At 30.1% G+C, this 72089-nt stretch overlaps 5 protein-coding genes and 1 pseudogene across 11 annotated transcripts; 1 reads left to right on the forward strand and 5 right to left on the reverse strand.

Moving 5' to 3' along the window:
• Positions 1-3555: 3555 nt before the first annotated feature.
• On the reverse strand, positions 3556-8509 carry LOC109816889 (glutathione gamma-glutamylcysteinyltransferase 1-like; annotated as a pseudogene).
• Positions 8510-10959: 2450 nt separating this feature from the next.
• LOC109816875 (agamous-like MADS-box protein AGL75) lies at positions 10960-13377 on the reverse strand. The gene has a single exon (XM_020382028.2). The coding sequence runs from the start codon at positions 12392-12394 to the stop codon at positions 11396-11398; it is 999 nt and encodes a 332-aa protein (XP_020237617.2). The 5' UTR covers positions 12395-13377; the 3' UTR covers positions 10960-11395.
• Positions 13378-30653: 17276 nt separating this feature from the next.
• On the reverse strand, positions 30654-31421 carry LOC109816873 (agamous-like MADS-box protein AGL80). The gene has a single exon (XM_020382025.3). It carries the CDS (start codon positions 31394-31396, stop codon positions 30683-30685), a length of 714 nt encoding a protein of 237 aa, XP_020237614.2. The 5' UTR covers positions 31397-31421; the 3' UTR covers positions 30654-30682.
• A 2558-nt stretch (positions 31422-33979) lies between these two features.
• Positions 33980-39875, forward strand: LOC109816880 (uncharacterized). 7 transcript variants are annotated; one of them, XR_002241303.3, is made up of 8 exons: positions 33980-34757; positions 35692-36161; positions 36555-36658; positions 36807-36873; positions 36963-37027; positions 37401-37490; positions 38896-39065; positions 39619-39875. XR_002241303.3 is itself a non-coding variant. In XM_020382032.3 (6 exons), the coding sequence occupies exons 1-5, from the start codon at positions 34037-34039 to the stop codon at positions 36999-37001; spliced, it is 1401 nt and encodes a 466-aa protein (XP_020237621.1). In that variant the 5' UTR covers positions 33980-34036; the 3' UTR covers positions 37002-37027; positions 39619-39875. The 7 variants fall into 7 exon arrangements, 1 of the variants encoding a protein (XP_020237621.1); XR_014432638.1 differs by lacking the exon at positions 38896-39065; XR_014432640.1 differs by lacking the exon at positions 37401-37490 and having other exon boundaries at positions 35713-36161.
• A 1376-nt stretch (positions 39876-41251) lies between these two features.
• Positions 41252-42358, reverse strand: LOC109816886 (non-specific lipid-transfer protein 1). Its single transcript, XM_020382038.3, has 2 exons — positions 41962-42358; positions 41252-41441 (listed from the first exon to the last, which is right to left on the reverse strand). The coding sequence occupies exons 1-2, from the start codon at positions 42303-42305 to the stop codon at positions 41432-41434; spliced, it is 354 nt and encodes a 117-aa protein (XP_020237627.1). The 5' UTR covers positions 42306-42358; the 3' UTR covers positions 41252-41431.
• Positions 42359-57168: 14810 nt separating this feature from the next.
• Positions 57169-60695, reverse strand: LOC109816879 (transcription factor RF2b). The gene is made up of 4 exons (XM_020382031.3): positions 60034-60695; positions 58867-58999; positions 58145-58229; positions 57169-58015 (listed from the first exon to the last, which is right to left on the reverse strand). Exons 1-4 carry the CDS (start codon positions 60591-60593, stop codon positions 57648-57650), a joined length of 1146 nt encoding a protein of 381 aa, XP_020237620.2. The 5' UTR covers positions 60594-60695; the 3' UTR covers positions 57169-57647.
• Positions 60696-72089: the final 11394 nt, after the last annotated feature.

The following is a 72089-nucleotide window of genomic DNA, read 5'->3' on the forward strand; positions in this document are numbered from 1 at the left end:
CATGCAAGAAAAAGTGTCATCGTTAAGTTTTTTTTATAGTTTCACTTGAGCAAATTTATAGTTGTTGATCTAAGTCTTTCATTCTAAATAGTAGGATTAGAATTAATAGGCATCAAAAATCATTAAAAAATAGAATAAAATATAAATAAGAAAGTTTACCCCCTAGTTAGTCCAGTAATGTCATCAACATAATTCATGTCTCCCAAAGAACTTCAAGTGGGACCGAATGAGGAAGATACTTAAAACGTGCAACATCCAAAATAAGTATTATGTCCTTTTCACAGTGATATCCTCCAATAGGAGAAAAGTGACCACCTCTGTCAAGAAAACAAGGTCAAAATTTACTCTTCATTCATGTATGCTCCAATTGTAATTACCAAAACAAATAAGAAAGAATTATATGAATTAGTGTAAGAGGTGATAAGAAATCATTTTTTTATTATGTCAAAGTTCCTCCAACCATAATACATACTTGTTTGATAACAACTTTGTTGTATGATGAAATGACTTGGCAATCATCAGAAGAAGAATGTGAACGCTCAATTACATACTTATAAAATTCTTCAATGTTACCACTGAAATGGTAAAACAAGTGAGGATCGCAATTTTACTGAAATGGTTGTGTTGGCGAACCAAATTTTCTACACTCTTCCATTCTGCTTTTTCTCTCCAACCGTGTGTAATTCATTCTCTCTCTTGTGATCTAAGAGACCCTCTCTACTTGATTTTTAAGTAAGACAAAATTTGAATTGGACAAAATTTAGGTCATACAAAATTTTGGGCTTTTTTTAAACACATAATTGAGAACTAAACCCAACAACATGCAACATACAAATAAGTGTCACATCTGCTCCTTGGCAACAAACACTTGCAGCAATGATAGGTAACATGTTTCCATTAACTAAAATTGACGTGTCGTAAGAAATTGACAATAACAAGTCCTCGTATTTGAAAAGCCCAGTCCTTGTACATGTTTCAATACATCTTCTTAGACAACAAATAGTTACCACATGAGACTACAAAGTAAAATGAATATAGAAAAAAACAATGCACCAATGATGTATAACACAAATCACCATGTATGATAAGTTTACTAACTTTTACAATAATTATCTTAAAAATCATACTAATGTAACATGTTATTAGTTGGTAATGTAAAAGATTTTATCCAATCCAAATGAATAAGTCACAATAGAGTATACAATTCTAGAGAGAATTATGACATAGTGAGATTAAACATATTATATCTGGACAACATGTCTTGCTTTCTCATCTACAGTTACACTTGGACCACCGTCCTTTTGTCTCCTGATCTCTGCGACCCATTTGATGAACTTTTCAAAATTAAATGAAAATGATGTGGCTATTCTTGAAAGAATCTAATAAATGTCTTTTATATCCTCTGATTTTAATAGAATTGGAACATCATCCCTCTGGAACTTTGTAATTTTAAACCAAATCTTGTATTTGCAGCTTTGCAAGATACATCTAACACACCAATGTAAATAATACAAAATATAAATAACACAATGTACATACACAGTCATCTCGTATTTACATAATTATAGAGTATAAAAGATACAAGTTACAACCATACACATAGCTTGCATAAAGCAAATTGACTTTCCAACCTTTTGTATGAACTTTTATCACATAAAGCATATCGAATTAAAGTATTAAACATCACTCAACTACTGTTTAATCCTTATTAGCATACAAAAAAACAATTTCACAACATAAAAGTATCTAAAACAAATACAAAATAAAGAAATCACCGGACAATATAAACATACAACAATATTTCATTATTTAATAGAAAGAACAATACTAGAGTATAAAATATGTCAAGTTCCCCGCCGTGAGGCCTTGATATAAGCATGAACCTCAAAAGGGTAAAAAGTTGAGCAAATCAAATATCATTTAAATCATGTAAGAAAAAGTGTCATCGTTAACAATTTTTTTATAGTTTCAGTTGAGCAAATTTATAGTTGTTGATCTAAGTCTTTCATTCTAAATAGTAGGATTAGAATTAATAGGCATCAAAAATCATTAAAAATAGTATAAAATATAAATAAGAAAGTTTACCCCCTAGTTAGTCCAGTAATGTCATCAACATAATTCATGTCTCCCAAAGAACTTCAAGTGGGTCCCAATGAAGAAGATACTTAAAACGTGCAACATCCAAAATAAGTATTAGTCCTTTTCACAGTGATATCCTCTAATAAGAGAAAAGTGACCACCTCTGTCAAGAAAACAAGGTCAAAATTTACTCTTCATTCACGTATGCTCCAATTGTAATTACCAAAATAAATAAGGAAGAATTATATGAATTAGTGTAAGAGGTGATAAGAAATCATTTTTTCCTATTATGTCAAAGTTTCTCCAACCATAATACATACTTGTTTGATAACAATTTTGTTGTATGATAAAATAACTTGGCAATCGTCAGAAGAAGAATGTGAATACTCAATTACATACTTACAAAATTCTTCAATGTTACTACTGAAATGGTGAACAAAGTGAGGATCACTATTTTACTGAAATTGCTATGTGTTTGCGAACCAAATTTTCTACACTCTTCCTTTCTACTTTTTCTCTCCGACTGTGTGTAATTAACTCTCTCTTTTGTGACCTAAGAGATCCTCTTTACTTTTTTTAAGTAAGACAAAATTTGAGCTGGACAAAATTTAGGTCATTCAAAATTTTGGGCTTTTTTTAAACACATAACTGAAAACCAAACCCAACAACATGCAACATACAAATAAGTGTCACATCTACTCCTTGGCAACAAACACTTGCAGCAATGATAGGTAACGTGTTTCCATTAACTAAAGTTGACGTGTCGCAAGAAATTGACAAAAACAAGTCCACGTATTTGAAAAGCATAGTCCATCTACATGTTTCGATACATCTTCTTACACAACAAATCACCATGTATGATAAGTTTACTAACTTTTAAAATAATTATCTTAAAAATCATACCAATGTAACATGTTATTAGTTGGTAATGTAAAAGATTTTATCCAATCCAAATGAATAAGTCATAATATAAAGTATACAATTCAAGAGAGAATTATGACACAGTGAGATTAAACATATTATACCTGGACAACATGTCTTGCTTTCTCATCTGTAGTTACACTTGGACCACCGTCCTCTTGTCTCCTGATCTTTGCGACCAATTTGATGAATTTTTCAAAATTAAATGAAAATGATGTGACTATTCTTAAAAGAATCTAATGAATGTCTTTAATATCCTCTGATTTTAATAGAATTGAAACATCATCCCTTAAGAACTTTGTAATTTTAAACCAAATCTTGTATTTGTAGCTTTGCAAGATACACTCGACACACCAATGTAAATAATGCAAAATACAAATAACACAATGTACATACACAACCATCTCATATTTACATAATTATAGAGTATAAAAGATACAAGTTACAAACATACACATAGCTTGCATAAAGAAAATTGACTTTCCAACCTTTTGTATGAACTTTTACCACATAAAGCATATCAAATTAAAGTATTAAACATCACTCAATTATTGTTCAATCCTTATTAGCATACAGTAAAACAATTTCACAACATAAAAGTATCTAAAACAAATACAAAATAAAGAAATCACCGGACAATATAAACACACAACAATATTTCATTATTTAATAGAAAGAAAAATACTAGAGTATAAAACATGTCAAGTTCCTCGCCGTGAGGCCTTGATATAAGCATGAACCTGAAGAGGGCAAAAAGTTGAGCAAAGCAAATATCATTTAAATCATGTAAGAAAAAGTGTCATCATTAAGTTTTTTTTTTCTAGCTTCACTTGAGCAAATTTATAGGTTGTTGATCTAAGTCTTTCATTCTAAATAGTAGGATTAGAATTAATAGGTATCAAAAATCATTAAAAATAGTATAAAATATAAATAAGAAATTTTACCCCCTAGTTAGTCCAGTAATGTCATCAACATAATTCATGCCTCCCAAAAAACTTCAAGTGGGACCCAATGAGGAAGATACTTAAAACGTGCAACATCCAAAATAAGTATCATGTCCTTTTCACAGTGATATCCTCCAATAGGAGAAAACTGACCACCTCTATCAAGAAAACAAGGTCAAAATTTACTCTTCATTTATGTATGATTCAATTGTAATTATGATGAGGATTTTCGCAAACCTATCACTTGGCAAGTGAACCAAGTTTCGAAGTAGTATTTAAAGATCGTCCTCAGGGATTTGAGTGATTAGTAATTCTTACTCTAATGATTTATAAGAAAATGATGTTCAAATTTCAGATGAGTGAAAATAGATTAAAACAACACAATAAAACAAATGTAATAAGGACAATGATTAAGAAACAAGGATTGGTTCGGAAGCACTTGCTAACTCATATATCTTCTTAAAATAAATGCTATTCTAATTCCATTATTTCCACGTTCATTAAGTAATCCAACAAGATTCTTCAAGGTTGAATCCTAAAGTCATTAAGCTCAAAACATGATTCCTCTATGTTTTGAGTTCAACACTTCGCATTAAGAACAAGAACTTGAACAATGTGACTAACCAAATCAAGTCTATCCCTAGAACAAGAATTGATTAGGTGCAAGATTCAGTTCGGGTTTTCAAAAACGTTTTCCAACTGGATTCAAAAACCAAAAATTCATACAACGGGTGATCAAGCCGATATAAGCATTAAGTAAAGAATCATACACAAATAATGAGATTAAAATGCATATATTTAAGAAGGAGAAGAGTTAGTAGTTACATCCAACCAATCCTCAATGAAATTAGCCACTCATGGCCATTACAAATTCTGCAGCCAATTCCATAAGAGAGTACAAAGTTGCAGATGAAAAACAGAGGTTCCGGACTCCTCCTACGTGACTCCCTAGCTGCAGCCCCCCCAATCAGTTTGTTACTATAAAAAAAACACTTGCCCCCTCCAATTGGTCTCTAGCTGTAGCCTAGTGGATGTCCAGCTGTAGCCTGCATTAGTGGTTCAATTAGTGGTTTTCCACTAATGATTTCCCTTCTTTCCTTGTTTGTTTCTCCTTAACTTGTCTTTCTTTATTTTAGTGCTCATGTGTTTCTTGTTTCTTTCCTTAATTTTTGTCCCCCACTATTTTTCTCCTTAATTTTGGGCCCCACATATGTTCTGTCCAAGGAAAAGTTGGGATTTTTAACCCAAGGCTGCAGCTCTGGAATGGGGGCTGCAGCTCTGGAAGTGTTTCCATACGCACAAGGCTTCAAGGCTGCAGCTCTGGAATGGGGGCTGCAGCTCCAACTCTCTGGAATTGGTCTATATACGCACAAAGCTCCAAGGCTGCAGCTCTGGAATGGGGGCTGGAGCTCCAACTCTCTGGAACACTTCTTTTTGGTTCATACTTCATGGCTGCAGCTCTGGTTTTGGGGCTATAGCCTTGGATTTCCAATTTCATCAAAACCTACACAAAAAGGAAATATTTTTAGCCAAAGAAACTACACTCTTGTAACTCCTTAGATTAATCTTAGTTCATCTATTTGGAGGGTCAAACATAACCAAAATTACTTATATCTCATCCAAAATAAGTGCCAAATTAAGCATAAAAATATGCAATTTGAGCACTTATCAAATTACCAAAACAAATAAGGAAGAATTATATGAATTAGTGTAAGAGGTGATAAGAAATCATTTTTTTTCTATTATGTCAAAGTTCCTCCAACCATAATACATACTTGTTTGATAACAACTTTGTTGTATGATGAAATGACATGCATATGGCAATCATCAGAAGAAGAATGTGAACACTCAATTACATACTTACAAAATTCTTCAATGTTACTACTGAAATGGTAAACAAAGTGAGAATCGCAATTTTATTGAAATTGCTGTGTGTTTGTGAACCAAATTTTCTACAATCTTCCTTTCTGCTTTTTCTCTCCAACCGTGTGTAATTAATTCTCTCTTGTGACCTAAGAGACCCTGTCTACTTGATTTTTAAGTAAGACAAAATTTGAGCTAGACAAAATTTAGGTCATACAAAATTTTGGGTTTTTTTTTAAACACATAATTGAGAACTAAACCCAACAACATGCAACGTACAAATAAGTGTCACATCTGCTCCTTGGCAACAAACACTTGCAGCAATGATAGGTAACATGTTTCCATTAACTAAAATTGACGTGTCGCAAGAAATTGACAAAAACAAGTCCACCTATTTGAAAAGTCCAGTCCCTGTACATGTTTCAATACATCTTCTTACACAACAAATAGTTACCACATGAGACTACAAAGTAAAATGAATATAGAAAAAAACAATGCACCAATGATGTATAACACAAATCACCATGTATGATAAGTTTACTAACTTTTACAATAATTATCTTAAAAATCGTACCAATGTAACATGTTATTAGTTGGTAATGTAAAAGATTTTATCCAATCCAAATGAATAAGTCACAATAGAGTATACAATTCAAGAGAGAATTATGACATAGTGAGATTAAACATATTATACCTGGACAACATGTCTTGCTTTCTCATCTGCAGTTACACTTAGACCACCGTCCTCTTGTCTCCTGATCTCTGCGGCCCATTTGATGAATTTTTCAAAATTAAATGAAAATGATGTGACTATTCTTGAAAGAATATAATGAATGTCTTTCATATCCTCTGATTTTAATAGAATTGGAACATCATCCCTTAGGAACTTTGTAATTTTAAACCAAATCTTGTATTTGCAGCTTTGCAAGATACATCCGACACACCAATGTAAATAATGAAAAATACAAATAACACAATGTACAGCCATCTTGTATTTACTTAATTATAGAGTATAAAAGATACAAGTTACAAACATACACATAACTTGCATAAAGCAAATTGACTTTCCAACCTTTTGTATGAACTTTTACCACATAAAGCATATTGAATTAAAGTATTAAACCTCACTCAACTATTGTTTAATCCTTATTAGCATACAGTAAAACAATTTCAGAACATAAAAGTATCTAAAACATATACAAAATAAAGAAATCACCGATAAACACACAACAATATTTCATTATTTAATAGATAGAAAAATACTAGAGTATAAAACATGTCAAGTTCCCCACCGTGAGGCCTTGATATAAGCATGAACTTGAACAGGGTAAAAAGTTGAGCAAAACAAATATCATTTAAACGATGTAACAAAAAGTGTTATCATTTAAGGTTTTTTTTATATATAGTTTTACTTGAGCAAATTTATAGTTGTTGATCTAAGTCTTTCATTCTAAATAGTAGGATTAGAATTAATAGATATAAAAATCATTAAAAAATAGTATAAAATATAAACAAGAAAGTATACCCCTAGTTAGTCCAGTAGTGTCATCGACATAATTCATGCCCTCCCAAAGAACTTCAAGTGGGACCTAATGAGGAAGATACTTAAAACGTGCAATATCCAAAATAAGTGTCATGTTCTTTTCATGGTGATATCCTCCAATAGAAGAAAAGTGACCACCTCTATCAAGAAAACAAGGTCAAAGTTTACTCTTTATTCATATATGCTCCAATTGTGTTTACCAAAATAAATAAGAAAGAATTATATGAATTAGTGTAAGAGGTGATAATCATTTTTTTCTTATTATGTCAAGTTCCACCAATCATAGTACATACTTGTTTGATAGCAGCTTTGTGGTATGATGAGATGACTTGACATTCCTCAAAAGTAGAATGTGAACACTCAATGACATATTTACGAAATTCTTCAATGTTGCAACTGAAACTGTAAACAAAGTGAGGATCGCAATTTAATTGAAAATATTCTGTGTATACGAATCAAATTTTCTACTCTCTTCCTTTCTTCTTTCTCTCTCCGATGATTGTGTAATTCATTCTCTTTTTTGTGATCTAAGAAACCTTCTCTACTTGAATTTTAAGTGAAACAAAATTTGAGCTGGACAAAATTTAGGTCATACATAATTTGAGCCTTTTTTAGACACATAATTCAGAGCCAAACCCAAAAATGTACAACATCCAAAATAAGTGTGATGTCTGCTCCTTGGCAACAAACACTTGCAACAATGATAGGTAACATATTTCCATTAATTGAAGCTGATGTTTGTTTGTTACAAGAGTTTTGACAAAAACAAGTCCACATATTTGAAAAGTCCAATCCCTTATACCTATTTCAATACCTCTTCCTACACAAAAAATAGCTACCACATGAGTCTATAAAGTAAAATGAATACAGAAAAAAGTCAATGCACCAATGATGTATAACACAAATCACCAAGTATGATAAGCTTATTAATTTTTACAATAATTATCTTAAAAATCATACCAATGTAACATGTTATTAGTTGGCTATGTAAAAGATTTTATCCAATCCAAATGAATAAGCCAGAATAGAGTATGCAATTCAAGAGAGAATTATGACATAGTGAGATTAAACATATTATACCTTGACAGCAAGCCTTTCTTTCTCGTATGCAGTTACACTTGGACAATCGTCCTCTTGTCACCTGATCTTTACAACCCATTTGATGAATTCTTCAAATTTTCAAACGCATGAAAGGTGCTCTACTGCTAGTGGCTCATGTCTTGAGACATGTGCTTGTTGTTGTACGGTCGCTTGGGATGAGTCCTACCATAAAATGTTACAAAACCACTACTCCACATTAGTTCTTGATTATATTTAACAATTAATATATATATATATATATATATATATATAATTATTTTAATTTATTTATACCAATTTATGTGATTTAATTAATAATTCATTTATTTGATCAATACCTCACTCGCTTATTGTTTCCATTGAGTCAAACATCGGTCTAGGTTTGATAAAATAGGATGTGAGAGTAAGATATAGAATAAGAGTAAGATATGATAAAATAAATAAATAAATAAAGTTTAATCTTATTTAATGTTTGGTGTGTATCATGATAACAAGCTCAACAAAATTATTATATGAGTTAATCACCTATACACTATAATGTAAAGTTTTTTTACACTGACAACCAATCAGATCTATTAATAGTGTCATGTCATTTTCTCATTTAATTAAATTAAAATAAAAAAAAGGCACTATTAACAGATCTGATTGGTTGCCAGTGTAAAAAATTTTACACTGCAGTATATAGGTGATTAACTCTTATTATATTATATGTTTTATATTAATTTAATATAGACCAATAAAAAAGTAAATTATGTTTAAATGGCAAAATTTCTGTTTCATCATAATTACACATAAATTTTATAAAAAAATTAATTGTTTAAAATTTTCAAATGAAAAGTAATCATTTTAACTATATTATATATAAAAAAAACAAAATTATTATTTACTTTTTCTTAAAATTATAAAAAAGAAATAAATATTTTAAAATTATTATTATTCAAATATTTCATTAAAAATAAATTTCATTTTAATATTTTAGTTAACAACCCTTTAAATTTACATATGAAAATCATTATAATTATATATAAGATAAAATGTTAAAAGAAAATTTTATAGTATAAATATATTATAATATATAATATATAAATTAATATTATATAATGTGTATTGCTATATATTTTATAAAATAATATTTAATATTATATATATGTTATATTTATTATATACTTTTTTGTTATTTAGAAAGGAGAGGTACTTATCCTATTTTATAACATGTATTTTATGTAAAGTTACAGTATCTCTAAAAGTTTAGTAGGAACCCATACTGATTATTATTTTTAACATTTAAAAAAAAAAAAAAAAAAAAAAAAAAAAAAAAAAAAGACATGGGAATCTAAAACTACTTCTACTAACATGGGAACCTTATATCCATCTCATCCGCCTTCAAAACTGAACATTTGGATATAGGAGGATTGAGCAAAATAAGTAATGCCTCACCTGAAACTCTGAAACCTCCAAATTCACATCCACTGACTTTTTAACGTCATATGTCACTTGTGATTGTGAATCAAGCAGAGTAGGTAACTCTCCATCGTCTAAATTTTTATAACCCCATTATATAACACCTATTTAAGTTATTTAATTTATAAGAAAAATTAATTATACTTAATTATATTTTATATATATATATAATAGTTAAGAACTATGTGCTCTAGAACCACCTCAAGAATTGATACTTTTCACAGTATAAATACCTCTAAGTATCAGGAACATTGTCTACCATACAGGGGCACAAGTTAGGAATGGTCTTTTTATTATTAACAGGCAAATCAGTATATAATTGATCAGGGTCCCAATTAGCATTTCTCTAGAGATATCTTCAATTCGTATTCTCACATGTTGGATATGTACAAAAGGTACAAGCTCTCCTAAGGGTTGTTTGTTGATACCAAACTTCCTTCATCTGGAACCCATACTGATTACAAACAACATAGTCCTTTATTCAAATTCATCCTCAAATGAAAAAATCCGTAGGTAATGCAATTTCGTTAATATTATCGATAATTTTTTTACTGGATACATTTTACCGACGAAATTATATATATGTAGAAAGTTACCGACAGATTTTTTATGGAAATATATTGACTGATTTTTCTATGAAAAATTACCGAGAAATTTTCTGCAGGAGATTCTTCTGCGACAAATTGTTAACATATTTTCCGTCAGTAAATATTTGTTAATTTTTAATTAAATAGTTGATATTTACATAAATCTTTTTTTTAAATGAAATGTTTTGTTTTAATAATTAAATTGTTTATTTTATATAAATCATGTCAAAATAAATAAAATAAGTTAAATTCATGAATGTATTATTATATGAAAACATGTACCTTTAGCATTATATATAGTATTAAATTTCAATAATTTCTTTGAAAAATAAAAATTAAAAATATTGCTAATAGATAATTGCACTGCAACAAGATCATAACTGTGACTTTGATTTCATATTATGTGTGAAAAATCATTTGACTTCCAATAATCATAATACTACGAGCGAAATTAGTCTTTTATCAAATAGACTTATATAATAAAAAAGAACTTTGACTTTAATTTAATTAAATCCTTGTTATTATTTGATAAGTTGAAAACTTATGAGGTGAATAAAAAAACACTTATGAACCGTTTAGAATAAAATAATACACAATGAAACATATAGAATTGTGGATATGGGTATTGAACATGGGATAACCACACAACAAAAAAGACTATATTTATTCCACAAACCACTACATTCCGAAAGGAAACACAAACCATAATAATTAACCAAGTTTTGGAAGCTGGAAATAAACATGCAAGCCAAAGCCATCTGATGAATCAAAATAAAAAATTTGAAGACTAAACAGTAATGCCTTACCGTTATGTCATCACACTGAAACATGGACGATTGAAAAAATCCAAACCAAATCAAAGACAATTGAACTAAAAAACATATTCCCCATAAGACAGATAACAATGACATGTTTTCTTAAGGTAACATGTTAGGCCAGAAGCCAGTTTGGAGTCGGAGATCAGCATCAACAAGTGAAGGAGGATGCATTATCATCTCATCCCGACCATTACCATTGAGCAAGTCCATGAAAAACTGCCTTTGCATGGGATTAGCATTCGTATCCAACTCATGGCCGAAATTCATCATTGTCATTTCTTCTGACTTTGGCATTGACAACGTTGGTGTCTGCATGGATTGGTATGCTTGTGTCGGCATCTGGAGTTGATACGATGGTGCTTGCAATTGGGATTGGTTTGGGATCGTCTCATTAACATTCATTGTTTCTAACCTTTTACTAATCTCCTTAAGAGTCACTTCAATCACTGAAGAAAGATCATTCAAATCAGTCACATGTGTGTTATTATTAGGCTCAACACTCTCCACACTAAGGCATTGAAACATGAACGTGGTTGTTTCCATCTCTCTATTATCCTTCACTAGTTTCATCAGTTGCTCCTTGCTCTTCAGGATCCTTTGTCCAATGAACCCTTCCTGGTTCACCATCTTCTTGCTTTGCTCTAACTCAGGCATAGACCTGAACTTTCCCAACACATTTTGGACACCCTCATCGGATGGCCAAACCTCAGCCTCACGTTCAAAGGGACTATAAACAATAGCACATGCTTCAATGCCACAAAGGGTGCTGAGTTCCTCAACCTTCTTCAGCATTCCTTTCTTCCTCTTTTTATATGTCGTCTTCCTCGCAGAATCATTGACTATGAATGCAAGTTTCACCTTTTTTCTGGTCATGATGATGACCAGAAAAAGGGAGAAACAAAAACAAAATGGAAAAGAGTTATTTATTGTGGTTTGGTTTCTATTGCTACCAACATTCTCTTTATATAGACTAATTGATAGACATGGTTTGATTTTCGAGTACGCCTTTGTTGATGGTATTCTACTTTGTGTGAAAGTGTTGCGCTCTAAACTGTCACTGTAAATGTCATTCCATACATAATGATATAGAGAATCCATCACTTTAATGATATTTAAATTCTAAAATTTAGAATATGTTTGAGTGAGTAAATTACTTAATGAGTTGCTATACCAGACAGGTGTATATGTCAAAAGTCTTTTCCTCATCCTTGAATTTCATGCCTAAATATAGACAAATCATAATTTCTAGTAGCATTTTTAGGATTTGTATTAGAATGTAAGATTATTCATATTATATATTTATACTAAATTACTTAAGGATAAATTATTTGTGTGATCATGTCGCATTACACGAATTTAGAAACATTTCTCTTTCTTAATATATATAATAAATCCATAAATGTGCATATTTATGGCATTTTATAAACTATTTTGAACGCTCAATATCCAATCCTAATTCCTAACGACTTAACAAAGTTTTTTTTATTTAAATAATAACATCAAAGTAAAGTGACCTAAATAAAAGCATAAAAAGTAAATTTTTATTAGACAAATAATTCGAATATTGAAAAATGTATAAGTTGGATCATATTACATATAACGAACACACAGCATGCAGATTATGTGATTTTAGTTAGCTTTTAGTTTTTTTATTGGTTAAAAAACTTGTTTTATCTCATGAATAGTGTTTAGTAAAAAAAATGTAGTTTGTAACATTTTTTAAAAATGCTTCTTCAAGCAATATTTTTTTTTTATATATATATACATTAAAAAAAATAACGCTAGTTTCTAGCTTATTATATTTTATACCCATTTTTGTCTTTAAAAGTTACTTTTGATTTAGTTAAAAATTAGAACTTGAAAAAATAAGCAAAATTTGTCTGTTAATTTTCGTTTTGTTTACATAAAAGCTACTTTAAAAATAAAAATTTGATAAATATATATTTATAAAAAATTATAACTTAAAAAAATAAGTAAAATTTGTCTGTTAATTTTCGTTTTGTTTACATAGAAGCTCCTTTAAAAATAAAAGTTTGAAAATATATATTTATAAAAAAAATTGTACAATAAAGTATAACTATAAAATTAAATTTTGAAAAATAATTAATTATTTACAATTATTTTAATGATAAAAATATTAAAATTAATTAATAATTTAAAATTTCTTAAAAGCTTGAAAAATTACTTTTATTAAAAAAATGTTATTTTGATGGTGATTTAAACATAGTTTATTAAATGCAATATTAATTTAAGAAATTTAATTATTAACTGAAAAATATAAAATGTTTGAAACTTATATTTAGTCTTCAATAATAGAAAATAACGATCTTTAAAGCTGTTCAATCAAGTATTCTAGTTAAAATACAACAATATTATTGCTAATAGAAAAATACAACAATATTCGTTCAGTCTAAAACTTCAAGTTTTTCTAAATAAATTAATAAAAGATTTAATTAATTAATTGGAATGTTTTATAAATATGGGTGATTTTAATTAAATAAAAAAAAAGGTTGTAAAAATTATTATACATATATGTGTTGAAAGAAATATGTTTTATTTTATATTGCTTCAATTAAATGCTTTATTTAATGAGGAAAAGAAAACGTAATTGTGGTTTATTTTATTAATTGATAAGTTAAAGGCAAGTTAGAGAGTTTTTATGAGAGATTAGCATTAGTTTTCTTTTTAAGCTTTTTTACATGTATTTTTTCCTCTCATTTAAAGAACTTGGGGAACCAAGCTACCAAAGATCATCCTAAAATTCCACACCATCATCATTCATTGAGGTGACAAGAGAATGAGCATTACAAGGAAAATGATAAATTGCGACGGACAAATTGCGACAGTTATCTAGAAACCATCGTCGCTTTGATATTGCGACCCTTCATACAACAGTTTTTCAAAACCGTCGTAAAATTGTTCAACATTGCGACGGTTTATCGTAAACCGTCACAAAATTTGTTTAACATTGCGACAGTTAATCATAAATCATCGCAAATTTTTTTTAACATTGCAACAGTTAGTCATAAACCGTCGCAAACTTTTCAGCATTGCGACGATATTGCGACCCTTCATACGACAGTTTTTCAAAACTGTCGCAAAATTGTTCAACATTGCGACGGATTATCGTAAACCATCGCAAAATTTGTTTAACATTGCGACAGTTAATCATAAACCGTCGCAAATTTTTTTTAACATTGCGACAGTTAGTCATAAACCGTCGCAAACTTTTCAGCATTGCGATGATTTACTATAAACCGTTGCAATCTACAAGACAATTTTTTTATTAGAATTTAAAAGTTTTTTTTTGAAGTATTATGTATATTATCTTAATGAACTTATATTTTATTAACAATTTTCTATATACTTCCTTTAACATGAGGTACACGATTTTTTTTTCTTTATATAATTTCAAAATCGTGACTAGAATATAAATTTATCTTTCAACAAACTTATGAATTTATCTTGTATGTAAGATGTGTTAGATGTGTTAGAGTATATAAATAAATATAATTATCATTTTATAACTTAATTTTTGAATTATCAAATCACATATTATTGAATAATTTACAATGTTAAATTTTATAAATTTTATTTTAAATGTCCATCTTTTTAACACTATTAAAAATATAAAAATAAATATGTTAAATTTTATAAAAATCCAGTTTAATTTATTTATGATATAAATATGTTTTTAATATATATCTAATATATATTTTTAGATGATAATTTATTTTAAAATATATCTTATAATAACAATTCTAAATAGAACATAAATCTTCTGATTTTTCTTATTTTGAGTTTTTTAATCAATATATACAATTTTACTATTTTGATTTTTTCAATCAACATATACAATAAATAAAAAATACAAAAGATAAACTTGCATGGTACAAATTTTATTTTATCAAAAAATTATTTATTTTAATATATTACATTATATATGTGAATATTAAGCCCTATATATATATACATATATATATTATAATTAAACTTTTTTAAAAAATTAATTCATTATTAAGAAATTTTTTTTATCACATGAGAATTAATTTCTTTCAAAAATTTGACAGATATCAAATAAATAAACATTTTTTATGAATCTATATTTTTATTTTATTAGAATATAATTTTTTTTAAAATATATTATTTTTTTAGATAAAAAATTATGTATATGTCAAATAGTAGTGGGGGCAAGTGCCCCACTATTCTAAACGTGTATCCGTCCCTGTATATATATATATATATATATATATATATATATATATATATATGTGTGTGTGTGTGTGTGTGTGTGTGTGTGTGTGTGTGTGTGTGTATATATATATATATGTGTGTGTGTATATATATATATAATATAGAGGGTTATAATTATACCGGTGTAACTTTTACTAAGTATTATGTCGCTCAATAACTATATTAAATGTGAATTTTGTAAATCTAACCATTAAATTGAAAGTTCATATCACTTTATAAGTGTATATCAAATTTTGTTAAAATTGAACAACAACTGGAAGGTAATCAAAGTGTTTATATTTTAGTGTATTTTGAAATGAATATATTACATCAATTTTGTTTTATAAAAATGAAGTATCAAATCATCTTGGATTAATATAAAGTTTTGTATATATAATCTATGAGAGATATGAACTTTCAATCTAACAGTTGGATTTACCAAATTCACATTTAATATAAAGTTATTGAACGGTATAATACTTAGTAAAAGTCACATTTAATATATATATATGATAAGTGTTATGATTTCATTAAGTTTATGACCTAGTTTGAAGCACTTATATCAATTTTCCTTGCTTTAGACTTTGTTTTTAACTCAAAACATATCTAAATTGTTAGGTGATCACATTTTATTTTTGAATCATGTTTTTAGGTAACTTACAAGTATGTGGTTGTTGTTTTGTAGTTTAGGAGAAAGCTAGGAAAGAAGGAAGGAAGTCAAGTCCCCAGGCTAAGCCCCAGATCCACGCTTAGCCTCAGCATGGTAGAGAATCTGATGGAAGAACTTTGGAGGAGGCCGGATTGATGTAGCTTCCTTCAAGTCTTTCCCTAGATCTTTGGCTCCTAGAATCCTTCCAATGCTTGTGTAAGGCTCCAATGGAGGGAGGAACCTCACGGCCACCTTAAGATGGTGGAGAAGCCTCTCAAGAATGCGCCACTCTTGGTGAAGGGATAAGCATTCTTCAACCCGCCACACTTGTCTTTGGAAAAGTGATAAGAGATTGGTTTTGCACAAAGAGGTTTAGGACCTTTGGGAGGAGAGAAATCTGATCTCTAATTTGAATACTCAATTCTCATTAATGCCAAAAGTGTTATACAAGTGAAAATTTGAGGCTATATAGGCGTGGCCACCTAGGGGTTAAGCTAGACTAGACCATGGTTCACTAGGAACCATGGTTGGGTCCGTCCAACTTAGGGAGCAAGAAAAGGCTAGACCATGGTTCACTAAGAACCATGGTTGAGCCTTCCTAAACCGCCCTTGTGTAGGAGAGAAAAGAGGTCCAAGCATTTGGCCAAGTGTGCACCAATGTGAACACAAGGTGTGAACACAAAGGTGTGGACGGTTTTGATTGGTTTCATTTAACTCCACCCGGTTTGAAAATGGTTCATTTGGTTTAGTTAGGTTCATTCAATGTGAATGGAACCTAGCTAAATCAAATCTATGAAAAATTAGGAGTTAAATGAGTCCAATATGTAAAACCTTTATCCTAAGACCACATTTGGCTAAAATGCTAGGAGCACACTTTAGTCTACTAATGCCACTCCTATGCCTACTTCTAACAAGAAAAAAAGGTGCCTCCAAAATACAAAGGCAAAACAATCCTATACAAAGTCTACTATATACAATATATACAATGGGACTACTCAAGATACTACTAAGGAGAAAAGTACACAATGCTCATGGTGAGCAAGGGTCTAAGAAGCACCTCCTCCTTAGATGTCTCTTCTAGCTTCCTTACCATGGACCTTGTCAAAGGTCCAATGGCCTTCATGTATTCCTCTTCCTTGGATGGTCCTCCATCATACCCTCCTTCTTGGGAAGGATCTGTCCTCAGATCTACCTCTTCATCATCCATGTTAGCATTCCCTGAAAAAGGCATAAGATCACAAACATTAAATGTATTACTAACACCATAATCAGAAGGTAAATCTATTTTGTAGGCATTCTCATTTATTCTTTGGAGTACTTTGAATGGACCATCTCCTCTCGGACTTAGTTTAGACTTCCTTTGAGTAGGAAATCTTTCCTTTCGCAAATGGAGCCAAACTAAGTCTCCTTCCTCAAAAATAATTTGTTTTCTCCCTTTGTTGTTGTATTCCATATATTTTTGAGTTTGTTTTTCTATGTGGTCTTTAACCTTCTCATGGAGTTTTCTTATAAAATCAGCCTTAGAAACTCCTTCTTTATGAACATAAGAAGAAGTACTAGGCAAAGGAAGTATATCCAAAGGTGTGAGAGGGTTAAAGCCATAAACAACCTCAAAAGGAGAAAGATTGGTAGTCTTGTGGACTACCCTATTATATGCAAACTCTATATGAGGAAGATGTTCATCCCAAGACTTCTTGTTGTTCTTTAAAATGACCCTCAATAGAGTAGATAAGGATCTATTTACTACTTCAGTTTGCCCATCGGTTTGTGGGTGACAAGTAGTAGAAAATAGAAGTTGAGTTCCTAGTTTTTCCCAAAGTGTTTTCCAAAAGTGACTAAGGAACTTAACATCCCTATCCGAGACTATTGTTTTAGGGATTCCATGTAATCTCACAACTTCTTTAAAGAATAGTCTTGAGATATGGCTAGCATCATCTACCTTGTGGCATGGAATAAAGTGAGCCATCTTTGAAAATCGGTCCACTACCACAAAGATAGAATCATGACCCCTTTGGGTTCTTGGGAGACCAAGTACAAAATCCATGCTAATGTCTTCCCAAGGGGTGCTAGCTATAGGTAGAGGTGTATAGAGTCCATGAGGCATAACTCTTGATTTAGCTTGTAAACAAGCTATGCATTTTGAGCAATGCTTTTGGACATCTATTCTCATGTGTGGCCAATAAAATTTTTCTTTTACAAAACTTAGAGTTTTATCAACTCCAAAATGGCCCATGAGACCTCCTTCATGACTTTCCTTTACTAAGAGCTTTCGAATGGATCCTTTGGGTATGCAAATCTTTCCCATTTTATACAAGTACCCATCATTGATGTAGAATCCATCAAAGGCCCTTTTAAGACATTGCTTGTAAGTGGACTGAAAATCTAGATCATTTTCATACAATTCCCTAATGTTGTCAAATCCAAGAATTTGGGAACTCAAGGTAGTAAGTAATGTGTATCTTCTAGAAAGGGCATCGGCCACCACATTACTTTTTCCCTTCTTGTACTTGATCACATATGGAAATTGCTCTAAATATTCTACCCACTTAGCATGTCTCTTATTTAACTTACCTTGCCCTCGCAAATACTTTAGTGACTCATGATCGGTATGAATGATGAAGTCTTTAGTCACTAAATAATGCTCCCAAGTTTTGAGGGCTCTTATAAGAGCATAGAGCTCTTTATCATAGGTGGGGTAATTCAAGGTGGGACCTCTAAGTTTTTCACTAAAATAAGCAATGGGGTGGCCACCTTGAAGTAGGACCGCACCTATCCCTAAACCACTTGCATCACATTCTAGCTCAAAAGTTTGAGAAAAGTTTGGAAGAGCTAGAATAGGTGCATGTGTAAGTTGGTCTTTTAAGTTATGAAAAGCCTTCTCTTGCTTCTCCCCCCATACAAAAGGCACATCCTTCTTGACCAACTCATTAAGAGGAGATGCTATGGTGGAGAAGTCTTTAACAAACCTCCTATAGAAGCTCGCTAAACCATGGAAACTCCTAATGTCTCCCACATTCTTAGGGGTAGGCCACTCTTGGATGGCTCTAACCTTCTCGGGGTCCACCTTAACCCCCTCCTTGCTAACTATAAACCCTAAGAAATTCACACTTTCTTGGCAAAATATGCATTTTTCTAAGTTAGCATAGAGATGGTTTTCCCTAAGAAGAAGCAAGACATTTCTAAGGTGTTCTAGGTGTTCTTTAAGGCTTTTACTATAGATTAGGATATCATCAAAATAAACAACTACAAATCTACCTATACAATCCCTTAAGATATGGTTCATTAACCTCATAAAGGTGCTAGGAGCATTGGTCAAACCAAAAGGCATGACTAACCATTCATATAATCCAAACTTGGTTTTAAAAGCGGTTTTCCATTCATCTCCTTCCTTGATCCTTATTTGATGATAACCACTCTTAAGATCAATTTTAGAAAATATGAGTGCTCCATGCAACTCATCTAGCATGTCATCTAACCTAGGGATTGGATGCCTATACTTAATGGTTATATTATTTATAGCTCGACAATCCGTGCACATTCTCCAAGTCCCATCTTTCTTTGGAACTAAAAGAACCGGCACAGCACAAGGGCTTAAGCTCTTTTGAACCCATCCCTTCTTCATCAAATCTTCAACTTGGGTCTCTATTTCTTTTGTTTCTTGGGGGTTGGTCCTATAGGCGGGCCTATTGGGTAGGCTTGCCCCGGGAACCAAATCAATTTGATGTTCTATTCCCCTTAAAGGAGGAAGCCCACTTGGAACTTCTTTGGGAAATAGGTCATCAAATTCCTTTAAAAGGTTTTGAACCCCCTTTGGTAGAGACTCAAATCCAAGATTTGTGGCAGCAAGTGTCTCTTTAGCATAGAGAAGGAAAAGAGGTTGATCAACTAGGAGACATTGTTTAATGGAATGATTTATAGAAAATTGACTCCTAGGAACAACTACCTTGGAAGGGACACTTCCTTCCAACTCTATAACCTTCTCTTCCTCTTTTTCACAACTTAAGAGGTTTTTTTTCTCTCTCTTTTTTTTTCTTCCACAATTTTCTTTTTCATGGCCACTTGATCTTCTAACACTTGGGAAGGTGTAAGAGGGATCAAGGTATGCTTTTTACCTAGATGGACTAGGCGGATCTTATTGGTGACACCATCATGGATGGCTTGTCTATCATGTTGCCACGGTCTACCAAGTAAAATATGACTTGCATCCATGGGAATGATATCACATAAAATTTCATCTTTGTACTTCCCAATGGAAAAGGGCACATTTACTTGATCTTTGACTTCTATAGGTCCATCCTCATTAAGCCACTGAAGTTTGTAAGATTTAGGATGGGCTATAGTAGTCAAGTTAAGCTTATCAACTAACCTTTGGCTTACAAAATTGTTACAAGAGCCACTATCAACAATGAGAGAACATGTTTTCTTGAAAATCTTGCATCTAGAATGAAAGAGATTCTCTCGTTGTGATTGGTCTTGTTCCTTAAGTTGGTTAGTCAACAATCTATGGGCAATTAATAGATCACCCTCACATGGTGCTTCCTCACTAGAACTATGGCTTTCGTCTTCTTCACTTGAGGAGGATGAAGAAGATGAAGTGCTCTCCTCACTTAGGATCTCATTGCCCCTAATGATCATGGTTTTTTTTGTAGGGCATTGGGAAGCTATGTGTCCCCTTCCTAAGCACTTAAAACATTTTATGGAGCTAGTCCTAGTATCATGGGAAGGTCTTTCCTTAGGTTTCTCTTTTAGTGACTTATCCTTTGAATAGGAGGGGGTACCCTCCTTCTTGAAGTCTTTCTTAGGGTAGGGGGTAGTTTCCTTCCTAAAACTAGGTTTTCTTTTTAATTGTTGTTCTACCCTCACACAAAGTTGAACTAGTTCATTTAGGTCTCTATAGGGCAATAGCTCAACTTTATCCCTAATCTCTAGGTTTAAGCCACTTTGAAACCTAGCTATGGTGGTTCTTTCTTCCTCCCTAATTCCCGCTCTCATCATAAGCAACTCCATTTGTTGCCTATATTCCTCAACACTCAAATTTCTTTGTTGGAGTCTTTGGAGCTTGTCCATTAACTCCCTCTCAAAGTATGGAGGAATGTGCCTTCTCCTCAAGGCACTCCTTAGCTCATTCCAATATTGGATTGGAGGCTCATGATGAATTTGTTTTTCTCTAACTAGGGAAGTCCACCAATACATGGCATACCCTTGAAAGCTAAGAGTAGCCATGGGAACCTTTCGGTCTTCACCTACATTGTGGCAAGTGAAGAGTTGTTCAACCTTCATCTCCCAATCTAAATAGTCATCCACACTATCCTTGCCATGGAAGGGAGGAAGGTCAAACCTAGGTTCTTTAGGAGTTGTTTCATGCCTAGGCCTATGGTGCCTAGGGGGTCTTTGGTAGTAACCATCATCATGATGACTACTATGCAACCCTTCACTTGTTAGTGAATGTGTGTGCGAGTGATAGCCTTTGGACCTAGAAGGTCCATGACCCTCATGGCCGTGGGGTTTGCTAGTCTCACCCACAACAAGTTTATTTAACAACTCTCTAATTGTTTCATTGTTTTTTTCATTTTCTAGTTCTTTTTTTCTAATGTATTCCTTAAGTTCCCTTAGTTCTTCCTTAGTACTCTTATGGCTCTTAGGGGAGTGATGACCATGCACACTACTATTATGAGAATGATCACTCATTTTTGCAAGGTAAAAGGTTTTCACAAGTCTTTGAAAATTGCAAAGTGAGTGATAAAAGTTTTCACAAAAGCTTGTTTGGTGTAGTACTAAGTACTTAGAGGTCTAAGTATACAAGTTGCACTATCAAGGGAGGTGAGCTACAAGGAGCCACTTAATAACCAAGCCTCTTCAAGTGGAAATTACTAAACCCCTTTGTACTTTTCTTACAAAACAAAGTTCCACACAAGACAAGTAAAGTAGTGTGTGTGTGTGCACGAAACCCCTAGTAGGCAATAGAAGCCTTCTAAACGAACCTAGGAGCTAAACAATTAAAATGAAAGCAAATAAAGCATATACTAGTCGCTTATCCTAAGGTGAAAGTCCAAGTAGCACCTAAGGCTTTTTGGGACACTTTCACCAACCTAGAAATCCGGTTTATGAAAGCTAAAACTAAATCTAGCCGGTTCCTAGTGGAAGCCCAAGGTGGCACTTAAAGCCTTTGGGGACCCTTCCACAAGCACTAATCGAGGCTAATAGAAATTAAGTAGGACTATTTAGGAGGTGGTGGAGCTTACTTAATGTCCAAACAGCCACCCCTAAATGCAAGTTGAATACAAGAGAAATCACACAAAACTATTCAACAAAATTATGAAGTTACAACTCAAATAGTCAATACAAAACAATGGTTCTTCTTGGCCTATCTTCCACCAAGGCAGCTGGGACAGTTTGGTGCAGTTTTGAACCCCAGGGAAACGCCCCAAATTGGCTGGAACCAAGTCCTCTTCAAGGTCTTACAAACAGCCACAAGGTTCCACCAAGGCCGCCACAAAGATACACCAAAACCGCCACCAATCTACACCAAGGCCGCCACCAATTGCCACCAATTTTCACCTACAAATTCAAAGCAAATTTTGGCTGCACAAGGAGCAAACAAGTCAGCCTCTCTTAATGTGTTTCACTCAGCAATTATGTACCTCAATCCTCCTTCAAGGCTAAACTCCTTTGAGGTCAACCACATGCCTCAATTATACCTTCCTTCCAAGTGTAATGACTTGAACAAGGCCTATAACTTCACCAAGCTTAGCAAGCAAAACAAGAGAGGAAAGAGGCCAAAGAAGTAAAACTGAAAAGCACAATTTGGGAAGGGCAAAACTCTAATGGAAATTGATGAGACAAACAAAGAGAGCCAAAAAGACACAAAGCAACAATTAAGACTAATTTCAAAGCTAGCACTCAAAAGATTTTCCTAAGAATGGCACTAGATTTGATTACAAAAACCAAAAACAAAATTTGTGCAATGCTAAGATGATTTTTAAAACTCTTTTCAGCCACTGGACAGTGAGGAAACCACATACAAAAATTCGCACAAAAAACAATAGGCCAAGTGCTACAAATTGCTAATTTTTCAACTTGAATCTTTCTATGCTCTTTTGTTTCTTTTGTTTTCTTTTCTTGTTCCTTTCTTTTTGAATTCTCTTTTTTTTTTTTTTTTCTTTAAACACAGAATGTTAAGCACTTTAAACAGAGGCCAATCACAAATTCAAAGGTTTCCAAGTGGTGGAGAAAAGAAGAGAAAGAAGAGGAGAAATTCCAAGTGCACTTAGGCAAAATTTTCAGCACTTTTTAGTACTAGTTTTGTTCCATTTTGTCACTTCTTTTAGCACACTTAAAGAACGTTTTCTAGGCACTTCTTTCTCTGTTTTCTTTAATCAAAGCAAGCACAAGACACACAAAAGAATTGCTGGTCAACAATTGCTATGAAACTAATAGCAAAGAATTTCACAAAATGACTCTAGAACATGTTAGGTCTAATAACATGCATAGGCATTAATTTGTGAGCACTCTAAGAATGATTTTAACATGCAACCAGCAATGACACAACTTCAAGTTCAGAGATTAATATTTCAAGATTCAAAAAGAAAAAGGGACTACACGGATTTAATGACAAGCAAAGCAACTACACATGACTCTAAGACAAAACTAGTAGTTTAAGAAATGTAAAAGATTTGTTTTCTTGATTCTTTCTTGGAGTTCTTTTTGGACCGAAACTTGTAGGGACACAAAAGAAAATAAAGACAATCCTAAATCATAGAGAAAGATACACAAAGATTACCTACAGCACATACCAAGATTGATTCACAAGGATTAGCAAAAATGAATCAAGAAAGGCAAGACAATGTGAGTGAGTTCTATAGATTTATAAGTGTGACACAAGAATCACTCAAGGCACATACCAAGACTCAAAGAAAAGGAAAAGAAGACAAGGAGAACAGAACAAGACTCAAGCAAGATTATGCAAGATTCACAAAAAGAAAACAAAGAAGCAAGGGAATTCGGATTACTTGGAGACCTAGCTCTTGATACCAAATGATGGAAGAACTTTGGAGGAGGCCGGATTGATGTAGCTTCCTTCAAGTCTTTCCCTAGATCTTTGGCTCCTAGAATCCTTCCAATGCTTGTGTAAGGCTCCAATGGAGGGAGGAACCTCACGGCCACCTTAAGATGGTGGAAAAGCCTCTCAAGAATGCGCCACTCTTGGTGAAGGGATAAGCATTCTTCAACCCGCCACACTTGTCTTTGGAAAAGTGATAAGAGATTGGTTTTGCACAAAGGGGTTTAGGACCTTTGGGAGGAGAGAAATCTGATCTCTAATTTGAATACTCAATTCTCATTAATGCCAAAAGTGTTATACAAGTGAAAATTTGAGGCTATATAGGCGTGGCCACCTAGGGGTTAAGCTAGACTAGACCATGGTTCACTAGGAACCATGGTTGGGTCCGTCCAACTTAGGGAGCAAGAAAAGGCTAGACCATGGTTCACTAAGAACCATGGTTGAGCCTTCCTAAATCGCCCTTGTGTAGGAGAGAAAAGAGGTCCAAGCATTTGGCCAAGTGTGCACCAATGTGAACACAAGGTGTGAACACAAAGGTGTGGACGGTTTTGATTGGTTTCATTTAACTCCACCCGGTTTGAAAATGGTTCATTTGGTTTAGTTAGGTTCATTCAATGTGAATGGAACCTAGCTAAATCAAATCTATGAAAAATTAGGAGTTAAATGAGTCCAATATGTAAAACCTTTATCCTAAGACCACATTTGGCTAAAATGCTAGGAGCACACTTTAGTCTACTAATGCCACTCCTATGCCTACTTCTAACAAGAAAAAAAGGTGCCTCCAAAATACAAAGGCAAAACAATCCTATACAAAGTCTACTATATACAATATATACAATGGGACTACTCAAGATACTACTAAGGAGAAAAGTACACAATGCTCATGGTGAGCAAGGGTCTAAGAAGCACCTCCTCCTTAGATGTCTCTTCTAGCTTCCTTACCATGGACCTTGTCAAAGGTCCAATGGCCTTCATGTATTCCTCTTCCTTGGATGGTCCTCCATCAGAATCCCTGAAACAGAATTTTGATCCCCACGCTGAGCATAGAACTAAGGCTGAGCGTGGGAGTCCCAGAACCTCATTTCACTCCAGACCTATCCTCAAGCTTAGCGTGGCTTCTCACGCTTAGCGTGGATTGTGCTGACATGTCATTATTCACATAAGACAAAAGCTTTTATGACCTAAAAGTGGGATTTTCGAGGAGAGAAGCAAGGAGGATCATTCTTGGAGTGTGTGTGGCGGCTGGAGAGCTCTGGAACCTTCAAGATCAAGCTTCTTCCTTTCTTCATCATTTGTAGAGTTCTACATGTTTATGTGTAGCTAAACTCACCCTTGTTGGGGTTTGATGTAACTAAACTCATTCTCATGTATAAACTCTAAGCTATCAATCTAAGTTGTTATTCAGTTTTATTGCTCTTTTTCTGTGCATAATGCTTGTTATGGCTTGATCACCCTTAACTTGAACTTAAGGTTTTTAAGAGATTGAGAAATGATTTTAAACCTTTGACTTGAAATAGAGCAGCTAATGGTGCTTATTGCTAGAGATAGAGTAAATGCCATTGGTCTTTCTTAAGCTCTTGTTTTTAAAGCTGGTTTCTTGGTTAAACTATGCAAGAGATTGATAGTTTAAGTTAACAACTTAGATGCCAACTTGTAAGAGATTAGGGTTGGTTACTTTTGAGAGTGATTGATAAATTCTGAATAATAACTATTGTGAACTTAGTGATAAGCATGAGAGGAAGGTTTAGTGAAGTCAAACCCCAACAATATATTAATATTGCATTAGAATCAAGTTTTTTACTCTAAGTGTTTACCAAAATACCAAAAAGAATTGTTATTGCTTGTTTACATTATTTACTATAGCAAATCAAACTCTTATAGCTTTTTGGTAGCTTAGTTAGTATAACAAGTGAAATTGCAAAGTGTTACGCAAGTTCCTTGGGAGACGATACTCATACTTTCATTGAATTACTTATACGATTTGGTACACCTGCCAAACGAGATAACAATATATATATATATATAAGGGGGTTTATAATTACATCGGTGTAAATTTTACTAAGTGTTACACCCCTCAATAACTTTATATTAAATGTAAATTTTGTAAATTCAACCGTATCTTTTACTCTTAAATCATATATACAAAATGTTATATTAATTGAAGATGATTTATTATAAAACAAAATTAAATCTGTCGGAAAATTTATATTTTCGATGAGAAAATTTTTGTAGGAAAAGCTATATTATTGATGAAATATTTCAGAAAAATTTATATTTGTCGAAAATGTAAGAACTGGTTTTAAATTTGATATGAAAATATTATGATATAATTAGATAAGATTTTAAGTTAGTATTTTATTAAAGGTTGATAATTAAAAAATAAAACAAGAATAAATACATTTTTTGAATTTTATATGTTTAATTTAAGATAACTTACAAAATAACTCTTGGTAAAGTTATTCCGCTCAATAACTCATGGTGTGTGTTGAATTTCATCGATCCAATTAATTGTTAATTTAAAAGTTATTAAATTTTACTAATAATTATAATATAAAAAAATTAATTAGTTTTGGAATAAATTATTTGCTAATTAACAATATAATTGAAACATTAATTATTTTAAATTATTTAACTAAAATCTTATTGACAATTTACTATATGATCTTAATATTTTTGTATAACTAATATCTGGTTTTAAATTTGATATGAGAATATTATATATAATTAGATAAGATTTTAAGTTAGTATTTTATTAATAGTTGATAATTAGAAAATAAAACAAGGATAAATACATTTTTTTGAATTTTATATGTTTGATTTAAGGTAAATAAATATATTAAATTAATTAATAATTTATTTAAAATATTATAATTTAATTTATAAGTATGTAATAAATAAATATTTATAATTTTATAAATTATATTATCATTATAAATTATAAAATTAAATAATTTAAATTATTATTTTAAATAGAAATAAGTAGATGTTAATTATAAAAGTAAGTACATATAAATAAATAATAACTAAATATATTATTATTATTATTATTCGTAATATAAAATTATTATATATTATTATTATAGTACAAATATGAGATTGTATATTTGAGGATGACTTAAATGAATTAATTTGTACAAGTTATACTGACAACATACATATACATTTCGGTAGCTTACTCATTAGAACTTCACAGTTAAGCGTGTTTGACCTGAAGTAGTACAAGGATGGGTGAGCTTCTCGGAAGTTTCCTAGAAATTGCACAAGTAAGGATAAAACACGTTAAACAGTGAAATATCGTGAAATAAAACCCTTGAGAGGCCAAATATGAGGATTGTTACATTAATAAATTTATTAAAATTAAAAAAAAATTATAATTTCCGACGGGTAAAAAAAGGGTCGTAATATTAATTTAGAGGCAGTTGGTGCGACAGTTGATGAAAGGGTCGCAATGTTAATATAGAGGCAATTAGTGCGTTGGGTGCTTCAGTGATCGCAATTCCAATTTTGCGACGGTTTGTGCAACAGTTCTATTAACCGTCGCAAAATTGCCTTGTGACGGACAATTTTGCGACGGTTTCCAAACCGTCGCAATGTTGTCTTTGCGGCAGTTCTAACCGTCGCAATGTAGGCCATATAACCGTCGCAAAATCGTCATTTTCTTGTAGTGGAGTAGTCTCATTATAATGTGGAATACCTACATATAGAGAGATTAACTCTCAATCTCTTATCTGTTCATCTATGATGTGAAGAAAAAATCTCAATTTTATCTTATAATTTGTGAATTTGTGTTTTGTACTTTTCTTATATGTCTTATTTATGATGATTGAGATCAATATATGTATAATTGATTTCCTGTTAATTGTTTTAACCATGAATTTATAAGTGTTTGTAGTTCATATAAAAACCCTAATGTATAGAGTAAAATGATTTAGTAAGTTATAGTGATACTTTGGATGTAAGGATGTTTAATTGATGGCTTATTTGTGTAGAATTGGGCTTTATGTGCATTTTTACCAATTGGGTCTCATGATTTGGGTTTTTGTATATGTCTTGTGCAATTTTTTGCACTTTCTATAGAGGAATAGTTTCTGGCATGGTGTCAGGTGTGGGAGTAATAAAGAGCATTGGCTACTCCCTATGGCACATACATCAAGTGTGGGATGGTCCATGTTGAGCATAGGAGTCTTATTAGGGGCTCCTTGGTGCAATCTTGACGATCATGAGTGTAGTCATATCAGACGTAGTCATTTTAGAGAGTAACGTAGACTCTTTTTGTGAGTTATATCGATGCATATGGTACCCGATGCCAGATGCCACCCTGCATGCATTGAATTACATGTTTTATGTATTTAATGATGTGTTTGGAGTACTTAATCAATTTAATAACCTTTGTTAGTTAAAGAATATAGTATGCTAATTGAGTAATGAATTATGTGTAACTTAATAGTATAATTTAACCTTGTGATCATCTTTTGAGGTTGGTTAATGATGATGTATGAGGTGTTCATGCGTGGATCATACGATGGTTATGCATGAAGTCTAAATCGAGACTTAACCGAAATAAAGTCTAAACATGATTACCTAGCCGTGATATGACATGAATGTGATACATAATGTAAACTTGTGATGATGAATACATATGATATGAATTAAGCATATATAAGGATTTATGTGACATACATTATTAGCATAAATGTTTGTGATGTGCATAAAATGGAATATAATAACTAGGAAAGGTCCCCTTGTATAATCTTAAAGATTTATATCTTAGGCATAATCAAATTTGAGAGTTACATCTTTGCTTGTTTGTATGTATGAGAAACATGATAAGAATGATTTTTTTTTTTTTTTTTTACACAAGAAGGGATTTTCTTGTTTTTATCTTTTTATTATATAAGATATTGATAATGATAGATAATAAATTTATTTTATTTATATTTAATATTACTTTTATTATTTTTATACTACATTGTTTATTTTAACTATATTATACTATTTACAACATTTATTTTATTATTTCAGCATTATACTTTAAGATATTGACATTGATAAATAATAGGTGTATTTTATTAATTTTTCAATTATAGTTTGAATATCTTTTATAGAATATTTTTTATTTTAACCAATGCACTAGTTATATTATTATTTTCTTATTTTTTATATTGTATTTTAAGATATTTTAATTTAACCAATGCACTATTTTAAGATATTTTAATCATTATACTAAAATACAGCACAAAAATATTAGTAGTATACACATTATAAAAAATATATCAATTGAAACTAAAAATATGTAATTAAAATAATTGATCTATAAACTAAACGATACAAGAGTTTGAAATTAATTAAAAACTAAAATTATAAATGCTTCCAAATATATTTTATCAATAAAATTAGGGATGGTAAAATGAATTGTCACTCACAGAATGAGTTGGATATCTAATTCCATCTAGCCCACTTTGTCATGTTGAGGTGGGTAAACCTGTCGACCCACCTAATTTTATTATTATTATCTTATTTTTAATGTTAAGTTTAAATAAGTTACATGAGATTTATTATGTGAATAATTTGTAATTTGTTGTGTAACAAATATGTTATACAATTAATTTATTTTATTATATGTAATTTGAGATTGTTTGTGCTACATATTTGTTGGAAGAGTTATTATTGTTATAATTATATATCTATTTTATTATGTAGCAAATTTGATATTTGATACGTAGCAAATCAAATCAAATATGATGTAATTTAATATTTATTTTATTATTTAGGTACACTAATTTATTGGGTCATTTAGATACTAAGAAAAAAAATATATTGAAAGAGGTGGCCAAAATAAATATGTTAATTTTTTTTTTAAATTTTTTTGGTACCCAGGCCAAGACATGCCTATAATTTTCACTTGATAGGCTAGTTCCTGACTCTTTTTGGTAGGTCAATGGTGAGGCCAGCCTAAATGGGTTCAGGCTGAAAATTCATTTTGTCATCCCTAAATAAAATACAAATAAAATTATATAGAAAATATCTATTAAAGCTTCAAACTATTAACATGATATTCACTATTGTTTTGTCTTATTTTTATGTTTTTTTTTTTGTCAAAATTTTACTTTTCTTATTAAATATGCGATGAATAGAAATAAGATGCAAAAGAGAGAATCAATGCAATTAGAAGCTAAAAAAAAAGAAGAAAAAAATGAGGTAAAGTAACATGTTATTTAATATTATTTTTCATTTTCATTACTTTTTTAATAAGAAAAAGTAATAGGAATAAGAGGTGTTAAAAAAAATTATGATGAAAAATAGATTTAAGAGATAAGTAACTTGAACTTCTCTTTTTTTCTTTTTTTTCATGAAATATGAAAACTAGTTATTCATGAAATATGAAGAGAGAGAAAAAAAAAATAACAATAATCTCCCAAGGGATGATAACAAGCACAAACATCTTTCAAGGTAATAGGTTAGGCCAAAAACTAGTTTGAAGTTGAAGATCAGCATCTCCAAAATGAGGCATTATTGCCTGATTTCCATTGCCATTAAGCAAGTCCATAAACATTTGCCTTGGCACGGGGTTAGCATTCATATCCAACCCATAGCCAGAATTCACCAATGTTGTTTCTTTAGTCTTTGGTACAGCCAATGCTGGAGTTTGCACCTGAGGTTGGTTTGTTGTCATCTCATTAGCACTTAGAGTTTCCAACCTTTTATTAATGTCCCTCAAGTTTTGTTCGATCATCGATGAAAGATCACTTAAATCACTAGTAGTCATGTTATTATCAGGAAGAACCCTCCCTACAGTAAGACAACGAAACATGAACATGGTCATCTCCTTCTCCCTATTGTCCTTCATAAGTTTCATTACTTGGTCCTTACTCTTCAAGATCCTTTGTCCAATGAAACTCTCTTGGTTCGCCATCTTCTTGCTTTGCTCCAACTCAGGCATAATCCTGAATCTTTCCACCACCCTTTCAACACCGTTATCAGAAGGCCAAACCTGTGGTAGAGGATCATCGGGGCTATAAACTATAGCACATGCTTCAATGCCACATAGAGTGCTAAGTTCCTCAACCTTCTTCAACAATGACTTTTTCCTTTTTTTGTATGTTGCCTTCCTTGCAGAATCATTGGCGATGAATGAGAGTTTTACTTTTTTTCTAGTCATGACAGTGAATAAAAAAAGAGAGAAACGAAAAGAAAATTGAAAAGAGTTTTTTGGTGTGGTTTCTATCGCCACCAACAATGTCTTTATATAGTTCAATTTGATTCACTAGTGGTCTGATTTTCCGGCAAACCTTTGTTGATAGTAATCGAATTTGTGTGACAAATGCCAACTGGTTTTGGACATTAAAATGTCACTTTAAATGTGTTCCATATATGAAAGATACAAAGAATCACACATTTAAATTCTAAAATTTACAACATCTATGAGTAAGTAAATTACTTAAATTTAGTTAGTCCTAGAAGGGTGTATATAATTAAAAAATATTCTCATCATTCGAAGAGTGTGTTAGTGAATATTTCTCTTATTACACTTATTTTTATTAATTAAAATAAATTATATATTTTTTAATGAATTTTAACCAATTAAAAATAATGTCTTTAAAACAGTATGTCAAAGATTAACATATTACTATCATTTATCTTAAATTTCATGATGCATATACATAAATAGATTCTAGTTTGAACCATTAAAATTAATTTAGGGACAAAAAATTAGAGTAGTATGTATAGTTCTAAGTTCGACGTGTCGTAAGTATAAAAAAGATAGATTCTAGTTTTTAATAGCCTATTAATGGTTAGTACTAATATATAAGATTCTTCGTATCATATATATCTAATTATAGTAGATTACTAAAGAAGAAATTAATAAATTATGTGATAAATTCAAAAACAAATTATGAGGCTACGTACGTGTATTCTTTCGCACAATGTAATTTTACATAAACCGAATAAGATCATTATAAAAGGTAAAATTTTGCTTAGGAATATTTCACGTTACATATTCTAAAACATTTTTTTTCATTCTTAACATATATAATGAATGTATAAATGCATGAATTTATGATATTTGTTAAAATATCTAGATCCTTCAATATTATCCAATCCTAATGACTTAACAAATTTTAAAAGGTTAACTTTTTGCTGCCAATAAAGAAAAAGGGGTAATTTTTTATCATACGAGAAAATTATTTAAACATAAGCGTAAAAAATAGCTTTTTTTTTTAGAGAATTTATGAGAATATTAAAAAATCTATAATATTCACTTAGTAAAATTACTTTTCTAAATCCAAATGAACAAGTACGTTGAAATTAGTATAAGAAAACACAGTGCTTTAAGAAAATAGGTAATTTATATAAGGTTGTCACATCACATGTAATTCAACCTCTTTTGTTATCTTTAAAGGTAACATAAAATTAAAAGAAAATTATAATGTTCTCCTTAAGATATACATGCTGTCATATCTTCTTACGTTGAAAATTACATTTTCGTCTCTCGAAGGATTCTAAAATATAATATTTTACATTTTTTTTAAAACTTTTGGTTAAAATTATGTTTGTTTGCAATAAAAAAAAACAAATTATTACCAAAAACGTCTTCTATACAAACTAAACTTCTACACTCAAGAAGATGTTAGTGTTATACCATTATCTTTCATTATGTTACTTTCTTAATAAATTCAAATATTATATATATATATATATATATATATATATATATATTTACATATAAAGTGTTATTATAAATATAATATATGTAAATATAGATATATTTAATATTGACACAATTTTAATGTTAATTTTAAATTTTAAAAACATATATTACGCTATATAATTTATATTTATAATTTTTAACAATATATAAACATATATTATATTTATATTATAAGTATAAGTATTTTTTAGTGATAATTGATAAGTTTTTTATTATTATATGATAATTTTTGTAATATTTTAAAATAATTAAATTAAAAATAATATATAAGTTAAATAAAGTAAATATAAGTATTAAGATATATAGTATTTAATATTTAATGTTCTTGATATAATATTTTTTTAGAGACACTTAACTAAACAAATATTTTTTTAATATAGTATTAATGCTTATATTTATTAAATATTTTTAGTTTTTATATTTATCTTTTTTAATCATTTATAGTGTTTATAGTTTAAAATATATTTTTTAGTCTTATATTTGTTGTTTTTAATCCTTTTAGTCTTTATAATTAATTTTTTGCAACGATGTCAAATTTACTTTTTTTTTTTAATTTTACGTTTTGTGTATCTTTTATACCCTTAACTTACACATTCATGGTTGAAATATTTTTTTTACTTTTATAAAATTAAAAACATCTATCACGTTGACACAAAACAAATAATGCTATAAAAAAAATTAATAATAGGAACTAAAAAAATTAAAAAATTAAAAATATAAAAACTAAAAAAATCTATCTTAAATTCTAAAGATTAAAAATGATAAAAAAAATAAAGTATAAAGTAAGTAAAATAAATAAAATTATAAAAACTAATTTTTTTTATTTTTAAAATATTTATTTTCATTTTTTTTAATTTAGGTGAATTAGATCCTTCAAAATAGTCATCAAAATCCCTAATTTAAAAGAAATTTATGAAATATATTTAATTCAATAAAATAAAAATAAAATTTATTTTATACCTGTTTTACCATCCTAAAATAAACAGTCAATTACAATATAATAAAAAAAAAGTGAATAACTAAAAAGAAAAGTATTATTTGTCGTTGTGTAATGTGTTCCTCTCCAGTCCGAAACCCCCCATCTTTGAAATGGACAGCGACATTTCCCGGTGGGTCCTCGAATTCCTCCTCCGCAGCTCCGTCCCCGATTCCCTCATCCAGAAAGCCCTAACCTCACTCCCTCTCTCCGGCGCCGATCTCCGCCTCAAGCACACCCTCCTCCTCCGCACCCTCCACACCCTCCTCCTCCACGCCTCCCTCCCCGACACCGCCCTCCACATCCTCGAGCTCCTCGAGCCCCACTCCAACGACGCCTCCGCCGCCTCCCTCCGCCGCGCCTACCGCGCCGTCGCCGTCGAGTGCACCGTCAAGTACCTCGCCGCCGTCCCCGACGCCCCCTCCGCCGAGTACTCCGCCGCCGTCGACCGCATCTGGCGCGGCCGCGTGGCGGCGCTGGAGGCGCGCCGCAGCGGGATCGCCTCCTCCGGCGAGTTGGCGCGGTGGCGCGACGACGTGGAGGCCGCGGTTTGGGACCCTAGGGTTCGCGAGAGGCTCGCGGGGCTGAATAGTCGGAAGGAAGCGTTTGATGAGGTGGGGGCGTATTTGAAGGAAGCGTGGGAAGCGATGGGTCCTTCGTTTCTGGAATCGATGTCGAATGCCAAGGGTCAAGAAGGGTTGGAGAATTCGGCGAAGGAGAAAGAGCGTTCTGATTATGATGATGATGATGGTGATGCATGCATGAAGAATTTGGCAACGCGTGATGGAAATGAGGAAGTGGGTGGGGGTGACTTGCCTCCCCAGAGAGGTAAAGGTGCTTTTTACTGTTGTTGTTATGAATTGTGAATTTCGAATTGAAGGGTTTTCTTTTCATTTGAAACTTTGAATGAACTAATGTTTGTTTAATGTTGTCAAGGTGTGATAGCTACTAGAAGTGGTGGAAGTAGTGTTGCTTAGTTTGTTCATGAAATGTATATGTGCTCTTTTTGTTATTCCTCCCGGTCTGACTGAATACATGAAGAGGAGTGCTAGCCAACACTCCTAACAATCTCTTTCTAATACTCTCCTTTTTATTGGTTGGAATTCATAAATTGTGTGGGTTTTGCATCTCATTTAATAAGCTTCTCTCCTGATTTAGTGGTAGGACTCACTAACATTTGTGATTTTCAACCAATACTAGAGTGAGTGTTGGCAAGAGAGTGTTAGAGTGAGTGTAGCCGGCATTTTTCTTATGAGTATTTTTTCTAGTACCCTGGAAATTATAAGGTAGTCTCTGTGTGTATGGAAGGAAGACAATTTGTAGTTTGATTGTTTGTGTTATTAAGTATCAACTGTGATATGAATGGGCACAAGAAGTGTTTTCATTATTTTGTTTATATGTTGTCTGTACCAGTGTTGTTATGGTCAAGTGTAACCAAGTAGTGATTTGTTTTTCCTTACTTCCCGAGTACCCACTCACTGCAGGACTTTGTCAATTAAGTTCAGCTTAAACAATAGAAAAATGTTATACTTTTGTTAAAATGAACAGAGGTGTATGTAAAAACTCTTAACTCTCCATTCAACTTGAATCCATCAAATGAATAGAGTCAAGTTTGGTTTTTTGGAATGTGTGGAATGGATGCTCAAACAACTAGACAAGCGCAGACTAGGTCATTCATTATTTGAAATAAAATTCAATGAAAAAATTCACAATACTGTTTGACGATTGCTATTTTACACCTGTTTGACTGTTATTTACATTTTTTTAGTTGTACGCATGTCCCCAATAGAAACTCAGAAACGGAAATCTCAGCTTAAACACAAGCACTCTGCACTTCGTACATGTAATAGGGGAGTTAAAATATCTGATCCTGAGGAAGTGGAGCCAGCAAAATGGAAGAGCAAACATGATCCTGTACCTAGTGCCGAAGCTAGTAAAGTTCGGGAATCCCTTAAATCAAGTTCTTTGGAGTTACAAGCATTGGTCGAGGATCCTCTTCCTGATGCATTGCATAAATCTGAAGTTATAAGATCGAAATCTGCAACAAGAGATACGAATATTGAACCACCTATTGAAAACCAGAGTGAAGATGTAGATGTACCAGATCCAGATGTTTGCAGAAGTATTGTACTTTTTCAGCCTAAAGATGCCAATCTTGTTAAGAAGTCTCCCGATCCTTGTAGTAATGTTCATCAGCCTAACATAATGGAACGGAATAGAACTGCACGTACCTATGAGGTAATCATGTTTGTTATTATCTGTTTTAATCCAGGGCAGATTCCTTATTTTTAACTTTTAGCAATTGTCCCAAGGTTTTTATCTAAATAATGGTATTTTGGTCTAGATTAATTTTTTCATGCAAAAATGCTTTCTGTCTGCTGGAGGAAGTTCTATAAAAAACCCATTTATTATTTAAATATACCTCAATGTTGGTAATCACAATTTAAAACCTTACTGCCACTTGATCCAGTGCCTGTGGATTCGACATGCAGACCCACAAAGACAATGTTGATCAATTAGATGGTTAAAAGTCTTTTCTGATGGATTCTTTTTCTTCTTGTGGAAACTTTGTACTTGTGTACAATTTTGATTTTTGCATTAGCATATTACTTATTTCCTTCTTTTTTGAAGTGGGAGGATTCAACAGATAACTCATCACAAGCAAGACAGACAAGGAGGAGGAAAAGGAAATGGTCTTCGTTAGAAGAGGAAACACTAAGGGCCGGTGTACAAATGTATGTGCTTGTTCTAAACTAGTCAAACCATAATTTTCCTAGTGAACTGTCATAGCTATAAGTTATACATGCAATTGAAAGCTAATCAATTTAGTAACAGTTTTGTGCTTATGATTTCATGTTCTCATTCTCCATATTTTGCACACAGGTTTGGAGAAGGAAACTGGGCGACAATCCGAAGTTTTTACAGTAACGTATTTGAAAATAGAAGTGGAGTATGCAATCTATGCACCATAATGCTTTTCCATGTTTCTTTCCGGACTTATACCTGTAATATAACTCATTTTTTAAAATTTTTTTTAAGGTTGATCTAAAGGACAAGTGGAGAAACATGATACGGTGAACAGTCATGTGTAAATATCTTGGGAGGTATTTTTCCTTGCATTTTTCCTCTAAATTATATTTCTATTGGTTAATTGGTTTGATATTCATTTTAATATGTGCATTTTTTTTTCTTGCTTGATTCTTTTTGTTTTGAGATTTATGGCTGTATTCATCATTACAGAATTTAGTCAATATAGTATTTTTATGATTCTGTCCTTTTTTTTCTATTGAATTTAGCCTGTATGCTGTCCACATTAAAGATATGGTCATATTTGTTTTGCCTAAACCCTTGGCTTATAGAGGTTTGATGGAATTGGAAGTTCGAAACTTTTTATTGTGGATTTTAAAGGCTGTTAAAAGACATGATTGATATAGGTGTTGTTTTGTTAGAACTAAACTGAAATGGGTGTTTTGTCAGGTAAGGGAGAGGGCTATCACCAGTTGTGAAACTGAAACCTACACCTCATGAACTGAAGAAAAAGGCTCAAGATTTTTTTCTTATAGCGAGGTGATTGTAATTTGAAAAAGTACAAAGACTTTGGCAACTTAGCCTATTTAAAGAATATTTAATAACACTCAATCATAAAGAATCTAATTAGTTTACATAGATGTAAGCAAGACTTCATAAAATGACTAGTGGGTGTGTTCTCCTGGTGCTGGTGAACTCATAATTTGGACTGAGGGCATTGTTTAAATAAGTTGCATTAATGCCTAATGTTAGCAACCCAAAAATCTGCCATGGAATTTGGTGGATGGCATTGTTGAAAATGGTGGACTCATAGGAGCCATATTAATAAACTGCAAAATATAGAAGGTAATAATAAACATGTAACAAATTCTATAAAGAATAATAAATATGATTAAAACATTTTTTGGCATGTCAAGATAAATAAGACTTTCACAAACGTGTACACCAAAAAAATGCACAAAGCTTTACATAAATAAATCAAGCAGAAAAAAGCTTAAATTCGGGCATGTTATGAAGACTGGACACTGGTGGATTTAAGGCTGGTGAGTGGGTTAATAGCTTAAGGTTTGATGAGTTACAAATTAAAAAGGAAAGAAAATTAGAGAGACTTGAAGAAACCCTTGGGCAGGACTCACAATGAGTGAGGATTAACAGTGTTTTGTAAATTGGGTCTTGTGGTGGATTAAGTGGGTTGTATAGTTGAAGAGAATCAACTGTTTGGAACTGTGGCTTTTGTTGTTGGGTCATGGATGGGGGTGGATTCATTTCAGAACAGAGAGGTGGTGAGAAGTGAGATGTGAGAACAGAGAGGTGGTGAGAAGCAAGATGTGAGAAGTCAACACCTAAATGGCCGAGTTTGGGAGATGCTGCAGAAGAATGGGTTGCCAGAGAAGGCATGGGGATTGCTTCTCAGTTTCCCTGCAACACTCATTAAACAAACAAATCAGAACATGGTTTAGTTTTTTTAAAACATTTTGAGACAAACTCCAACCACCCCCCCCCCCCCCCTAACACACCAAAAAAATAAAAAATAAAAAGCTAACCATCCATCAATCCAAGCATGGTACTTCCATCATGCCATACTGCCACCACACCACTATCACCAAGCAGTAATGCCATGAAACTCTGACGGTGTTATGCTCAAGTTTTAATATGCCTTTCTCCATGGTGCCGGCAAATTATATACTATAGCATGTAGAGCTTGTTAAATGTGATGAAAAGTGTAATATTGGAAGTTGGTAAAATGCATTTTAAATTGATATCTCTTTTAAACTAGTAGTTTCGTGATCCTGGATGACCGAGTGTATTCAAATTTTTGTGCTCTTTCTTTGCCTCTCATCCTGGTTCATACTTCATGGTCTGTTGAGTATCGTGTATTCATGTTGGCCTATGAGATAAACAACATTACAGTATGCTTATCTGCAAAAATTTGTATTACTTTCAGGTAATGACAATTTTGATATCAGGTTCTCTCTTTGCAATCTCGTTTTTTTTGTTGAAACATGATCCAAATAGTACAGTTAGCAAGGACCGACTGGTATCCAAAGCCCATTATATAAGTGCCCTTTCAAAAGCATCATTAATCTCTGTTCTGATTTCAAGTCTCAGCTGAAGGTTAGATTTGTAATTGCAGGTTTTGATGATGAATATAGCATAAACATATCTGAAAGCTTTGTGGTTGCCTGATTCATGTTTTAAACTAGCTTATGATAATTCAATAGAGTAATGTTTCTTGTATGATATTCAACTTACAATGGACTTCTGCATCTTAAAAGCTCAAGGAGATTTTAATTTTCTTTCTTTATGAATTAAGAAATGGAAGGAAAAAAACTTCAGTATCTCAGTACCTGGTGAAAAATCAATTGTGGCCAACTTGCCACTGTCATTCCTTGTGTCTGTCCTACAAAAACAGAAGACACTAGTAGAGACTAGAGAACATATTATAATGCATGTGACTATCTTGGCAAGCTGAGGATTGCATTTGTTTTACTTGCATTCATTATTGGAAGCTAATATGTGGAGAGTTTTATAGATTGACTAATTGAACTTGGTAACGTTGTTCAAAACGTGATGAACAAAATGCATTAGCATTTAAATAATGGTAGAGAAGAAGTAATGTAGATGTAGCTTACTGAAAAGGTGTATTAACTTGAGGTCTATATTTCAGGTTCCCCTAATATGGTATTGGTATGTTCGGTACGAAAAGAAATCATGGCAATTTCGAGGTCTGAATTGTACTACTACTAATTAACATTGAATTTTGTATGATGTTTTTCATTTCTTTTGTAAATGCAGTTATTCCTTGATACGCTACGAGTATGATGATAGCCATGTATTTTTAATCTAACGGGTACATGTTTTTATCTAGTAGTTAAGTCATAGATGGCGTATTTCCAAAAATCACCAGCATCAACTTGAATTTTCTGTGTTTTTGTCTTACTTTCTTTTCTATTTTTTGCAACTTGGTATGGGCGATTGGGCCACAAAGGTGTAAGTTTTCATTAACTTGATTACTTAAACTTCTGTATATGAGCGAGGTTGATTCATTGGACGAATTTATGCAATTGGACTGGTAAGTCACACATATAATGTTTCATTTGCAAAAATTTGTAATTTATACTTTTAACTAGATAATCATCGCACGGGTTTCTAAATGTGTGAAATATAAATTTAAAAAGTATTCAAAAAATTATTTATTGAAAATAAAAGTATAAACGTTTTTGGTTTTTAATTTTGAAAATTCTTAAAACTAGCTTGATGAAATATTACTTTACTAATGATATATAAATGTATTATATTTTATTTATATTAAAGAAGTTTACTCATTATTTTAGTATTAATTAAAAAGTTTAATTTTCATGAGTCTTTAGTGTAAAGAATTTTATACTAATGTATTAAAAGTTATTATACATATAGTCTTTATTATAAAATTTAATAAATAATAATTCGGTATTAGATTGCTATTTATGGTAGTAATTTGAATTAAAAATTTAAAATAATTAAAGGAATCAAATTTATTCGAATCAATGATTAAATAAAGAAATATTTATTTGATTTCATTTGTATATTTATAACGTGTTGTATTTTGTAATATTCATGGACCATGATTCATTTATATTATTGTCGTGATCTTTTTCTTTTATGTCATTAGAATTAATAAAGAAACATTTTAAACCATCCATGAGAAAATTAACAAAAATTATAATTAATTCAAAATTATTAAGGTGGCTTATGATGATACAAGATTGACTAAAAGTTATTAGTGCAAGTAGTTGAATACTTATAATTTTTAACTAAGGTTTGATGTTCCATTTTTAACTTGTGTAAGAAGTCTTGATAGGAAGTATATATAACTTTATTCTTAAAAATGGGTATATTTCAATTTAGGTATGAAGTCTTAACTGAATTGTATTACTTTTTCCTTAAAATGGGTCAACTTGGTGGAAGAGAATTACTTGCATACACCAATTTTATTCTCTTTATAAATGCTCAACATTCACCCATCAGAATTTACTGTATAACGAATTTTTAACATTAAATAATGATCCAACTTTGGGTGTCTATTAGTATTATGTTGTCACGATCTTAATGTTGTACCATAATATATAAAAACACGATGCAGAGGCAGCGGCAGACAGCTGCATAAATGATATATTAATTGAAAAAAATGAAAGTCGATTCATATATAAAATTTGTGTGTGCCGATGATTGACGTGAGCGTAATTATATATTTTCTTTGCACTATATTATTTCCATGTTCATTTTCACATCACTACAGCCTTAAGAGAGAAAATGATAAATTAATTAAAGGGGTGTCTTTATTGCTGACATATATAGTTCAAGACATGGGTAAGATCGTTAAACACGATCAATACACTTATTTCCTTCTAATTATGTCCACTATATCTTCAATATTCATAGAATAATCTTTCCACTACTACGAGTGAACCATAGACCTGATAATTGCACCCTTTGCTGCTTTACTTGACCCTGCACCATCACATCAAAATCCACAAAAGTCAGTGTGAATATCATTTTTTCGGTGACCAATTTTGGGATAATTAAATTAAAAAAAACCACTAAATAAAAAAGAAATAGACTAATGATACTTCCTGTACGTATTTAATCACTTTTTGGTTTCTATAATTACCTAAACTTTGCTTTTTAAACATTTTATTATATATTTTCAATAAAAAATATTTTATCTTAATTAGTTCTTATATATTATTTTTTTATTTTAATCTCTGTTTATTATTGTCATGGAGATTAAAAGATAAAATTTATAAAATTATAAGGATTAAAAAAAAAACAAAGTGAAATATTTTTAAATATTGAGACTAAAAAATAAAATTTATAAAATTATAACAATTAAAAGAATAATTATTATTTTGTTATTTTTATCTTTCATCATGCATAATAAATGTAATGAATGATACTCCATAAGAAGAAAATAATATTATACAAATTGTTGTATAATTTTACTGTAGAAGTGAGTGTAGGGCACACTTACGCTGAGCAGTTGGTGGTAGGGTAGACTTTGTAGGGACACTTGGTGCCACATTTGCTAGCAACTTTATTGACACGGTTGTAATTAATGCCAGGGATGTATGCTGCCTTATCCTTGATGCATTGGCATGCAGCTCTTCGATCATCTCCATTCTTATATGCTTTGTTGATATCGTAAACACCTTGGCAGCACAAAGCAGACACGTTCCCTCCCATCACTGCATAGGGTATGCATGGACTCAGCCATATGGTCACTTGATCACATGTCAAGGTTGATTCAGAGTATGAGTATGTCATGAGCATGCATGCCATCACTAGACCAACCAACTCCACTCTACTCACTGCCATTATTCAGGGTCTCCTTTGGCTTTGTTTATGCCTAGTTTGGTCGATGGAATATGAGCATTAGGGTTTGCATTATATAGAGTGAAGAGGAGGGGTACGTGGGGCATTGGAGGGTTTTGGCAGTGTCTTTGGGCTGCGAGAAATTTGGAGATGGAGCCAAAGAATTTTTGGTGTTTGCGTGTGTGAGAAAATTCAAAAACGTCTCATGATGAAAGTTGGAAGTTGCGTATGTGGAAGATATTTGAGAAGTATATATGGAGCATAGGGATGAATAGGGTTTCTAAATGTTTCGGAACCGCCAAACTATGTTGTATAGGTGTGCTCGTTCTGATGATATTAATGTGTCAACCTCAAATTATTGAGTGCCGCCTTAATAGTGTTGCAAGAATTAACTGTAAATGTTCTCTATTAATGAATAGCTAAGAATGTTTTTGTTGTTGTTGATCTAGGTATCTCAACAGAAGTGTTTTCTGAAACACGAGAATATGGAAATCGAATATTCTTTTCGTTTTTATTCATAATCGTTTTAGTATTATTATTTTTTTATTTTTTTATTATTATTTTACTAAAATTAATTATTTATTATATTTTTTTATTTTTATTCTTGATAATTAATGTGTGTTTACTGAATAATATGTTTATTCATTTTTAATGTACCTATTTCTTCTATAATTACTTAAAGAATGTAACAGAAAAATAAATAATAAATACTTTAAAAAACTAAAATATTAATATTTTTTTAATTTTTATATATAAATCTTATACGTAAAAAAAAAAAAATAGAGAGAGGACCAAATAACAGTTAACAAAGATGGTGATCTTTCAACTGTCACTCCTATTAATTAGATGAGTAAAAGTGAATCAAACCGATTCATTAAAGTTGGTGTTAAATGCGCAATATAATCTATTCTCCTATATTCTCTTTTTTATGAGTTAAAAAAATTCTAACAAACTTCGATCTATTACGGTTAGTGAATTAAGTGGATTGATTCATCAAATTTTTTAAAATAAAAAATTAGAAAAATAAAATTTAATTATATATTTTTGTTTTTAATAAATAAATTAAAAAGTTATAATTTTTCTATCAAGAAATCAAGTTTATCATTGATTTAAATATAAATATAAAAAAAATATTAATCAAAATTTTAAATGATAATTACATAAAATATTATATAATTTTTTTATATATTTTTAATTATTGTAAGTTAAACGAGACAACTTAATATAGTTAAGCTCAAACCTTTTTGGTTCATGGATTAACCAAATCAAATTAGAATTAATTTATTAGCCAAAATTAATATGCTTTATTTTTTCCTAGCCTAACTCAGTTTAGACATGTAATTAGCGAATTAACTCATTAGGTTGGACTCACATCGATATCTTTACGATATGCAGATCACTTTTTATGACATCTAAAGCATGTCTTGAGAATTGGTTTCTTTTTATAAAAAAAAAAATAATAAAAAAAAAGGTTATTTTTGCAAAATACACAAAGCTTTCCCCGAAAATAATTTGACAGGTTGTATTTGTACAAGGGTATAAAAAAGAATACGCTATCATTGCAAAGATTATTTACTCTATTACAAAACCTAGCGAAATTAGCTTACAAGACAATTTATTACTGAATGAGGGGTTAAAAGAACTTTTTTTGGCTAATCATTTATTCCTTTTTTAGTTGTGTGGAATTTTTAAAACTTTTAAATCAACTGTTACTGTCGATTGATTATGATCGATGTTGGAGATGAAGTTTTTAACAAGTAGTCGAGCTCCATTATGGCATCTTATTTTCTTATTTGGCGTTTTTAGTGCTTTTGCTATCATCCTACCACGTGTTAGAAAAGAGGGGGAGGGGGTATTTTATAAGTTTTTAGTTTAGAATATAATAAAATTTAAATTTAAATAATTTTATCATAAATAATCATAACATAATAATAATCGAATTCATAATATTAAAAAAATAAAAAAATATATTTTAGTAATCCATGAAAAGTAATTATTCTTATGATAATGATCAACTAAACATGAGACGAATATATATAGTCTTTACTTTATATCTTTTTTTAAAAGTATTTTACATTAATATTTATATAATATTTTAAAAAATCATAGTTAAAGTCACTCTTTTTTTTTTTAAATTTTATTATAAAATTTATCTCTAATAAATATATAATGCTCATGATATACACTTAAACCCTAAATTCTAAACACATATATACACTTCCGCTTCATTTTTTTTAAATAGGCACCTTTTCCTCTCTCTTTTTTAAAATAAAATTACTAAATACTTTTCTAATTTATTTCGTATTAAATAAATTTTATTTTGAAGATAATCTTTTTCTTTTGTTCATATTTCTTCTTCTTTTTTTTCAAGCTCATCTCTTCGTTCACTCTTTTTATTTTTGTTTTTTTTCTTTCTCTCTCCAACAATCAAACAATCATACCTCATCTTTATATTGTTCCCTACATTTTCCATTTATAATTTATGTAATTTATTTAATATGACTTATACAAAACAACTAATTTGATATTTAAAATAAAAAATAGCTTAATGAGTTTGTTGTACATACATGTCTTCATAAGGTATAAGTAAATCCCAAATTTTCAAGGTATTTCATCAATTCTAGATTTTTTTTCATACTTCCAGAAAAAAACTATTCAATAATGTGTTTTTTAGTGTTATGTAAAGTACGCACTTTTTTAGAATCATGAAAATATTATTCTAAATTTTTTTTAAGAATACTAAAATTAGTGTTATAGAAGCTGAGTGCAAGTGAAACGAAGGATGCGTAAGAATCTTAAAATTCTAAAATTTTAGTTCATTTTAAATCTTGAGAATTGGAGGAAATGGATGCATTTGAAAGAGGTGTGAATGCTTAGAAAAAAAATGAACGTTGAAGGCAAGGAGGTTCGCAAAGTCAAGAAATTAGAAAATATAAAAATACTAATTAAGGGTATTTTGAAAGAGAGAGAGTATAATAAAGGTGTCTTATTAATGTGAATAGGTGTATATACCATGAATCAATGTATAAATATAATTATCTTTTTAAGGTTCATCTTTAAAAAAATTATTTTTTATCGAAAGATTATTATTAAATTTTAAAAAGTCTCACTTTAATATTTGTTTTAAGTCTAATAATATATTGAGTCGATCCTAATTATGGTCTGCAAGTAAATTATATTAGAATCATGCGTGATAGTGGATCAACTCACTTAAAAGGAGATGAGGTAGGTTGATCTATCAAATAAGAAACGACAAGACGGGTTGACTCATAAAAAAAAATGAGTTGAAAAATACAACCATCCCACTTAATTAACACTGTGCTGGCAAGTTAGCCTACTTTAGTGAGTTGGTGGGTTAAAAATAATGAGTTGGCGAGTTAACAATAGTGAGTTCACAAGTTAATTAAGTCACCTTCAACGAACCCATTTTTTTTTTCTTAAAATAAATCTCAATTGAAATATTTCAATATATATTATTACTTTAATCTGCATTATTATTATTATTGTAAAATTGATTCGAAGGGTTATATTTTTTTCATGTACAGGAACAAATTAATATATATTTCTATTAAAAAGAGACACTATACAAGATAAATGTACTTGTAAAAAATATGCGATTAAAACAATATATTTCTATTTTATATAAAATGAAAATAAGTATCTAGAAAGAGAAGTTAAGTTATTAAAAAAAATAGTGATCAAACACAAATTCACTATAAATTTTTCTTATAATTAAGAGCATAAAGCAAAACAAAAAAAAAAAGTGAGTTAATAGGTTGGGGTACGAATAAACTAGACTTGCCGGTAAATTTATCTATCTAACTCAACCTATAAAAAATAGACAAGTTAATTAGATTCAACCCACATTGTCAATTAGAATGAATATACATTTGTCTTATATAATGGTCTAGGGATTAAGCTATCTATATGATAAACCGCAAGAGGTTTCAGATGGGAGTTTTTACATAAAAGGTAAGGAAGGGATTTAACTAACTTTTATGTATGGTGAATACACTACAAGAAATGTTACGTACGTATAGTGATATATAAAAAGTGTCACTATAAATACAACATATGTAGATATAAATTTATTTGTCATATAGCTATACAAAATTTTAGTGTTAATTTTGAATGAGATTCAATAACATATATTATGTATCAATGTAATGTAAACCTGTAACACTGTACACTTTTACTAATAATTGTCGATTTGGTTGAATATATGTTTTGGTGATTTTGATGTTAATTTGTTGAGAACTCTAGGAATTTATTAATTCTTGAGGAGTTTAAGTTGTTTAAGGGGTTTCTCTGAATAAAGGTCCAATTTGATCTGTAAGGGAGAAACTATGTGAGGTTTTTTTTTTTAAGATTTAAGTTTCATAAATTCACTCTTAAGAAATCTTAGAGGGATTAACTATAGAGAAGCACTCTACATCTTACTGACCACTTTGAGCCCTCAGAGCTTTTGTGAACAGTTGAGTAGGGATTTAGGCCAGTTGGGTTGAAGATTTAGAGTGTTGGTGTGTTCGTACGGAGTTGTTTGGAGCCCATTCCTTTTTTTATTCTTCTTCCTCCCAATTTCATTTCGATTTTGAGGTAAGGGAAACTAGGACTTGAACTTTTGTTGGTTTTTGTTGTTGTATGTTGGATTACATCCAAAACGCGGTTGTGTTGAGGATTGAATGATGAAATTCTTGTATTGAGAGGTTTTAGGTGTTTGAATATGTTTGGGAATATGTTGAAGTGAATGATGGTAAAATCCTTGTTGCATGTTGTATCTTTGGTTGGAAATGAGTTGAAATGGTTGTGTATGTGTAATTTATGCCTTTACATGTTAGTCTTTTTTTTAGTTTTAGGTACAAATTGAGCAATTTTGTGATCTTGCCAAATACAGAAATCACCATCACTTTGGGCATGCTTTCATGGCACTGAGTGTGGCTTAAATCAAGGGCTATACACTTTGATCATGTTGGGCATGAGATTGGTAACGTCGGGCATGAAGAAAGAGAAATGCCTCTAACTTGGTCATGCTAGACATGGTTTGAATGGTGTCAAGTGTGAGGAGAGATAATTTGACTTGGTAATGTCAAGCCCTAGTGAAGGGGATGCCAAGCGTGATCGAGAAAGATGCCCTCTACTTAGATGACATCAAGTGTCAATTCAGTGACGTCGAACGTGAGTCAGGCAAAGACTCTCTACTTGAAATGAGGTTAGTCATGGAATTTAACCATGATAGAGGCGATAGCAACAAAGGCTCTCTGTCTTATCCATGTCAAATGCAAGTTGAGTGACGCTGGACGTGGGCGAGCAGAAGGGCTCTTTGCCTCAATAATGCCAAGAGCGATAAGATTGGCCCTGAATGTGGGTTGCCTAATGAAAACTTGTTCTTTGATTGAAAAAATGGTGAACATGTATAGGTTAGTTGAATTTATTACATGTTGTATGTTGATATATGTTGCTAGTTCTTTATGCGTTGATTTGGGATAATGTATATTGAAGACTTACATTGTTGAATAGTTGGATGGTGTTGGTTCTATATACATTGATTTGAGATAATGTATATAAATGATTAATTTTTGACTATTGAGATGATGTTGCTGAGGATGTTTATGACATTTAGGCATGTTGTGTTGATTGACTTAAGACTAGAGGAAAACGTGTTTAAAAAAATGTTGGATATCCCATTGTGGGGATATTATTGTGGTGCTCTATGAGCTAGTTGTTGAAAATCCTTCTTGAGTAGTCGACTCTTAAAGTGAATAGTTGAGTATCCTTTAGAACCTTAGTTAATGTAGTATGTCGACAAGGTCCTAGCTATAAGTGACCATAATATAGAATCAGGTTGATTTATACTGATTATAAGTGACCAATGTTAATCCGTACATAGGCAAGACCAAAACATACATGTGTAAGCCTGTAAGGTGACTAACCAAGTAAGGTACAAGGTTGGGGCCAAAATCCCTAACTAAGTATTGGAAGGACATAGCATTGGGAGGGTAGTCAACGAGCTAATCCCATAGGTGGCTTAGTTATGCAAGCTAATATCGTGATAAACTCATACCCAAGTTATTTTATCTTGATAGAAATACTAAACTTCTTAGTTTAAGTGGTAAAATCTAAGAAACTATGTTGTTGTGGATTATTATCCAAATTGGTTGTTGATCTAGTTGAATTGAAAAGATCATATTATTGTTGGCTCGATAGGGTCAAGTCACTTAAATTGCTTACTTGTGTTATAAGAGAGATCTTCTAGTTGAAATGTGTGACAACACATGTAATTGATTTGTGTGGTACATATGTGGTTGATTTGTTAAGTTGTGTGATGCATATGCCATGTTGTATAATTTGAATAATAAGTTGTGTATGTGATATGTTATATTTTATGTTGCTCACATGTTATATAAAATTGTGATGAGTTGCATTGTTGTGTTGTTCAAGTTGAAAAACATATTGTAATATTTGAAATAGGTTAAATTGTTTATGTGAGTAATATAGTTGTTTTGCTTCTATACTTATTATATGTTGACTCCTTTTGAATACTATTTTACCTTTACATGTTTTTCATGTTATTGGACTGCAATGATCATACTTGATATGATAACAAAGTAGAAATAAGATGGAGTGGTGCTTCTTTGACCATATCGAATTGGTGGTGGTGTTGATTTTTGAAGCTATCTCAATGTAGCTAGACTAGTTGTATATAGTAGATTTGATTGTTGACTAAGATTATTATTTTAATATCTAGATTATTGTACATATTTATATACTTGTACAAAAATTTTATTACTCTAGTTATTGACTAAAATCTTACATGTATGTCATAATGTCTATATCCATATATGACTAGCATATTAATTCTAAAAAATTAGTTATATACATATCTTTTTCTTTTTTAATAATTGAATCGTTAAGTGTAATAACTTAATGGATTATTATAATATATTTATATTTTTTAATAATAAACATTATATTATTATAAAATATATATTTATGTAGTCATCATATGATTTTGGTTGACAATTGTTTCTAATATTTTTGGATCGTTTAGTTCCATTTGTTTTGTTTCAATTTTTCTTAGGTTATTTTTTTTAGGAACTGATGTTATTCCGATCAAGCGTCCTCGTTTAGTCTTGATTTTCCTTGGAAACAACCAAATAGAAATGATGTAGGTCGTAATAATTGTATGTTTTGATTGATATCTAAAGGATTTAGGCTGATAAATAGAAAAGTTATTTTTATGAGCACTAGCATTTTTTAATGAAAATTAATCATCACTTTCAATTGTAAATATTTTATACTTATATTATAGTTAAAAAAATATTATTATTTTTTTGTATATTCTCTAAACTTCAACCTTTTTTTCATATAAATATTGACATAAACATAAAGTTTATAACAATATAATATCAAAGTTTGACTCGCGCGTTCATATAATCACACTATCACATCAAATGAGTCGTGTGACATTTAGATAAAAAAAAATAATTATATAACTTATATTTTATTTTATTTATTATATTGGCAATTTGAGATAAATATCTCAAATTACCATTGATATAGTGTTACATGAACATTCCCTGAGCTTTCTTTTTCAAATTCACATTATCATAATAAATTGAACACCGACTCAAAATTAGTTAAATTAGTTTAAGGTTAATTTATTTAAGTAATTATATTTTTGTATGAAATATTTATACATTTGATTAGTCATCTTTAATAAGATTTTATTTTTCAATCATACCTTTTTTTATTAATAGGTCTTAAATTTTTGACCTTATTTACATAATTTAAACTTATAATTTCTCTCTTTTTCTCTCTATATATCAAACAATACTTTTATTTATCATACATTTTACATAATTAATCTTCTAACTAATTTTATATTAGTTTATTTTATATGAGATAAATAAATGAATAAAAATTCGACTGGATTCTACTCATTTTTATTTTCTAGCCTCATACTTTGTTGTCCACATTTTATTTTCGGAAAGTTGTGGGGAGAATAATAATTGGAGGTGTCACCATTTCTTCAAAAATCAGATGTCAATTGATATGACGAATGTTGTTTGTTTCAACCAGACATGCATGATGGTTGGAATTGATCAGTATAAAAAGTCTGCACCAAACTCCAAAGTTGGAAATTAAATACTCCGAATAAGGCAAAGCAATTCAACAATGACATGTAGAAAAAATAATCATGAAATCATGTTTGTGACAATTTTGATTTTGACTCATGAAATGGATCACACAACACTTAGCAGAGTTCATATAATAATCCATGGAAGATATTCTTCCAATTCCTAACTAAAAATAAAAATCTCACATTCTCGCGAGATTAGCGGATCAACTATATGACCTTTATTTTATATTTTTCCTCATCCAAGACGTTTTATTTTTGTCCATTCAATTATCGATATATAATTTTTTTCTTAAAATATCTTCCATAAAGATAATATTTTCTTATACCACTATTTTGTGTTTGAAGTTATCCGATTTGAATTAGATAAGATTACTATGGCTTAGATTTAAATTTAAATTTATTAATTAAATTAAAAAAATTATGTTACGACGAATAGTACTTTCATTTGAAGGATTGAAGGACATTAAATACATAAATGTCATTTTTAATTATTATTTAAAAATTGAATCAAACTAATTCGTTCCACAAAATCAATTTGGTGGTCGGTCTAATGACTAACAAAATTTGGAAGATTTCAAAACCAGCCTAACTAGTTTAAAATTCGTGTAAGGATTTGGTTTGAACCGGTCCTATTGAAAAATATTTTTCTTTCAATTGTTTTATAATTTATTTTAAAATACTTTTAAGAAGAAAAAAAAACATGTTTAATAAGAATTATAAGATAAATTATTTATCAACCATTACTAAAATAAATTATTTTAATAATTTTTTTTTATAAAATATGATTTAATTATTTATATTAGCTTACAATTTTTATAACTTGATTTTTATAATTTATTTGATTTTTTTATCTAAATGTAAATTTGTTATTATTAATAAATATTGTTATATTTTACTAGTATTTTAATACATTTCATAGGCTAAATGTTTATTATATACAACTAAAATTTATAATAAACTATATTTGAATATAGAAATTATATTTAAATTTTATGTAAATAATATTTTTAAACATGAAAATAATATTTTAAATTTAAGATAAATAATTTATATTTTGGCACAAAATTATTTTTAATTTATTTTTTAAATATTAAAGTTTAATTCGTAAATAATTATGATAAATAAAAATAAATAATTAGATCGAAAGTTTAAAAAATCTCTAAAAATGCTTCCATAAAAAACTAATCCTAAAAATTACTCTCACGTAAAATAGCTATGTGCGTTAATACATAAAACTTGTAATTGATTAAAATTTAACCTTAAATAATATGTTACATTTACTTGAGTTTTATGTGTATTTTTATTGTTAAGAGCCTATAGAATAATTTTAATTTTAATTTTTATTCTTATAAAATTATAATATTATATTTATTTAATATGCTTAAATATCTTTTTGATTTTATAAAACACTTTTTTTTTTGCTTTTAATCTCAATCGTAACTTTTTTAATGTTTTTTATTTTGTGTCAAATATTTAGATATTGTTTCAAGTGAATTTAAGTCACTTAATATTTCACATGTCATCCAAAATAATAATAAAAGAAAAAGTCACAATAGAACTAAAATTAAATAAAAAATATTTTATAGAACCAAAAGTTAAACAAAAAAAGATAGAGATCAAAAACGAAAAACAAGTATATTTCAAGAATAAAAAAATATTTAAACTTATTTAATATTATTTTATTTTATTTTTATTTTTATTTTATTTTTATTTTATTATTATTATTATTATTTTATTAATATATGTTTTATTATAATTTAAACCTTGAATTAGTAATTCCAAGCATAGTTGATTTTCGTTTAAGTAAGGTCAGAGATTCAAATCCTGTCTTATGTATGCAGTCGCGTTAAATCTTAGAGCTTGAATTAGTACCTTGATTGATTATTGAAGTACAATTTCGAAAACATTGCTTTTAATAAAATTCCAAACCGTATATTTTATTAATATCTAACACATTAATATTAAAAAGGTTGAAAATGTGCGAATTTGCTGATAGGGGTGTGCAAAAAATCCAAATTGATCCGAACCGATCCATAACCGATCCGATCCATATTGAAAAATCCGATCCATTTTGAAAAAATCCGAACCGAACCACTTTATAAAACCGGTTCATTTATCCGATCCATTTTTACAAAGTGGATCGGTTCGGTTCGGTTTGGTTTTCTAAAAAAACCGATTCATATATGAGTAAAAAAGTGGATAATTGCACCGCACCGAACCGATCCAATTTCAAAAAAACTGATCCATATTTTAAAAAAATCAAACCGATCCACTTTATAAAAAATGGATCGGTTAACCGATCCACTTTTATAAAACGGTTCGGTTCAATTTGAATCGGTTTTTTGGAAAAACCGATCCATGAACACCCCTATTTGCTGATAACCTTTTTTGAGTAACCTTCTTTTCGATACAAAGTATCCATTTACTTTGTTCCGAACACTAACGGGTGACTATGAATGTGCTCGGTAAGTATTTGCTTGATGCTTATCTACAAATACAAGATTTCAGAGAAAGAAAAAGAGCTTTCGGTGGAAGGTACAAAATAAAAAAGTGCTTTCACTTGGATCAATGGAGATTGATGTATTGGGAACAATTTCTTGAAGATTGAATGTCTATCTCACCCTATAATTTCTGTTTTATTGTTTATTAGTGTTATAATCTCATTTGGATAACGTAAGGATAATTTTAATTTTAATCTCATCAATTAGTTTAAATATATTTTTAATTCTTTAAATTTAAGATAAATTTATTTTTATTTCTTAAATTTAAAATCATTATTTATAATATTTATAATTTTCAAATATCTTATTTTAATCTTTTAAGTCACTAATAATATATTTGAAAATAATAAATTAAGATAATTATGTAATATTAATTGAATTTAATGTGATTTTTTTATTAACAGTAACAGAAATATTAATAAATAAATTTTATGTAATAATATTTAATAAAATTTTTAATAAAATTTTAATATAAAATTAAAATAATTTTTTTAAAATTACATAGATTAAAAAACATATTTATGTCTTATCAATTTCTTTTTATTAATTTCATATCCTAATCATTTTCTAAGTTTGCTCTTAATGTTTTTTTGTGATTGATCATCATTGGAATCATTTTGATCTTAAATTTTCGATTAAAAATTGGAATTTAAAGATTGATTTTGGCTTATTGGTCATATATTTCATAGGGCTGCATAATAAGTATTCATGTGGTGGGCAGAATCATATATATGGAAAGAGTGAACTGCCACCATATGTCCATATCCTGCCATGCCAGGGTTACCCATTGAACTCGCGTACGTATAACTTGTAAGCATCCTGAGAATTGAGGTGCAAGTATCTGAAAAAGTCTGCATCAATAAGACAAAAATTGGTTAAGAATGTACCAAGTACCATGGTCACCAACAAGTATCATTAAAATATAGATTTAACTTTTCAATTCGTTTAACGTTTATAAATAGGATTGTCTCATGAAAAAATATCCATCAATTGTTATTTTATTTTTTTGACAGGCCAATTCATCAGAAAACAAAATCAATTAAAATTCCCAACCGGCGTCACTCAAATTTTTTCAAAGGGGGAGATGGGGTGTTCTTTGGACCTACCCTTAACAATAACAAAAAGCCCATCTCTTAAGATTTTTATTTTCTCACGACCCTCATTTATATTACCAAATTCTGAGTTGAGGGTAAAATGGGACTTCATTAATATTCCAAGTAAAATTCCGGTAGAAGAACCATAATAAATAAAAAATAAATAAAAATTTCTAAAATAAATTAATAAAAAAAACTATTTACCAAACTAAATAAGAAAAAAGAAAAAAACGTCAGAGTAAGTAAGGATTTGTGAAAAATGTCATTCTGAGTGCATGTCATTCTAAGTGACGTGTTGACACTGTTCATCGCAGAAAACGTCACTGGTACTAACATTTTCTGTTCATTTCAAAAAGCAACAGAAGTGAAGTTTTTTGTTCATCAACAAAAAACAACACAAAACGTCACTGGTACTGAGTTTTGTGTTTGAATCTGACTCTTATTGGACTCTGAAACACACGTACTCTTTATTATTCAACAGGTATATTGGATTTATAGATTAGCCACCCAGAAGCAATGCGCCAGAGGAGAAAGGCTCACTGAAGGACAACCTTCGTCAATTGTCATTGCTATTCGTGAACCCTAATTTTCCTACTCAGCAAATTTTTACCCTATACAACCAATGTCCTTAATCTTCATTTTTATAGTCGTTGATTGTTAATGATTTCAAAATTTGCACTTGAATTAGTCCCTTTATGGGATTTTAATTTACTGTCTCGTGTAGAGTATGATGTCAATTTAGCAAAATTATTTCTTTCTTCCAGTGTGATGTATACTTCTGGGTTTTGATTTCTCATACACAAATAAATTAATAAAAAAACTAGTGTGTTTTTCTTATCTGAGTGATTTACTCTCAGAGAGGATAAGTTTGTATTTTTTTTTTGCCTACTAGATGTTTAACTGATATAGTTTCTTGAAAATGTTCTTTCTTGCTCAACTCTTTTATAATTTCCCCGGCGCCTATAGGATTGCACTAGCATGTTGGGAGAAGAGAAATGGTTATACGTACCATATTTAGTACCTAATACTTTTTTTTAAGGTTGTGTATTGTTTAATGATACAAAGTATGCATGATGGAATGGGAAATCCCAATCTGCAGACAGGATATAATTATACTATTAGATGATATGAACATGTTTGAAATAGGGTTATCAAACTTACAACAATGGCTCAGTGACTCGAGAATGTTTTGGGTGTGCAAAACATTTCTCTAATAAAAGAGGAAAAAATCATCAAATAGATTAATGAAAGAGTGCATTTTTCTGATACGTGTACTGTGTTTCAGAGTCCGAGAGGAGTCAGATTTAAACATAAAACGTCGGTACCAATGACGTTTTGTGTTACTTTTTGTTGATGAACAGAAAACGTCATTGATACTGACATTTTCTGTTGCTTTCTGTGATGAACAGAAACATCAGTACCAGTGACACTTTCTATGATGAATAGTGTCAACGTGACACTCAGAGTGACATTTTTTATAAATTGTCACTTATTATCAGGGGTGAGCATTAAACCGACACCCGAACCGAACCCGAAAAATCCGATAAAAAATATTGTTTTTGGGTGGGTTCGGGCGGGTCTTATAGGTAAATCGGGTTAAAATTTTAATTTTATACGGGTTATATTGGGCGGGTTCGGTTTTGAATTTTTAAACCCGCCAAAAACCGAACTCAACCGAAAATGAGATAAGTTTAAATTTTTATTACTTTTGTATAACTAAACAACAATGGTCCAAACTTAAAAGTCTTTATTTCAAGTATAATATAACCATCAATTTGTAACTTATTTTTTTCCTTTTTCTCATAACTTAGATATTTATTTTGTCTTCTCCTTCCTCATTCAACTTCTCAACACACTAGTCCATTTTTAAAGTTATCTTTTTGCTTCTTTCTTTGTCTTTCTTTTCCATCTTCTTATCCCCATTTTGAGTACATTTTGTGTGACTGTGATTTCTTATGATTTTGTAATCTAACTTTATATTTCTTTTCCATGTAACAACTATGAATTTTGTTATCTTTTATTTTTGCTTCTTTAGTTTGTAAATGTTTCAACTACGAATCTACTTACACCATCTATTGTCACCTTCATTCTATTTTTATACACTATTTTAAAAATATTTTTTATCGTTTTAAGCATATCTTTCTTAAGATAAATTGGTTTACAAAAAAATTCAAACCTGATTATATCCACCCTCTTAAATCCGAATCCGTTTTAACCCGAACCGCCTCAAATCGAAAGCTCAGTCGGTCGGATATGGGTTACATTTTTTCAAAGTCGATTTACAATGGGTTGGACATTTTTCACCCGAACCCGACCAAATTCACCCGTTGCTCACCCCCTACTTATTATGACGTTTTCTTCTTTCTTCCACGTCTGACCTATCTAAAATTATTTAGTTTGGTAAATAATTTTTTTATTAATTTATTTTTTATTTTTTATTTTATTATTGTTCTTGTGTCTAAAATTCGTCTCGGGTGGCAGTTTACTTCCACTATAGTGTATAGGGTCTTGGTCACCTAAGACAAGACAGCTAAATAATAACACAAATATGCCTTTATCTTTTCAGAGTTTGGGGACCAGCCTAGCAGATTTTGATTATTGATGTGTTGTAAGACAAAAAGTAGGTAGAAATTAGAGAGAGAAAGAGTTAAAAGGTTGAAAACAGATGGCACGACGAGAACGGGCGATTGTCGTTCTTATCACCAAAACTTACGACAAAGGACAGCAGCTGTTACCAAAGCCAAAATCAAAATACGTGGAGGACATTTCCAACCTTATCCACAAATTGATGAATCATTGATGCAGTCCCCCACAATAGTTATTATAAATTTACAACAGTCAGATACATTCAGTTAAGTCATGATAGCTATTCATAAATACCTGATCTGAGAAGCATAAGAATACATGCCTCGGTACAAATAAATCATTGGTTCAAGCTAATAGATTCTGTTTAATTATATAAGATTTCAATATAAAGATTTTACTAAATAAAAAATTTATCATTAAAAATAATTTACTAAAAATGATTAGATAAATTTTTTAATAAAATTAGTCACAAAATATATTTTGTACTAATAATATAATTATAAAAAATAATAATACATGTCCTGTGTCCAAAACTCCTTTATGAATAAATCTAAAACTACAATAATAAGACATTTTATAAAAGTCCATCTTACACGTGCTTTTTCTTGTTTTTGATAATTCATCTTACAAATCCTTGAAATGAAACACAACAACAAATCACAGTTTACAAGTTATCACGTAAATGATGATACAAATGACCGAAGCGGCATCGATAAAGATCCCCCACAAAGAAAGATATCGTGAGAATGACCTTTCATTCCCACTGATCTAAAACCCACAAACACCAAAACGCCACGCTTCAAGATGACTGCGTGAACTTTTGCGACAAAACCCCAAGGGTGCTTCCCCTTTTTGGGGACCATCCCTAAGAATAAACAATTAATAATTAACCCTTAATCTGAAAGGACTATTTAATGAAACAGAGCACCTTCTTTAGACTACATGTCAACACTATAGACAATTGAAGAGAAGGGAATGCCACGGAGGAAGTCAGAAGGTCAAGCAATTTAGGTCAAATTCAAATTCAAAATGTAGAGCTACTCTCGTTTGCAGATATTGAGGGGCCTTCAGACTTCACCATGGGTGATCCTTTGCTACTAATGTCAAGTCCCTGCAAACGACCAAGTTGGTCGTTTTGCAATATATCTGAGATTTGGTGAGAATTTGTTTGTTGCAGCTGATGAGTTGACACGCTACTTGGGGAGTGGCCAAATGGAGGCAACTGAATGTTCTGGTGACCAGGAGGACCTGAATGTGGCGGGATTGAAAAGAAAGTTGACCCTGGAAATGGCATTTGGTGCATTCCTAGATTGAAAGACTCGGAGTGGTTCAATGCCTCGCCAGTAGCAATCTTAAGCCTCTCAACTTCCTTCATCAATGCATCATTAAGGGCTACAATATACAACAGATCATAGGTAAATTCTTAATTAATTAATCACCTTAACAAAATATTTTTTAAACACGTGTAAAAAATGTAAAATATGCATGCTAATGTATCAAAAGAAAGTAATCGACTGTTACCATCACGAAGCTGTGCTTGTTGTTCCATGGCTTGTAGACGAAGCTTAAGCTCGGTATTTTCAGAACTTAGACCAGTTGTATCCCTCTATAAAAAATCAAGAAGTGGTATAAATCATTCCTTATTTAGCCACATGTTTATGCATTACAACTCAAGTCAAATAATGGAGAAGTTTAACGAAAAACAAACAAGTGTAGCAAGAATTACCAAGGTAATTTGAAAAATTAAATCACTAGCCTATTATGATATATAGATATTTCTGTAAAAATAAAAAATAAATAAAAAAGAGGAAAGGAATTCGTGAAGAAAAAAATAAGAGTGCATCTAATTATCTAAATGTGATATTTGTCATTAAAGTAATACCAATGAAGATATTTTTCATGTTATAATTTAAATGCGTTGTTTGAGAAGCTAGTGAGAAAATATGCTTACAAAAAGGTTGAAGAAATATTAGCGGGAAATAACGTAATTTTATAAGAATCGTCAGACAATAATCATAAGCAGAAAAATGAAAGAAATTGCAGTAGTATATACTAGAACCCAGCTCAATCAATTTCTTAGAGATTTCTGGCATAAATATGAAGCCAATAAATGAATAAAATGTAGCGCCAATAAACAAAAAGCTATTGTACAAAGGAATTTCTGGTTTTTCACGTCTATACAATAACATTTACAGAGAGGATATAAAATACTAAAATGCTTTTAGATAAAACTCAACACAAACCTGGTACAAAGTGAGTTGGGCAGAAAGTGTTGTGGCTTCAGTCTGAAGGGTCTGAACTTTGCGCTCAAGTTCTTGTATATAGCGTGCCTTTCTTTCTTTTGAACGCGCAGCAGATTGCCGATTAGCCAGTATTCTATACATTAACAATAATACTTATTGAGAATGATAATTAACAAATATCCATAGCAACTACTGAAACACAAGTACTGAAAATTAAAAAATATATATGCTAGAAAGCAGTTTCAAATGCTCAAGCATTCAACAAGCACGCATAGCTGTTAGAAATTACAATCCCACAGCAGTTCTAGAATTATTATTCATACAGACTGAAACAACTACCAAAATAACATACACTATAAATGAAGATTCTTCGTGGTCTCTCTGCTTATTCAGAAATTATGATGCATCCCTTTACATAACCATTATAATGCCAATAGATTAAGCATAATTTACAGAAAACCCGAAGATTCTGAATTGAAGATGGTTTTAAAAAGCAATCAGAAATTGCAATTATATTGCAGTTTTGAAACTCTCCGGACTGATCATGCGATCTCTAATGCACCACCATTAATCATGCTTTCTTACAATTTTGTAATTGACATGCAATGGAAGCGTGAAACCCTCTCACTGTCTATTGAAAAATTCAATCACTTCCCAAACACCAGGATCTCATTAAGGAGCAATTTTCAACTAACTTATACAATTAAGTGACCAAGTAGTGTATCAATGCCACTATCAATTGAAAGATCATGTAATATGAATCTACACACGCGCTAAGTTATGAAAACAAACAACTATCAAAAATATCAATGTCAAACATAAGATTCCCACATCAATGTCAAAAGAGTCCGAAAAAGTCGAACATCAGCTAATTACATTTACAAGCCAACCCTCATTTTCATTGTTAAATAGGAAATTAAATAATCAAAAAAATTATACATAAATAAATAAATAACAAATCTGTGACTTCCTTCCATGTAGCAATGCGAAATTCTGAAAACCCATACAGAAAAAATAATTAAATAGTTAACCATAAATGTTAAACCATTGCATTGACGTGACAAGAACGTTAAACCATCGCATTCAGATTCCGAAACCAAAATCGAACAGCGAAAACTCGATGCACTGTGAACGAAAACAAATTCAGTGAAGGATGAAAGACGAGACCTCTTGGCACGCTTGGGATCAATGTTCCAAAGCTCCGCGAGCTTATCAGGAGGCATGGCTTTCTTCGCCTCCATGATCTCTCCGAACATGCTCGTCGACGTGGAACCGTCGACGGAGCTACTGTGCCGGTGTCTCGGCCGCGCGCTCGGACTCTTCTCGCCGTCGTTGTGGCCGCTCGTACCAGCGCCGTTTCCGTAACCGCACTGATCCGATCCGTTTCCGCCGCGAGCGCCGCCGTTGGCGCCGCCGCCGAGCTTCTCGACGTCAATGTAGGTGGAGAAGAGGTCGTCCTCGGATCCGATCTCCTCGAAGCTCGCCGTGGAGGATCCGCCGTTGAACGGATCCGACGGCGACAGGTCCATTATGTCGTCCGGCAGCCGGAAATTGACCTCGGAGTGCGCCCTGCGGTGGTGCGAGTGCTCGCCGGAGCCGGCGATGGGAGCGGCGGAAATGGCGTTACCGGCGGCGGAGCGCATATAAAAGGAAGAAGATGGCGATGCTGACGTGGCATTGGAATTAGGGTTAGGGTTTGAAGGCGGATCTTGCGCTTGTGTGGCCATTCTCTTCTATGTGGCTTTTTTCCGATCGATGCTCTGTTTGTAACACCAAAACGCGCTATCTCTCTCTCTCTCTCCCTCGCGTCTTTCTTCTTCCCCACGTTGAAAACAAATAAAATATTAAAAATTCATTTTTAAAAAATTATTATTTTATATTCTTTATATAATTAAAAGTAACAGCAAATATTGCAGATATTTTTTTCTTCCAAACTTTCTGCCATAAAGTTCTTGACCAAGACATTTTATTTCAGTTAACAAATTAAAATCGGTGGACAGTGTCTACAATCACATCTAAACATAAAAAAGTTTTATGTAAATTATCCAAATTCTTTACCATTAAATTTTTTTTTAATTTATATAATATATAAAAAAATTAATTTTCATACATTATCAATGATTAATTAATGAAATATCATTGTAGATATAATTTTTAAAAGTAATGATTATAATTAAAAATTAACAAAATTTGTCGCATTTAATTATTTATAGATAAAATTCATTTATACTTGTATTTTAAAAATTCTATTTAAAAGTAAAAATAAAATTTTATTTATAACCAAGAGAAATATCTATAGTTACACGTAATAAATTATCAAAATGAAAATAATTTCAATTTACAAAGAGAAAAAAGTAAATTTTGAATATAATTTAAGTTAATAATACAATTAGTTGATATTTATGAAGGAAAGAAAACTTTTAGAAGAAAAAAAATATAAAAATAATTATATCTCATAGATAAGAAAAAATGACAAAATAAAATTAATTGAGTTAATAATTTTAAAAAATGTAAAGTAATAATAATAAAATCATGTTTAATATATAAAAAAACAAAATACAATTAATATGGTCTTTAATCCAAAAATTATGAACTATGAATTCTGATATAAAAATTAATAATTTATTTATAGTATTTAGTTAGTACAATTTTTAAAATGTATTAATTTGTAAAGAAATAGGAGTGAAACATTTTATCTTTATATGTGGAAATAATTTTTTTTCATAATAGTTAGCTATAAAATTATTAATTTATTTTCATTATAATTGATGATAAAAGAAACAACATTTTTCTATTTAATTAATCTAATTTTAATTATCTGATACACTGACCAAATCTCTCCAAATTAATGTCACTTATTATGATATAAATGATTGTCTAATTTCGCCTTAAAATGGATGTTAAAGATGACAATAATTTTCTTCATTCAGAAACCCTCAGAGTTATCTCATTTGGAGTTCTAAAATTAAGATTTTTTCCCCCTTGCTTGGATAGGAACAAGAACAGAAAAATTACCTAAAAAGCATTAACTTTAGTATATTTTTTTTAAAATTTCTTTTCTTAACATGCTTCTCTTTGAAAATGATAATCTACAAACTTTGTACCAGGTAAACTTCTTTATACTTTTTTTCCTGTGGTTCTTGTGAACCACTTCTTAGAAAATGATTCAATATGAATGAAGAAAATCCCCATTTTACATCCTTATGCAATCCAAAAATGTTATTTAATTCATTCTAAGTATTAATAAAATTTTCAATCGTGTACACCATTTTCAAACTGCATGTAGCTTCACATGCAAAATAACATGATTCAATCAACAAAGAAATTGACATGTTACTATACAACCTAGAATTATTGATGCTAAGGTTCATATATATAGACAATTATTTAATTTTTAAATAGTTTATTTCAATTAAAACTTATGTTGCTTAACCATGATGTGAAGATATGTTTCCAAGTATCGTGCAATAAACATTTTTCTTGTACAGTTGGCCTTTTGACTTTCGGAAATTTTAAGAGTGTAGATGTGAACAATTGAATTAAAAAAGCAAAAGTTGGGAAGAGTACTATAAAGTTAAACTGGTTTAATATCAAAGCGTGAAAGACAATGATGGCAACTTCATATACTATTATAAGGTTTATAAATGTTTTTAATTTTTAAATATTAGATAGTTATTTTTATTTCTTAAATTTAAAATTGATCTTTCTTATAGTTTTAAATAAATCTTATTTTAATATATTTTGTGCTTAAATATTATTAGGGATATCTCAAATAAAATTCATTTATTAATGAACATATCATACAAAATTCACTTAATATTGTCTTTGTAGGGAATATATAATGTTAAATTCAATTACTTATCAATTGAAAAATGAAATAAATTTTATTATAAGTTAAAATTAATTTATACATAAGTCAATAGAAACTTTCTCATATCAGCTTCTCCAAAAAAATTATTCTAAATCATATGTATAAGCTAATTTCAACTTATGAAAAAATTTATTTTGATTTTTCTCTCATTTTTCTCTTATAGAAATACTTTTGGATAAATTTATCCAAATAAAATTTAAATAACTAATTTATTTCTCTCTCTCTAATATGTAACAATTAATATTTAGTGTGTTTCTTTTATTGATCAAATAGCTAATTATAATTATGTAAAGTGTAGATTGATTGTCACAATATACATTACTCTATTTTTTTTATCATTAGCATCGCATTGCTCTATATGAGCAAGATATATCTATTTTTTTGAGCAAATAAATGACGTATTTGAACAAGTGTCATACACACAACATTAAAGGATGACTTAGACATTGTAGTTTGTCTTTTGCTTTTCCAAGAGATAAATAAGACCCTAAAAAATTAAAAGAAAAAGTTATTAATAGACTTCCTTTTATTCAAGCAAGAACCTTAATTGGAGTACACTAAATCCTTTGAGTTGGGTATTTGAAGACAAAAGAAAGAATAGTCCTTTCTCTGGGGAATCCTTGACATATTGTAGGATCTTATAAATTATAATAACTACCTGAAGATGAATTAGAGTTAAGGATAACATCAACTAACTACTAGTTCTCACAACATATATATGAAATATTGGGCCAATGGTGTATGGTGGTAATTGTTCAATAAGTACATTATATATGTTAATACCAAATAATAAATCATACATGAAGCAATAGAAAGATTAGCTTTGCAATCCATCATAGTATAATTGGGTTTGGTAATAAGCATTGACATGTCTAGAACACTATAATAAAATAAACTTTTAGTGGCATTTAATATAACTTTTAGTGACAATAAAAATTGCTACAAATTCTTTTACCGGCATTTTACATATTAGTTACTGACATTTAAAATTGCCGCTAAAAGTTTAAGAAAAGATTTATAATACTCTTTAATTATCTTATTTCTAGTCGATGTAGGACTTGTAAGATGAGTACAAATACTCTTTAGTTACCTTATTTCTAATTGATGTGGGACTTAGAAGATGAAGGTTATCTTCTAAGTATATATTTTTAAATTTTTTTTAATTATTTTATCTCCTAAATACCAACTTAGAATAGTAAATTATAGGCCTAACTCAACCTTATAAAACATTCTTGTAAGGTGAGAGTTATCATTCACTTATATACTCTTTAATTATTTTATTTCTAGTCGATGTGGGACTTAAGTTTTTTCTAACAAATAATTGTCGCTAATAGTAAATTTTGATGTGATGTAAATACATTTTTAGTGACCATTATATAATAGTCATTAATATTTTTATTAAATAATAGAATAGAAGCAATTAATTTATTGCCATTAAATAATTGTCGGTAATACTAAATTTTGTTGTAGTGGAAGGAGATCAAGGGAATACTTTCTGTGATAATGAAAATGTCTTATCTCAATGTATACGGCCAACGAAAAAATTTTGAGCTCACGAAGATCCTTTATGTTGAATCCTACATCCAATAATAGCTTACTCTTGATGATTTTGTGAACATCACTACTTGAAAGAACCAAGTCTTCAATATATATGGTCATAAAATTGGAACCATTTAGATTCTTTAATCCACAAGTGGAGGGCAATTCATTAATCTAGTAAAGCATGCATGCTCTCGAAAAGTTGTTTAGTCCTTAATTTGTACTATCACTTTAAAATTAATGGAAGCCATCATTCTGGTAATGATGTTGCACTTTAAAAATAATTTAAGCTCAGTTTGTATAATGATGATGCTGCCCTTTTACTCCTCCAAAGATACTTTGCATTCGAAACGGAGAAAATGATCCCTCCCTTTTGTGGCGTCGTGTTAAGATTGACTTAAACATTAATATTTTCTTTGACAGCATTAATAAATATTTAAAAAAAAAAAAAACCAATGCAGGTATGTTATTGACATTAAATATTTTATTTGTTAACAAATATTTGTACAATAATTGACATGACATTTAACAATTACGTAGACACTCAATCCCAAATAGTAATATTTCTTTTATATTTATATATGATTTTATTAACATCCAATCCTTATGTATCGTAATATATCAAACATGCAAAATAATTTTTTTTCAAAATACTACTACCTTCAAGTCTTAATTAATTGGAATATAATCAAGCCATTTTCTGTCTAATTTAATTCCGTTGAATCATAATGCATCTGGTTCGTTATATCGTTAAAGTTTGATCATGATGGACACATGTCCATTTATAATTTAAAAATATGCTTTTAAAGGGACCCATTTTCCGGAAATCAGGCCAGTTATTGTGACCATTAAGAATGTGTGCGGGTTAATTGAATGTGACGACCTAATTGAGAGAATTAGTAGAATAATTTTTTTCTTTAATTTAATTAAAATATTGATACAAGTGGCACCAGTTTATAATCAAGTTACCTGTATTTTGAATCTTGAACTTAAAAAATAGATTATAGTATTAAGAGAAAATCATGATTTATTAATTTTTTATTAAAAAATACAGAAAAAGAAATTAGGTTTTCTTAATAAACATTGTGCTTATGGCATCATCTAGTAGGAGATAGTTTAACTCTATCATTGATTGATTTATTCTTTCTTTACATGTAGAAGAAGATAACTTGAATTTAGAAAACAATCAACAAAAAGTTATTTTGCCCTTTTTTACTTTTCATGATATATTGGGTAAGACTTAACTAAGGAAAAATAAAAAAGAAATATCATTATCTAATTTTATTGACCAATTCGAATTGTCACTTAAGATTTATAATTATCTTAAAAGATTTAATATTTATTGCACGCTCGCGCGCATGCACACACACAATATATATATATATATATATATATATATATATATATATATATATATATATATATTTCAACAAAAAAAAAAGTTTCACATTACTTGAACTACTCAAATGTAGAGCCTTTATATATTAAAGTGCTCCTAACACTACCAAAGGGACAAGTAAAGGGTGGTGGGTTTGTGCACGTAAGAATGAGCTTTATGAGCCCGTTGTAATTCAAATATGTCGATTTCCTCCCTTGTGCGTGTGAAAATGATAGAGAAACCTTATCCGAAAATGACCGTTTTTCATGTTTCAAATTCATATTTGATTTCGTCTTTAAAATTGCATCTTATCGTTACAGGATCTTTTATTTTATTCTCTAAACGGTCATATTTGGATTAATATTATCGGATGATTTACGTGGTTTTTAGGGTTTTAGGGTTTCTGAAACTCTATAAATAGAGGCTTATGGCACACTGTTTTATCATCCCGAAAAAACCTTTCTCTCTTCCTTCTTTGAGTTATCATTTTTTCAATTGCTAGTTCTGCTCTTCAGATCCTTGAGATGATCCTATTGTATATCCTTGGGGGCTTGCGTGTATCCCGCGGATAAGGGATTGAGAGGGAGAGAGAGAGATTGAGAGAAAGAAGGAGGGAGAGGGAGAGGGAGAGGGAGAGGGAGAGAGAGAGAAAGTTAAATTTGTTGACATCAAGTGTAAGTCTAATAAATTTATACCAAGTCTTATACATTTAATAACTTTTATGAATAATGCATATTTAATCAATCCAAGTGTTGAATATGTAATATTATATTCAAGATCATGTATATCAAATTTTACATTATTTAAACTTTTATAAATATGTTATTTAAAAATAAATATTTACACAAATTTTAAATATCATATTATGTATTAAAATAAATTAAGTAATGTGATTGACTATTAAATAATTTTAAAATTATGTAAAATTTGATAGACATAATATTGAGTATAATATCAAATAATTCAATAATTAAATCAATTAAATTTACATTATATAAAAAATTAAATATATAAAATTTTGTACAAATTTTTAGACTTAAACATAATATCAACATATCTTAAATGATATACTTTTATCTTATCACAAATTCACAATTCTACCCCCACTTAATTTAAACCTAATCACACTTATCATCTTTACATTGTTTCTTTTGCAATGTATCTACTTACTTAATTTGCACCGAGTTTGTTGATTGTAAAGTAATCAATTCCACAAAAATTGATAATTGAATTTCCTTTAATTATTATTTTGTCTTTATACTTAAATACTATTTTCTATTTTTCACAAAAAACCGTATGTTAGGTCTTGGGTGAAAAAATTTAATATATTGATATCTTTCATTTGATTTTTTCATAAAAAATAAAAACATTTTGTTGAAATTGATTATATAAACGAAGTAATTGATTATAATGTGTATTATAAAGTTCTAAGAAACTAAAATCCTCTATTGTAACTCATTATAAAACAGAGTAATTGATTGTATAAGAGTTATACTATTTCATTTGAAAGGTTTATAAAAGAATAACTCGATCAAAAATCTTTTGAAATGATTCAAATTTTAAAACGTTGGACCGTGTTGCAAATGCAACCAATTAGTTGATTATGATGATTATATGTGGTTATAAACATTAGAAGTGAAAAACTTTTTGTTTTAACTAATTACAACATTCAGTAATCAATTACATTACATATATACACGTTATTAGAAATTTCATAATGCAACTATGATCAATGTAACCAATTACGTACCAATTTAGTTAATTACATCAATTATGAAAATTTTCTATATAAATCCTACACCTCTCATTTTTTAAAAAGGGAATTCATAATGTTCAAAGAACATGTGGGATTTTCTCATAGCACTAAAAATATTTTTCATTCTTTGAGTGTAAGAAAGGTTTAACATGCGTTCATCAACATAGAAACATTTTGGATTTATCAAGAAAATGATTTTGAACATTTCATAATTCAAGAACCTTGTACTTGGTTCTCAAGAAATCTATAAAGATTAAAGTGAGAAGTTCACTAGTGGAAAAATAGGATACTACGTCACCCATTTTACGTCGAATATACAAAGAACCGACGTAATAAAAGCGCGATGGCACGTTTCGTATTTTTCTTAAATTATTTACGTCGGACCTCTAAGGGTCGGACGTAAATTTTAACATCTACGTCGACTATTCATTGTGTCCGACGTAGATGTTAAAATTTACGTCAGACCTAATTAGGGTCGACGTAAATAACCCACAGGATGCTTAAAAGAAGGTGTCTTGCGCGCACTAGCTAGTTCAAAAATTTCATGGCTTCCTTCTCCCGCCTCCTCCTCAAATCGTCCACTTTCTTCTATCTGTTTTTCTTCCTCATCCCTCCGTCTCCTCCTCAAATCGTGGTTGTTTTTCTTCGCGTGATGATGTTTTTCTTCTTCGAAGGGTTGCGTTTTTCTTCTTCGGAGGGTTGCGTTTTTCTTCTTCGAAGAGTTGCATTTTTCTTCTATGAGGTAGTATCTTCTATCAAGTTTGTGTTTTCTGAGATATTTTTTTTCGTAATAATGTTTCTGTTGCATTTCGCGCAAGTTTTTGAAGTTGGAGAAGTGACCAAGTCTGGGTTTGGAGACACAGTCTTGGGTCTATCAAGCAGAACGGGCCATTCTGCTTGTACTCAATTTTTTATTATAAATTTTTATAACTTTTTTACGTCGGACCTAGGCATGTCCGACGTAATTTTACGTCGGTTTTCGTGCCCCGACGTAAATTTACGTCTCCTGCTTCTACGTCAGAAGTTTTTCTGACGTAAAAACCCCTAAAATGACCGACGTAAAATGTGTATTATGTACTAGTGGTTTCACACTTGTCAATTCATTCTTTTTATATTATCTTTAGAAATCGGGTTATATTTCTCTTGTGGGAGTTTTGAATTCCATGTAAGAAGAGTCAAATCTTAAGATAGGTTTTCTTGAGTTCTTAATTAGGTAAGGGAAGGGGCTCCTTAATTAGGCTCTTAACTAAGGATTTCTATGAGGTGGTAATAGGAATGCCTATGATCTAGGATCTAGGTGTGATCTAGTTAAGGTGATCTATAATTACATTCTTGCTTATAGTGTAAGTCTCATAATTTGATAATTGATTACAAAAGGCTAGATGTAACTTTTATGAGGAAAATGGACCGGTGTAAATCCTTGTGTGATTTTCTTCTTCCTTACACTTTTTTTTTATATTGCTTTATATATCTTGATATCTTGATTGAATTGTTTCTATGTTCTAAATTTGATTGATAGATATTTAATTCATCATTATGACTTAATCATTTCAAAAGATCAAGAATGTCTTTTTAAGAAACATCTTTAAAGAAAGAGTTTTGCAAAATTCAAAGAAAGGGAGAGTTGCATTGTGAAAAAATTTTGAACACCAATTCAATCCCCCTTCTTGGTAAGTCTTTATTTCAATATCTTCTTCTAACTTTGGTCATTATAGCTAGGGCAGAGTGAATTTCAAATTTATAAAAATTATATTATGACTTGATAGTTAAAAATAATCATATTAGTTAACACTAATGAAAAGAAAAAGAGAGAAATATAATATTATTGATATATTGTTAAATGTCATTTTTACCTAGGTATCATGCATGTTTTAGTTGTAAGTTGGCATAACTTCTTCCCTTTTTCTTTAGAAATGTCCAAGATAGCACAATTTGTTAATATTTTTATACTTATCTCATTTTAATTCAATCCATTTTAATTATATTACTTTTTGATTACATATGGTGAGTGTTGTTTTGTAGGACAAATAGAGAGAAAATTGGATAAAGACATGAGAAGAATGTTGGGAATATGTCTAAATATCTTTAGGAGAATAAATTAAATTTTGATAAAAATATTTTATTTATATTTCAAATATTTAGATTTAATCTGTTTGATTATTTTAGGATTTGTTTCCTTATTTTTAGAATAGGATAATATCAATATTTGATTTTGTATAACAAATTTTCTCTATATATAAAGACTCATGAATAAAATTATATTATGCTCCTCTGATAAAAATAACTCTTATAAAATATTTTCTCAAATAAATATCATAAAATAACCCCATCAAAGAAAATTGGAGAGTTGAGCAAATTTGGAAGAAAGAAGATGAAAATGGAATAGCCAAAAATTCGTTCATGTATTTGAACAAAAGCTTAAGCAAATTTAAAAAATGAAAAAAGAAGTCTCTACCTCAAAATTCTCCCAAACACTTGAACAAAAGATAAAGAGAATTTTTTAATGCTTAAGCGAATTCAATTTTTTCACCTTGAAGATTCTTTTTCACTCAAGCGAATTCACCAAGGGTTTAGCAAATCTATGATAATCAAATTGCTGTATTTTGAAAATCACACCAAACTTAAGGCCAAAGGTGGAGAACAAGAGCACTAACTCTAGACTTTGATCATTCTCATCACTTTCTCTCACTCTATCACCAAAGACTATTGAAGTTGAAGATCTTGGAGACGATTCCAACATTTGGGAATGAAAATAGGACATTCTAACTAGACTTTTCTTCTCCCTTTTCTCTTTGTAAGTTGACTCTCATGGCAATGAATATCTAACCTTCTTTTTTTTTTTTGGGATTGAATGTAAACTATCATACTTCATGTGACTCTTGATCTTTATATATGTTATGATCTCTTTATTATATTGTGGTTTCATTTCCATTCTTAAAGCATGTTGATCATTCATAAATTGATTTTAGATTTAGAATTTGATTGAAAAATGTTTTCTAAATCTAAACTTGAAATGGACTGCCTACTAATCTAAGTTAATAAGAATAAAGCTTAGATATGTAGTTTAAAAAAGGTTTTTTTTTAATGTTTCTCTCTCTTGAATATGTAAGAAATTTGAATTCAACAAAGAAAAAATCTTTTTTATCAAGGAATTAGTATTGAGTGAATTTAGTAATATTATTGTCCTTTAAAATTAATTTAAGAGAAAAAAGTTGAAATATACTTACAAATTTTAATTTTAATTTATAATTTATAATAATATATAAAGGAAATATTTTCTTGATCTTCTATTAAGACATTCATAATTATATATTATATTTCAATATTTTTTACACTAATTATCTCTTAAAGTAAAATAGAGAAAAAAAGAAGCTATTTACTCTATTAATAATAACTACTCCCTATGAACCTATATATAAGTGAATAAAACTAATTTCTCATAGATTAAGAAAATTCATCAAATATATTTAATTTTCACAATTTCACATAAAATATACATCACATTATAAAATATCCTTAATCATATTCATGGTAGATAATGCTCTTATTTATTATTATAGGAGTATTTTCAAGAGCATTAAATAAAATTGATTTCAATAAAATTTATTTATATTTTAGTCCAAAAAATTTAAGATTTTTTTTCTTATAAATAGATTAGAAGGAGTATTCACTTATTTTATTAGTTTTTTTTAACAAAGACACTTCGTGTCTTTTTTCTTATTAGTATTCATAAAAAACTTCTATTTAAAATTTTTCTTTTACAAATTTCAGCTATTGTGTAAATGCAAACTGTTTCTTCTATAAAAAAAAAACTAAAATTTGAAGATTTTTTTTTCTAAACATGCTTTAATTATGTCTAATTTTGGTCACAAAATAAATTATCTCTTTTAGAATGTTGGTGCTACAGGAGTTAAAATAATATACTCAAGTTGATTAAAATTAATTAGTTCAAACTTAAATTGACTTTCACTCACGAAAAAGTTGTCATACAAAAAGTAACAAGTAATAATAATTATTTTGTAATTCCCATAAAAAAATATATTAAACTAATGAAGTAATGGCTAGTGGGGATCACAAGCCTTTCAGTTTCAGTTGCAATTGCACCCCATGCGCAACAAATTTAGGTCATAAACCAAAACGCGCAAATTTTCGGATTATATATCAAAGAAAACAAAAGTTAGGTTTTTTTGGCACCACAAAAGTTAGGTTGTTAAAGCACTGATAATATATTTGTAATGAACCAAATAAAAAAAAACACTGATAATAGGAAAAAATATTTTTTTTTATTTGAAAGAGAAAAATTAATATTAATCTTATAATATATATATATATATATAATTTTTATTTATTAAAAAAATTAAATATTAAATATTTTTAAATTTTAAATGAATATATATTTAATTTTTGATTTAATATCTGAGTTACAAATTTATTCAATTACCCCTACTACTTTGACTGTTATATTTAGTAAAGAAGAAAGAAATAGAGAAAAAAAAAAAGAAGGAATGAAAATGAAGTAAGAAATAGAGTGAAAGTTAAAATTGTTTGGTAAGAGGGAAGTAAAAGAGATGTGAAAGTGAGATAACTTTTTTTGATTGGCTTATATTAGTTTATATAAAAGAATAAAATTAACACTATCAATTAAATTACACAATTGTCTTTTATTTATTATGAATTTG

Source organism: Cajanus cajan, chromosome 3 (assembly GCF_000230855.2).
Source record: "Cajanus cajan strain Asha chromosome 3, NIPB_CcT2T_4, whole genome shotgun sequence".
In the NCBI taxonomy this organism is placed as follows: Eukaryota; Viridiplantae; Streptophyta; class Magnoliopsida; order Fabales; family Fabaceae; genus Cajanus; species Cajanus cajan.

Bases quoted from the DNA above. Each gene is read 5' to 3' on its own strand.
- LOC109816875 (XM_020382028.2), bottom strand. From the start codon at position 12,394: ATGGATTCTCTATATCATTATGTATGGAATGACATTTACAGTGACAGT.
- LOC109816873 (XM_020382025.3), bottom strand. From the start codon at position 31,396: ATGACTAGAAAAAAAGTAAAACTCTCATTCATCGCCAATGATTCTGCA.
- LOC109816880 (XM_020382032.3), top strand. From the start codon at position 34,037: ATGGACAGCGACATTTCCCGGTGGGTCCTCGAATTCCTCCTCCGCAGC. The intron at 36,162-36,554 runs GTAATCATGTTT...TCTTTTTTGAAG, and splicing joins GAACTGCACGTACCTATGAG to TGGGAGGATTCAACAGATAA. The intron at 36,874-36,962 runs GTATGCAATCTA...ATTTTTTTTAAG, and splicing joins TATTTGAAAATAGAAGTGGA to GTTGATCTAAAGGACAAGTG.
- LOC109816886 (XM_020382038.3), bottom strand. From the start codon at position 42,305: ATGGCAGTGAGTAGAGTGGAGTTGGTTGGTCTAGTGATGGCATGCATG.
- LOC109816879 (XM_020382031.3), bottom strand. From the start codon at position 60,593: ATGGCCACACAAGCGCAAGATCCGCCTTCAAACCCTAACCCTAATTCC. The intron at 59,000-60,033 runs GTCTCGTCTTTC...GTTAATGTATAG, and splicing joins GATCCCAAGCGTGCCAAGAG to AATACTGGCTAATCGGCAAT. The intron at 58,230-58,866 runs GTTTGTGTTGAG...GATTTTTTATAG, and splicing joins CCCAACTCACTTTGTACCAG to AGGGATACAACTGGTCTAAG.